This window comes from Impatiens glandulifera, chromosome 4 (genome assembly GCF_907164915.1).
Source record: "Impatiens glandulifera chromosome 4, dImpGla2.1, whole genome shotgun sequence".
Classification (NCBI taxonomy): Eukaryota; Viridiplantae; Streptophyta; class Magnoliopsida; order Ericales; family Balsaminaceae; genus Impatiens; species Impatiens glandulifera.
The window spans coordinates 52,023,941-52,096,029 of record NC_061865.1 but is presented as its reverse complement, the minus strand read 5'-3'; the positions used below and the strand labels follow the sequence as shown (position 1 = coordinate 52,096,029).

The 72,089-nt window shown below is 26.9% G+C and overlaps 5 protein-coding genes and 6 non-coding genes across 13 annotated transcripts in view; all 11 read right to left on the bottom strand.

The window, feature by feature from the left end:
- Positions 1-2,930, bottom strand: part of LOC124936164 (plant UBX domain-containing protein 2) — a 3,037-nt gene extending 107 nt beyond the window's left edge. Inside the window, exons 1-3 of the mRNA XM_047476631.1 lie at positions 1,802-2,930; positions 1,381-1,659; positions 1-330 (exon numbers count right to left, since the gene is read on the bottom strand). The exon at positions 1-330 is cut by the window's left edge and continues 107 nt beyond it. Coding sequence (XP_047332587.1) covers positions 97-330; positions 1,381-1,659; positions 1,802-2,689 — 1,401 coding nt within the window. The 5' untranslated portion in view covers positions 2,690-2,930 and the 3' untranslated portion in view covers positions 1-96. The remainder of the gene's footprint in view (positions 331-1,380; positions 1,660-1,801) is intronic.
- A 9,936-nt stretch (positions 2,931-12,866) lies between these two features.
- On the bottom strand, positions 12,867-14,859 carry LOC124935356 (probable inactive receptor kinase At1g48480). Its single transcript, XM_047475792.1, has 2 exons — positions 14,547-14,859; positions 12,867-13,441 (listed from the first exon to the last, which is right to left on the bottom strand). The coding sequence occupies exons 1-2, from the start codon at positions 14,857-14,859 to the stop codon at positions 12,867-12,869; spliced, it is 888 nt and encodes a 295-aa protein (XP_047331748.1).
- Positions 14,860-24,865: 10,006 nt separating this feature from the next.
- Positions 24,866-26,233, bottom strand: LOC124936524 (plasmodesmata-located protein 6-like). Of its 2 annotated transcripts, none has more exons than XM_047477028.1 (3): positions 25,447-26,233; positions 25,120-25,227; positions 24,866-25,074 (listed from the first exon to the last, which is right to left on the bottom strand). In XM_047477028.1, exons 1-3 carry the CDS (start codon positions 26,174-26,176, stop codon positions 25,049-25,051), a joined length of 864 nt encoding a protein of 287 aa, XP_047332984.1. In that variant the 5' UTR covers positions 26,177-26,233; the 3' UTR covers positions 24,866-25,048. The 2 variants fall into 2 exon arrangements, with proteins under 2 accessions (XP_047332984.1, XP_047332985.1); XM_047477029.1 differs by having other exon boundaries at positions 24,866-25,059.
- Positions 26,234-44,297: 18,064 nt separating this feature from the next.
- On the bottom strand, positions 44,298-44,399 carry LOC124937132. Its single transcript, XR_007099243.1, has one exon. It is a non-coding gene; the product is annotated as a small nucleolar RNA R30/Z108 (small nucleolar RNA).
- Positions 44,400-44,838: 439 nt separating this feature from the next.
- Positions 44,839-44,940, bottom strand: LOC124937131. The gene has a single exon (XR_007099242.1). It is a non-coding gene; the product is annotated as a small nucleolar RNA R30/Z108 (small nucleolar RNA).
- A 477-nt stretch (positions 44,941-45,417) lies between these two features.
- Positions 45,418-45,519, bottom strand: LOC124937130. Its single transcript, XR_007099241.1, has one exon. It is a non-coding gene; the product is annotated as a small nucleolar RNA R30/Z108 (small nucleolar RNA).
- A 900-nt stretch (positions 45,520-46,419) lies between these two features.
- LOC124937165 lies at positions 46,420-46,522 on the bottom strand. The gene has a single exon (XR_007099275.1). It is a non-coding gene; the product is annotated as a small nucleolar RNA Z107/R87 (small nucleolar RNA).
- A 98-nt stretch (positions 46,523-46,620) lies between these two features.
- Positions 46,621-46,725, bottom strand: LOC124937133. Its single transcript, XR_007099244.1, has one exon. It is a non-coding gene; the product is annotated as a small nucleolar RNA R30/Z108 (small nucleolar RNA).
- Positions 46,726-46,779: 54 nt separating this feature from the next.
- Positions 46,780-46,883, bottom strand: LOC124937163. Its single transcript, XR_007099273.1, has one exon. It is a non-coding gene; the product is annotated as a small nucleolar RNA Z107/R87 (small nucleolar RNA).
- A 4,068-nt stretch (positions 46,884-50,951) lies between these two features.
- Positions 50,952-53,844, bottom strand: LOC124936036 (probable peroxygenase 4). The gene is made up of 5 exons (XM_047476485.1): positions 53,581-53,844; positions 53,423-53,508; positions 51,669-51,763; positions 51,393-51,518; positions 50,952-51,301 (listed from the first exon to the last, which is right to left on the bottom strand). The coding sequence occupies exons 1-5, from the start codon at positions 53,717-53,719 to the stop codon at positions 51,145-51,147; spliced, it is 603 nt and encodes a 200-aa protein (XP_047332441.1). The 5' UTR covers positions 53,720-53,844; the 3' UTR covers positions 50,952-51,144.
- An 11,616-nt stretch (positions 53,845-65,460) lies between these two features.
- Positions 65,461-68,269, bottom strand: LOC124934211 (ubiquitin-conjugating enzyme E2 variant 1A-like). Of its 2 annotated transcripts, XM_047474705.1 has the most exons (6): positions 68,221-68,269; positions 68,056-68,127; positions 66,351-66,490; positions 66,151-66,276; positions 65,923-66,049; positions 65,461-65,762 (listed from the first exon to the last, which is right to left on the bottom strand). In XM_047474705.1, the coding sequence occupies exons 2-6, from the start codon at positions 68,093-68,095 to the stop codon at positions 65,701-65,703; spliced, it is 495 nt and encodes a 164-aa protein (XP_047330661.1). In that variant the 5' UTR covers positions 68,096-68,127; positions 68,221-68,269; the 3' UTR covers positions 65,461-65,700. The 2 variants fall into 2 exon arrangements, with proteins under 2 accessions (XP_047330661.1, XP_047330660.1); XM_047474704.1 differs by lacking the exon at positions 68,221-68,269 and having other exon boundaries at positions 68,056-68,210.
- Positions 68,270-72,089: the final 3,820 nt, after the last annotated feature.

The following is a 72,089-nucleotide window of genomic DNA, read 5'->3' as shown; positions in this document are numbered from 1 at the left end:
TAAGAAAAAATATTCGAAACTTATTTGGTATTTGTGTTCATATAGCTAATGAGCAGCAATATCACACTATTGAACAATCACATATGATTTTTGTTTTTAACTGAGGGGTTCACTCTTCATCAGAAGTTCATTACACAGACCTGTGAAGACCGAATCGTCGGTTTCTATGGGCCTGAACTTGACAAGAGCAGTCGGGACAAGTTCTTCATCTTCGAGACTTACTGGTTTCCCTCCAACTGTTGAAAAATGTGGGATCACTCTCCTTTTAATTACCACAGGATGTAATAGCTCAAACTCCAAGCTGGGATCTTTCAGTGCTGAGCTCACAAACTAAACACAACACAAAGTAATTCAATTATAAACATAAGTCTATCATAACAAAGCTAATTACATAATCTAAATGCGTATGCACTCGTTTACATTAAGTTCATTGCTAAAAGATCGTACAAAACAGTTAAGTTTGTAAATTAATCTACAATCCTATAAGGGTAAAGTAGTTTTGACTATTTTTCAGACATTCTTCCACATTTGTAATGTCTATTAAGCACAAAACTATTTTTCAGACATTACTTCCACATTTGTAATGTCTATTAAGCATTCAACACTTTTCAGTTTTATCCAACACACCGTGTTCTTTGCTCAATGAAGTGATCAATATACGACACATCAGTGGAATTAAGTTCATTTGATAATTGTTAAATGGCTTAATTCGGTAAACTATAAATGACTTAACTAGGTAATATAATAAGAGCGTAAAAAAAGTTTTACCGTTTGCAAGGATAAAATAGTCTTTTGAGTACTTTGCATGCATTAATTTCACATTTTATCGTATCAACTTACATATCAAATACGTAAAATACATCTATTTTCATTTGATTCAATCAACATTTATGCTTTTCACAAGCTTAACTCATTCATCACTTAAATACTGTATTCAACACTTTGTAGTCTTTTCCAACACACCAGGAATTAAGTTAATTTGATATTTGTTATGAATGACTTAACTAGGTAATATAAAAAGAGCATACATTAAACAGTTTTGTCGTTTGTAAATTAATCAAATTACATTACATCAAGGGTAAAATAGCCTTTGAGTACTTTCCATGAATTAGTTTCACGTTTTATCGTATCAACTTAGATATAAACAGATAATATCCTAATATTTTCATTTGTTCGTTACTTAAATCATTCGTCACCTAGATTCAGCATTCAATACTTGCTCTTCAATTTTATCCAACACACCCTTCATTTTTTACCCAAAGAATAGAACTAAGCAAATCCATGGAAAGAAAAGAAGAAGGAAGATCCTATCAATAAAATGCTTAATTATGCAGAATGAAAAATGACTACACAAACGGAGTAAGGGAGACGGATACTAACCTCGTAAAGAGCACTAGTTGGTTCCCGTGGAGAAAATACAGCTTGAAGAACCACCCCATCTGGGAATTGAACCCGAATAAGAGATTTTGTGTATCTCTTCTTAGCAGCTTGTGCCTTCTGTTCCTTATAAGACTTGGGGATTAAAAGTTGTGATTCAGCCATCTTCTTCCTCCTCATTTCAGCTTCTCTTCTTGCCTCTTCAGGGGAAATGTTATAGAAAGAATCTGGAAGGTGAATTCTAGCAGCTATGTTTTCCGACACTGAAAAGAACACACGAACCTGATGCAACAACATTAATGAACTCATCATCGAAAAGAATAATCACCGAAAACCCTAGTCACTCTGTGGCATACTAGTTGTCTTCATTTGAAATCAAAACTAGAAAATGTTAAAATGAATAATAATGAATGATAGTATATACCTGTCTGTCGATCTTTTCAGGAACAACTGGTAATTCCTTGGCCGGAGGAGGAGGAGAAGCTTTTGGAGGTGGTGGTTCAAGTAATGAAACAGCCTTTTGAACAAGAACCAATTTATCTTGAGAAAGAACATCCATTACAGCCCACATCTCTCCATCTTCTTCCTTAAGTTCAAAACCAACACATTCCAACAGATCAACACCTCCAGCAGCTTCACAAATAGCTTCTTTAATCTTAGGATTCCCCAGACGAATCCTTCTGAACTTTGAATTCTCGGGTTCTTTTACTATATTACTCAACAATCTAATCAAAACCTGTTTAGAGGAATCTGCAGGTTTTCCAGAAACATAATTGGCAATACAAGATTCAAATTCATTGTGCACCTCTGTGGAAGGAACAACAACTACTGGTAGCTCTTGATTATCATTAAGGGTTTGTGATCCTACATTAGAATTACTTAAACAACTATCAACATGATCAGATACCTCTTCCTCAGATCCAAAACCTAGGCCGCAGACAGGACACTCGATAATATTCAGAGAATATCCATTTGGGTTTCTCTTACCAGAAGTGATGAGTGAATTGAATGGATCAAATCCGTCTGATTGTTCACCATTTGAGCTCGAGACAGAACCAGATTCAGAAACTTTGGATTCCGGATATGACCCACTAGTTTTCTCTGGCTGAGGTCTCGAAATCGTCGACTGACTGGGTCTTGAATCGGAGAGTAGCCGTGGACGAACCGGATTCGGTTTCGGATTTGTGGGTTCAGAAGAAGAAGACGAACCCAAGACTCGACCTTGGCCCTTGAATTTCCCAGAAGAAGAAGAGGATAACGAATTGTTGACCTTCTTAAACAACCCTTTCATCTTATCTTTCACATCATCCATGGCTGCCGCACCAGAGTAACCAAGCAGATCCAGAGATAGAGAGAGAATCAGTGAATGGTTGGATATCCAAAAGTGCAGACGAAAGATGAACAACGATAAGAAAATAGGGTTTCCTTAAAATCTTCGGAAGCATCGAAAGATTGGTGTGTAAGTGTCAACGCGTTTTTTTGATCAAATTCGACGGAAAAAATTACTCTTTCTGCTAACTTTCCAACGAAGAATTAGCGGACAACAAAAATTTGATGTCATTCGTGAATTCAAGATTTTTTTGCTTAATAAAAAAAAATTCAAATATTTAAGAATTTGATACCGCCGAGATGAAGCTCAAGATATTGAGTTTTTTTTTTTTTTTTTTTTTGAAAATTTACAAATTTGTTTATTTTGCATTAAAACTATAATAAATTGTACTTATTAAATTTCAATTCAACCAATTCGAGAAGCTATAGAAGATGTGGTTTTGATACGTTTATTTTTCCTATTCTCTTCGACAAGTTATATATTGTATTACATGATTATCATGTTCTCTTCGACAAATTATAGATTGTATGGTGTGCTTATCATGTATCCTTTAACAAACTATAGATTGTATTGTGGGTTAATCACGTAATTATGGCATCGTCTAAAATTTTATTGCAAAAGGCAGGAATATTTAATGAACTTTTGAAAATGAGAAAAATCGTTAAAGTGGACCCGTCCACTACTTAATTTCACAATTTATTAGAAACTTATTTGTTTGCATTCATATTGAAGAATAAATTTCTAATAAATTGTGAAATTAAGGTAAACTTTATTTGAAAAAATAAATTGTATTACAAGTTTTTTATATACTAATCAAATAAGAAAAAGATTTTAAGATAACTATATTGTTCAAACATGTATTTAAATCTTTCAAATTTTGAAACAAAATTTGCCATTTTTCTTTTATTAGTAGTGAACATGATTTGATTTGCTTAAATTTTTTTTTTTTGTAAGATCTTTTTATAATAAATATATTTAATATCAAGTTACAATTTTGTCTAACTTGGTTTAGTAGATCTCTTTCCTTTCTCATTCCCTCAAATTTATTATTGAAGGAGTTCCAAATAATTTTAAAACTTTGTCTATGTAAGATATGTTAAACCATATTTTTTTTTGCTAATAGCTTGATAAAAATATAACCCTCCAAATATTATACTGTTACTTTGATTCTTTCAACCATCATCATCGTCACATCTACTCTTTTACACATAGTAAATATTATTACCAAGCTTAACTAACTGTCTAAAATTAGAATCAAAGTGTTCAAAATCAAGATAAATTTCCTAACATATGATTTCAATTTTCAACTCCCAAGTTCAAATATCACATTCATTCTTAATGATTCTCACACGATTTAACTTAGGCCAGAGTTGTTATAGATTCTACAAGAAAAATTTAACTATTATTATTTAAAACTAGTCCAAAACTCAAACAATGCTTGTATTTGTTTGTATTTATTTATAATTAAGTTTAAAATTAGTCTATTTAAAAAAGGACCGATTCAATTTTTATTTAAAACATTTTAAATTAGAGTTTAAGATTACGCTGGCTAACTTATTATTGAGTAGATAATAAAAGAAAATGAGAATTATCATTGTAAACCCCAGAAATTGCTCCCCTTCGTAGTTTAGCATGTGTCGAGTGACGCGTGGAAATACGGGAAATATCACGGGGAGACTCGATGTTCGATGCATTTCAACATTGGTTTGCATGCCAAACATATTTTAAAATGAAACATTTATTTTTTAAAAAATTTTGATAAATAACCTAAAGCTTTAAAGAATAATTATATAAATAATTAACTTTTATTCAAATTTTAATAATTTGGGGCTAAATAATAATTTAACCAAAACTCGGTTTAAATTAATTAAACATAACTTATTTAAAAGATTATTTATTTGAAAATCAGAGTCACCAAATGATTTTATGAAATCAATAAATTAATACGTGTATAAACATATTTATACCAGAGTTACTGTAAGGAGTTCGTATTTTGGTTACGCTCGGGAAAGAGCTTTTGCGCTATGTCCTCCGCGCCCGCCTAAGGACGATTTTAATTTTGTTTTAAAATAAACAAGGTATGGCCATTATAAGATTTATTTATAACATTCATCATTCAATTAGTAGTCCGGGGGTCCTAAACAAGGATGAATATAGATTGCGTAAATAATTATACAAAATTATTTAGAAGGGAGTACATGCGATTGCGTTGATAAAATACCGAGTAAAAACCTTAAAAAATATCAGAAAAATGTTAGAATTTAAAAATAAATTCCAAACGGAGCCTTATCTAAATTATTGGTTTATGAAATATCCCGAAAATATAAAAATATTATTTTTGACCTTTCAGGATTATTTAAAAATGGATCCGGGTTCCAAAATTACAAAAATAATTTTGGATTTTAAAAAGTGGAACCAAATAGGCCTTAGGATCGGAGTCCTAAGGTTTGGGTTCAGTTTAGCCGATCTGGGCTCGAACGGGCTTGGTCCAAACTGGGGTGGTCTAGACTAGGGCGCATGGGTCTAAGGACCAGAGAGCTCGGTCCTAGGTTAGGGAGACTCGGTCCCGAACTCGAACTGCTCGGTCCTAGTCCTAGGAGGCTCGGTCTCAGGTTAAGTCTATCGGTCTAGGTCCTCGGTCCTTGGGTTAAGTGGTTCTCGGTCCTAGGTTAGGATGGAACTTGGTCCTATGTTAGAAAAATCGGTCATAGGCTAAAGGGAGTGCTTAGTCCTAGGTTGTAAACATCGGTCCTAGGTTGTAAACATCAGTCCTAGGGCTCGGTCCTTCCTCAAGAACATCGGTCGTGATCCTCGGTCCTAGCTCAAGAACACCGATCATGATCCTCGGTCCTAGTTCAAGAACATCGGTCCTAAGCTTAAGAACCACCAGTTCTCGATCTTGGTCCTAATTCAAGAACACCAGTCCCATGCTCAAGAACATCGGTCGTGATCCTCGGTCCTAGCTCAAGAACACTAGTCGTGATCCTCGATCTTAGCTCAAGAACACAGGTCCTAAGTCTCGATCCTAACTCAAGAACACAAGTCCTAGGTCTTGGTCCGGACCGAAGATCCTCGATCCTATTTCTCGGTCCTAGTCCTATAGGACTCGGTCCTATGACCGAGTGTTCTTAATTTGGTATGAAGAAATTGCATGTATCATAACTTTTGATTCAAGGCATGAAATCAAGATCGGTAAGCTACAGTTAGTTCATATGATTATGAAGAACAAAAGCCCTAACATAAATCACGATCATTGGATTTTTACAAAGATATTTTTTAAAAACCAATTCTATGTCAAATTTTAGGATTTTTTAAAATTAGGCTATTTCAAGGTCTGATTTTGTTCAATTACCTTTGAAATGATGAATATAGTTGAACACAACCAAAACAATAACATTATTACTATGATTTTTGAAGATGGAATCAAAATCCAAAATTTTCAAAAATACAGTTTGATCAAACATGATCAAAATGATGTTATAGTGGATGAGAATTCATCCTAACATGTTTACAAACATGTTTAGAAACTATTTGAATAAAAAAAATGAAGATTAAAACTCAAGAACATGAATTTTTAAAAATCCAAATTTTAAACTGATTTTTCGAAAATTTTGATTCAGGTTGATTTGATATGATTTTTTCAACAGAAAATTCAAACATAATATAGGGAATGATTTTAAACAAATAAATCATATAATTAAGCCCTAGAACAGATCAAACCGATCATACTTAAAAATTTTGAAAAAAAATCAAATCTTCCATCACAAATCGATATACAAAGCTTCTAGATTCATACCACCAGCTGGAGAACACTCCTTGAATGTGTTGGAGACTTTCAAGAAGCCTGGATCAAGGTTGGGATTACCGGAGAGAATTTTACGTAATTATGTTCTTGACAGGAATCTTCAAACTTTGATTTAGGGTGTATTAGGCTATGATTGTTTGATGATCTTGTAGAGAAACCCTTATTGACTATTTATAGTCGAGTTAGGTCGGTTGAGGTAGTTGCATTCTACTTCAATTCGATGATCTCCGTTCTTATCCTTAATTCTATCTCTAGTCGTGGCAGCCTAGTTCTAGGGTGAGATGTCCAACCTAGCTATAGGGTTGTTGTAGGCGATGATGAGGCATGGATAAGGGTGAAGAAATCAGGGGATAATGATAAGAAATGAATGCGCTAGACCTTCTAGAAGAATCGTCGTCGTCTAGTCGTGATTCTGGCGAGCGTCCTACATCGGCGAAGAAGACGATTTGAAACGACGTCGTTTCATGGCGTCGTTAGGCGTTCCGTCCGGTCCGTCAGTGTTTGTTCTAACGGGGTTAGCCCATCCCGTTAGTTAATCTAATGGAGCGGGCGCGCGTTAGCTCCGTTACAATGGGCCGTGTGGCGCGTTTCTGAGCGCTAGATGAAAATCCAGCACTAATCAGATGGCTGAGGATAATGCTACACTAGATTATCAGTTTAATTTTTAATAAAATGATTATTTGAAATCGAATTTTAATTCATTTATTGCGTTTTTCTTCACCAAAAGTTTCACAAAAAATATTTCTAGACATAATAAAAATTATGCTCATATTTTTATTTTTTGGTATTTTTGGAAATTTTGGGGTATTTATTTAATTGTTTTTTAAGCTATATATTATACATAATTTATGTTTAAAATCCTAATTAAATAATTTCAACCCCTTCTTAGGTTTAATTTGGATAAAATAACTACAATATTTTAACTCAAAATATTTTTGAATTTTTATTTATTTTCCCTAATTAGGGTTTAATTAACACAATAATTAACCCTAATTTGATATTTAATCTCTTTGTTTAGGTTATTTTGAATATAAAAATTCAAAATATTATTTCAATATTATTAAAAATAATATTATTATTTGAAAATTAGGGTAGGTCAAATTTCCATGCTTAAAATCATGACACCTAAAGTCATGACCCTCCACTCTTATTCAAAGCGCTTCCGGTAGAAATCAAACTGTAACCTTTTGGTCTCTTATGTCGACTCTTTCCATCGAGTTTAAATCATCTGTTTTGAAAAATATAAAAACAGATTGCAAAGTGTAACCAACGGAAAAACCCTTTGTTTTGTGGAAGCTCGAGGTTCGATAATTTAAATCGGTTTGCGTGTCAAAACACTTTTTAAAATAAAACATTATATTAAAAGATTAAAAATAATTCTTGACAACTTTTGAAATAATTAAAAATAATTAATTTTGATTCAAATTTAAATAATTTGGGGATTTGCGGTAATCAAAATACAATTTGATTTTTAGAAACCCGTTTTTTTAAATTAATTAAAATAATTAATTCAAAAGATTATTTATTTGAAACTATGTCGTCAATTAATTTTTGAAAAAATCAATAAAAATGGCATACGTGTACAAACGTAGCTATCGTTTTTTAGTTTGTAGTTTGGTGATACTCGGGAAAGGACTTTCGCACTTCATCCTTTGTACCCGTTTTAAAAATGGTCTCTACTTATAAATTTGACTTTTGAAAATAAATTGTATAACATTTTATTTTAACCGATAATTCTTCTAGTCCTAGACATGCGTAGGTTTTAGCGTTATTTAAAAAATCGTAACAACACTTATTTAAATGTTGGTACCTGTTGCGGATGACGATTAGGGAGGAGAATACCTGAAAAACATCTGTTTAGAAGGCATTAAGGTTTAAAAATAAATTCTAGACAAGCTTAAGTTAAAATATTTTTTGTGGAAATAATTTTTTGGGATTTTTAGAAAATGGTTTGAGGTTCTAAAATTACAAAAATAATTTTGGAGTTTGAAAATGGGAACCAAACAAGCCTTAGGACCGATGTCCTAGGTCCTGGGTTCATTTTATCGGTCGAGGGCTAAGAACCCTCGGTCCTAGGTTGGAAACCCCTCGATCCGGGTTCGGGATCCTTGATTGGGGTGCGGGAGTCCATCGGCCGGGGTGCTAAGGCCTCTCGGTCCTAGGTCTAATTTTTCGGTTGGACCTCTCTGTCTTAGGTGGAGGTCATCAGTCTTGGGTTCAGGAGTTCTTGGTTGGGTGCGAGACTCCTCAGTCTTAGGTCTGACTTCTCGATCGGACCTCTCGGTTCTAGATGGAGGTCATCGATCCTAGGTTCAAGAGTTCTCGGTCAGGTGCGAGACTCCTTGGTCATAGGTTTGACTTCTCGGTCGGATGTAAAAATCATCAATTATAGATGAAGAATATCGGTCGGACCCCTCGATCCTAATTAAAGCTCCTCGGTCGAATCTCTTGGTCCTCGGTCCTTAAGAACATCAAAATTAAAGTTTTTTCAAATTTGATGGATGCTTGGATTCTTTGATCTAAGGGTCCGTGTAGCTTCACAAAGTCCCAAGAACATTTAGAACATCATCCCAATATCAATCGACTTAGGTGATGATCAATTTGTTCAAAATAGATTATAGCAAAAAATTGGGTGTTTGGTTTTAAAGTTGTTTTGAAATGTAAGGAGCTTGCTAATAACTTCCTTATACTTCATATACATGATTGGTACAAAAAATGAACATTGACTGTTCGTTTAAACCAATTTAAGAACTCAAAATTTTCAATTATTTTTAAAATTTTAATTTTGATCAAACATGATCGGAATGAATCAAACATGATCCAAATAGTTGTTTAATATCATTAGAAACATATTGGGATGCTTTCTAGACAATTGTTCTTAAGAGATTAACCCAAGAACAACAACCCGATTTTTGGATTTTTAAAATTAAAATTTGGGTTTTTCTGTTTAAGGTTGATTGATTGATTCTAACTTAAATAGAAAACTTGAAAATGATTTTAGGATCGATTTCCAATCCTAAAACTCAACAACTAGACAAACAATAACAAACTTGTGAATATCGAAATATAAAATTTCAACTTCAAACTGAAAGTATGAATTAAAGGGTGTTTGAAAATATACCAAGGATTGGAGAACACTCCTTAGACTTTAGAATTTTTTTTTGGATGTCTGGATCCAAGCTTTGGAGTTTTATACAGAAATTTCAAAAAATCGGAAGCTTTAAGCTTCAATGACGGATTTTCGAAATTTTTTGATTCGAAGCTGGAGATGGATTCTCTTGGCTTCGGAATTGTTAGGGAGGCTATTTACATCGGTCCTAAAACATCAATAATGCCTTCGTAGCATAGTGGTAATGCGTTCGCTTTGAAAGCGAAATGTTGCGTGTTCAATCCTCGCCCCGAAAGTTAGTTATGTTGGTTGGTCATTCAGATCATGAGTCGAGATCTATCTTCTTCGGTCTTTGAGAAGTTTTGTTGGTGAAAAATATTACAAACCAACATCATAGTTGTTATAGATTATACAAGAAAATCTTAACTATTATTATTATTATTGAATACTATTTTATAAAATGATTTAGTGTAATTTATTTTCACACTTTCTCTAGACCCATCCACGGCCCTCTTAGTCTAAAACTCAAGCAATGCATGAATTTGTTTGTATTTATTTGTGATTAGAGTTTAAAATTAGTCCATTTTAAAAATGAAAGATTCAATTTTTATTTAAAACATCTTAAATTGGAGTTTAAGATTATGTTGGCTAACTTAGAGCAGATAATAAATGGAAAAAAAGAATTATCATAACATCCCAAAGTCACAAGTCAAAAGAATTATGTTGGCTAACTTATTATAGAGCAAATAATAAATGGAAAAAAAGAATTATCATAACATCCCCAAAGTCATAAGCTTTTATTCAAAACGTTTTCGGTGGAAATCGAATACGTGACTTTTTGGTCTTTTATGTTTACTCTTTTCACCGAGTTTAGAACATCTACAAACCCTTTGTAGCATAGTGGTAGTGCGTTCGCTTCGTAAGAGAAATGTCACGTGTTCATTCTCATCGGGGCCTTTGTTTATTTTTTCCCGGCTGGTGTATTTATTTATAGATTATAACATCTTATTTTTTATGAGATTAATTAATTTGAAAAACTTGTTTAACCTCTATGATATATTTTTTTTTATGTAGATACATTTGATTAGTTATCATCTTTGTCTTCTTAATGACCCATATATAGCTTTGTATTCTTCATTCTCAATAACTATTCTTAGATCCTTATATAGTTGTATATGAAAGTTGTCCAAAATTCAGAAAATTATTACTTAATTCAAGAACATATAACCCTCCAGATATTAAACTGTTACTTTGATTTTTTCAACCATCATCTTCATATCTCCTCTATCTTTTACACATATTTAATTTTATTACCAAGCTTAAATAAGTGTCTAAAATTACAATCAAAGTGTTCAAAATCAAGATAAATTTCTACACATATGATTTCATCTTTCAAATCCTGAGTTTAAATACACATCCATTCTCAATGATCCTCACCTAGATCAACTCAGGTCATAGTTGTTATAGATTATACAAGAAAATCTAAACTATTATTATTTAAAACTAGTCTAAAACTCAAGTAATGCGTGAATTTGTTTGAATTTATATATGAAAACTAGTTCATATTAAAATAATATATTAAAATTTTATTTTAAATATTTTAAATTTAAATTGAAGTTTAAAATTAGTTGACTAACTTATTAGTTGACTAACTTATTAGAGTGCATATAATAAATGAAATCATTAATTAATTAATATAAGGTAATATATAATAGAAGGTGGAGTGGGTGTGGATGTTGTTTCATTAGTTAAAGACTTAAAGTTATAAAAAAAAAGTATTATTTCTTGTTATTGACATGATCATTGACATTATTACACTTTTTTTAACTTTTTACATTTTTTTTAATATAGAAAGTCATGATGACCTCATGAAAAGACATTTAAATATTAATCTTATTTTTACATTTTATTAAAATATGGTATGAATTATGAGTTATTGAGGATTGAATTGAATCCATTTTTGGATAAATTTAAATCCAATATTACTACCTCGAGATTATAGTATATTTTGTGATTTATATATATATATATATATATATATATGAGGTCGATTTGATAATTATTTGAATATTTAACTATATAATTTCAATAATTTATAAATAAGTTTAAAACACTATAGTAACAATTTTCTTTTATTAAATAATAATAAAAAATTAAATTGGTATATATATATATATATAATTAATACATCGTACCATTAATTAATATATTTTATTAATGCAATTCATATTAATTCAGTTATTTAAATAAAGCATATATTCAATTATAATAGATCAATTTTATTATATTAAAACTTTATATCCTACCAATCAAATAATTAAATTATCAAATAATCAAATATGTCATCCTAATACAAATAAAGTAAGATAAATTTTAAATTATTTGCAATTAGCCTCTTTCTCACACAGATATATAATAATATATTTTAAATCACTTTCTATTTATTTTAAGTTATTTCTAGATGTAAACCTCATGTTACCATGTAAATATGCATTCATGACAAAGATTTTTTTTTTTTTAAATAATGGAGTTAAAAAAAATGTATCAATAAAGAGTTAAACACATACATAACCTGCAAACACACTTAACCATTTAACTAAATTCAGAATTTATCGCCTGACGAGCTCCAACTCAGGACATCTAAAAAAGCTGAGGATATTCACCTCTTATTGCCGCTAGGTTGGAAGAGGAGATAAAAAATGTGATTATAAGGGGGTTAAGTACATAGCCCGCAAACACATTTAAACATTTAACCAGACGCAAAACTTGTCACCTGACGAGCTTGAACCCAAGACCTCGCAAGGAGGCTGCGAATTTTCACCTCTTGTTATCGCTATACTAAAAAAAATGGGACAACGAATTAAGTATTTAACCGCAAACACACTTAATCATTTAACCAGACACAGAACTTGTCGCCTGACGGGCTCGAACCCCATTAGGGTTAGTATTCACCCTTTATTGCCGTTAGACTAGAAGGAGGATCATTATCGCTATACTAGAAGAGGGGATAATAGGTTTTTTTTTTTCGTTTTTATTTTAACATTATATGTTTGTATTTTGCTGTAAACTTGCATCATCCATTACGTATAAAGAAAACTTAAAAATGAATATTAAAAATAACAGTATTATTATAATTTTTTAAAATTTACATATGAGCCTATTTTGACCTAATTATAACCAAGTCTTTAGAGTTTTGATCACCATCATCGTCTATGAACAAAACATTCATACTTTCTCCATATATTTCATGAGGTGAATTGACAAATGTCTTTGATCTTTTCCGCCAAGATTTTCATCGATGGCCGCTTGTTTGGAGATTGGAATGTACAATAAATACCGAGTTGTAACATTTGAACCATTTGATCCTCCACTAGTTTACTCTTAGGCAATCTTTGATCAAACACAACAAAACTAGGCTTGTCAGTGACAATGGACCTCACCCACTTTGGCAAGTCCACACCTTTCTTATTCATAAGGGCAAAAAGTGGAGCCAAACCGGACAATAGTTCCAAGAGCAAAACTCCGAAACTATAGACATCGGTCTTTTGAGAGATATCACGAGCATTTTTCATCTCCGGAGCAGAACAACCCCAAATATGATAGGCCTTAGTCACTGGGGAGATAAGATGACCTATACCATACTCCGAGACCTTAGCCTCGTATATTCGAGTGAGGAATATGTTAGACGACTTAAGATTACCATGACAAAAATCAGGGCCTTGAGAATGAAGGTATTCTATTGCCCTAGCAACTTTGTAGGCAATTCTACTTCGAACTTCCCAACTAAGAGGAAGAGGATTTATATCTGCATCTTCATTCCCTTTATAAACATTAACATTAAAAACTAATTGTTAGTCAAGGAAAACATATCTCAAAATGTTATTTATTTTGGTTATTTCCACAAAAGAAAAACTAAAAACCAAATCAAGAGGGCAAGGGTTTCCAAATCCATGGTTCTTTTCATGGCAATTTGATGTTTAAAAAAAATGAGATTTATTTTTTTATTTGTCTACAAAAAGTATGCAAGTCATGAGAAGCCACAAATTAAGTAAAAGTAAAAAATAACAAAAAAAAAAATAGACAAAACATCATGTTAACAACCTTAAATGTGTAGATAAGCTCATTTGATCATTCTAATTTAATTAAATTTGTTGCTACTAATATTTCTTTATGTTAATTCTACTTATTTTATTTTAAATTAACCTTATTTTATAACTATTAAAAAGAATTACTAAAATTCGTATCAAGGCGAGGGCTTCGAGATTCATTTTGAGCTAGGTTCTTTTGACAACTTTAACCTTATCTTTCATGATTTCAACATTGTTTTATATTCTCATTTGATATTTTCTAATCTACCTTGGTATTTTTTTGAATCTGGTGACTATCAAAATTTATAAGAACAAGATCCCGATTATTCATATTATTATTTTTTTTAATGAGAATTGAACCTGAAATCTATGATTTCTTAAGTAAGAAAGTTATATGAGTATATTTCTACAAATTTCCTTTTAAATTAACCTAACTTTTAATTAACTATCTAAATGAAAGACTAAAATTCTAATCAAGGCGAGGGCTTCAAGATTCATGTCAGGCTATGATCTTTTTACAACGTTAATCTTATCCTCGATGAATTCAACATTGTTTTAAATTCTCATTTGATATTTTCTATTCTACCTTGATACTTTTTTTGTGACCCGTGACTATCAAAATCCCTATAGTCACTGTGCCCGTTTAATCATATTATTTTAACAAGAATCGAACCTTAAACATATGATTTCTTATGATTTCTTAGGTAAGACCCTACTACCCTAGTGGATTAACTTGATTAAACTTGTATCTATTCAAACTACATCTTACTTTGTAATCAATCTAAACCAAACAAAAATTAAGGAGAATTAAAGAAAGATGAAGTTATATTAACATACCATGCAAATGATCACAAACGCTTCCATTAGGCATATACTCAAACAAGAGAAGCCATCTGTTCATTCCATGAGAATAAGCTGTAAGAGGAAGAAGATTCTCATGAATCATCTTCCCCATCCTCTCCACTCTTTCTCTAAATTCATTTTCATGAACACAATCATCTCTTAGCATCTTTGCAGCCACAACAAACCCATTCCATGTCCCTAAAACTGCTCTGTAAGTTGTCCCAAAGTTTCCTCTTCCAAGCACTTTTCCAGGAGAATTCATCACCTCCTCGAATCCGATCATCTTCACCGAACAACTTTTCGCCATTTTCGCATCAATTGAAGAAACTCAGATGAGAGATAGAGGGATTAGGTATTCAGATGTGTGTACAAGTTTTGATCTTGGATCGTGTTCTTTCTTTTAAATTGTTGGAATGTAATAAGTCAACTAAACCATATGAAGAACTTTCAAAGTTAAGGTCGTGTTTGGTTCTATATAAGTTATCATAATTTAAAATGCAATAAGTCAACTAACTCATATGAATATTGTGTTTATTTGAAATTATCCTTCATTTTAACATTTATAAATAATATATACATAAAATAAAAAATATTAATCTAGAGCTTGTTTGATATTAGGATTTTTGGAATTTTTATTTAAAATTCAATATTTTCCTTCTTTTCCCTTCATCTATTTTCATCAATCTTCAAAAATACAAAATATCATTCTTTATTAAATTAAAGGAGAACTAACACGACACCCACAGTCACACCCTCGCTTAAACTTAATGCGCTTTCAGATGCAATTAACCCTTGACCTTTCTATCTCATATAGTCAGTGTCGTTCCTGAGATTTTTTAGGCCTTAGACGAAATCACGAAATTGGGGCCCTACGCATAAACTTCACTTGTGTTTCACCGTTGATCTTCAATAACCTTCCAATATCTACAAAGATGCAACATAAATTGTCAACGAAAGTGACTTCTTCTTGCATTTTTAGATACAAAATCATTGATAATTGTATCGTAATCAATATATTCCAAAAAATCTTTTTCAATACATAAAATAGCAAGTCCATTCAATCTATCTTGAGACATCGAAGATCTTAGATAATTTTTCAATAATTTTAACTTAGAAAAACTTCTTTCAGCAGAAGCTACCGTAACATGCAATGTTAGTAAAATTCGATATACAATAGAGACATTATGATAGCAATCTATTGACATTACAAAATCAAGAATTTCAAAACACAACGTAATACACAATTTCAAAACACACAAATACACAATCTCAAAATAAAGCATAAAAATAAATAACAATCAAACTCTGATGTTGAATTTTCACTTTTAATGGTTAAACCTTACCTCAAGGCTCAACCCAGCGAAACAGAGTCACCGTCGAAATTATTTTTTTGTCGGTTTCGTTGTCGGTTTCGTTGTGAGTTTCGTTGTCGATGTAGGATACAGAGACTGAGAGAGACAGACAGTGAGACAGACAGTAGGGTTTTCATTTTTTTGTTCTGATATTGTTAGTTTGTTTCTCTATTTGGGCTATAGAGCCATGGGCCAAAAAATCTAACATAATAAAAAAAAATTAAAGAATAAGAAACTAAAAATTCTTACTAATACCTAGCATATATAAAAAAAAATGGACCCCTTTTTGGTCCTAGGCCGTAGCCTAGGCTGCCTACCCCTCCGAGCCTGGCCTGCATATATTTAGAGACAGAATGAACATTAAACTTTTAAAAAATACCCAAAAAATCCTAAAATTCAAAACTTCAACAAATATTAATTAGTTTCAAAATATTTTATTACATTTTATTTTATAAAAAAATAATCAAATTAAAATATTGAATATATATTATTAAAAATGATTTGTAATGCAATGTTTTATGATATAATGAAACAATATATTTAGAGATGACATCATGGCCAAACAGTTGTATTTGACTCGGACAAGTCGTGTTAGATTTTTAATTGTGTCTAATATCATTCTCATGCGTGTCGTATTATGTTTTGGCCCAATTAAAATATCATGATCCACAGACTCATTCGTACGTGTAGTGTTAATTTGTGTCCACAACCACAAGCTTATTCGTGTCGTGTTAACTCGTACTTAAATTCGCATGTCGTGTCTTTCAGACTAGAGCTCATAATCGTGTCGATCCAATCGTGTTGGGTCGATGCCCGTTTTATGCGTGTGATGTTACGTCTTGACCCACTTAAAATATTATGGTGATTTGTATCTTTTTAACTTGTGTGTGGTACTAAATCGTGTTTGAGTTGTGACATGTAAATAATTTTAACATATATTCAATCTATTCAAAAAAACACTTTAAACTGAAAAAAAAAATTATTTTAAATAAAATTGTATATATAAAAATTAAATATATCAATGTTTCAAATGGAAATAATTTTGAATTTTTGCCATACATATTTAGTTAGATTGATTCAAACATATTTTTTACTAATAATTTGAAAATTAACATTTATATTTTACTTTTTCATATTCACTCACAATCCACAAGTACATTTCTTTACTAATTTAACGTTTTTTTTATATTGCACATTAACGAAATTATAAGTATGCCTTAGATCTAGAATATGAATTAGGTTAGTGCATAAGACACATAGATAAAATTTGGACAGTTGTAAATAAAAATGTAAAATTCATATTTTTTAAAATCAATAGTTTGTAGTAGAGCACCTGCAATTTGGGTGGTTCTTTCTCACATGTATCCATGAACCAAACTATAAAACATAATTTAAAAAAAAAACGCTTAAGTCATTTGATTAGTTGCCTTTATTTTGAATCATTTATAAAATTGTGATTATATCGTGTTGTGTTTGTGTCGTGCTGACTCGTAATCGTGTCAATTAATAATCGTGTCGTGATCGTGTCGTTTTGTGCTTGTGTCGTGTCCAATACACAATCCGAATGAAATAATATTGTATTGTGACGTTTCATATCATTATCGTGTTAAATTATGCTAATGAATTGTCACATTATGAGATGAAAAAAATATATTTATAAGGAAATGGATTATTTAAAATTTATTTAAGATAAATGAATAAATTTTGTATTTAAAATTAATAAGAGTATAATAAATATATTTTAGTATTTTAATTATTAAATTAAAGAGTTTGATGAATAGAACTATAGTTATGTGATATAGAATATTTTTTAAAACTTTTTAAAACAACTTAAAAAATCTTAAATCAAACGAGCTCACATGATCTTGATGTTTAATTAAAGTGGTTATCACTAATCATATTTCTCTCTATCAATATCTGTCATTATTATTTATTTTTAAAATTTATTTCATTGACTTTTTGTTTTATACACTATAACTAATTGTATTTTTTTTTTGTTTAAGACCCATGAAAATTAAGAATTAGTCAATTAACCAATAATTACATTTTCACAAGAAAATCGTATTATTTTATTAAACATGTTTATATATTATATTTTAAAACGTTATTTTGTGTATATAGGAGAGTTTTATTTTATACTTCTATATTTAAGAGGTTGTAATAAATAAAGATTGTTTTTTAAAAAAAATCAATTTTTTCCTTGTGAAAAAGTTTATTTCTTTATTAACGGTGGTTGATTAACTTAATAAAAAAATAAGATATATTTTTTATTATATATATATATATATATATATTATGATAGTGTTTTCGAGAATAGAAGGCCTTCATCTATATGGCAAAACAATCCATCTCAAAACAAAAGTTTTATTTTTTTTTGATTATTTTAAGGGTTTTGTTTTTATTTTATCACTCAAATTTAGTTTAATATTTAGCCTAAATAAAAAATATAATATAAAAGAAATTTAATAAGGAATAAAACAGTAATTTAATCAGAAATTTAATAAAGAGAAATGATAAACTCAATGAAATGTTAACGAAAGTAAGACCACTAATTGGGTAGGAGAGAGAGACAGAAAAAATAAAATAAATTAAAACATTTTATTTCCCCCCAAAACCAAAAATATCTTTCTCTCTCTTTCTCTTTCGTTTCATTTCCCCTAAATCTACCGGCGATTCTCTTCTTTCATTTTTTATCGACTTCTCTTTCGATCGATCGAAATGGTAAGTCTTCTTTCGTTTATCTTCCGTTTCATACTTCTTTTCATCTTTAGGCTGGTGCAGATGTAGGTTCACCATCCGACAAAACAACACCAACTCCAAGGTAAAAACACTATGTATTCATCTTTTTATAATCCAATCTGTTTAGTATTGATGGTTTAGTGCATGGGATTAGGGTTTAGATGATTTGTTTATGATTTATGATTTATGATTTAGCGATTAAGGTTTAACTGCATTTTGGGTTTAGTTGCAGAAACAATTTCAATTAGGGTTGTAAAAAAGAAACCAACATTTATAATCCCAAAACCACATTTTCTAGTCCCAAAACCACATTTTCTAGTCCGAAACCAGCATTTTTAATTCCGAAACCACATTTTCTAGTTCCGAAACCAGCATTTCTGATCCCGAAACTAGCATTTCTGGTCCCGAAAATAAATTTTCTAGTCCCGAAACCAGCATTTCTGGTCTCGAAACCACATTTTCTAGTCCCGAAAACAGTATTTCTGGTCTCGAAACTAGCTTTTCTGGTCCTGAAACTAGATTTTCTGGTCCCGAAACCAGCTTTTCTAGTCTCGAAACCAACATTTTTGGTCCAGAAACCACTTTTCCTAGTCCCGACTAGCTTTTCTGGTATTGAAACCAGTAATTCTGGTCCCGAAACTAGCTTTTCTAGTCTTGAAACCAACATTTTTGGTCCCGAAATCACCGTTTCTAGTCTCAAAATCAACTTTTCTAATCCCGAAACCAGCATTTCTAGTCCCGAAATCAACTTTTCTAGTCCCAAAACCAGCATTTCTAGTCCTGAAATCATAATTTCTGGTCCCGAAACCAGCATTTTTGGTCCCAAAACCAGCATTTCTAGTCCCAAAATCAGTATTTCTGGTCCTGAAACCAGCTTTTTTGATCCCGAAACCAGCATTTTTTTGTCCCGAAATCAGCATTTCTGGTGCCGAAACCAGCATTTCTGGTCCCAAAACCAACATTTCTGGTCCCGAAACCAACATTTCTGATCCCGAAACCAACATTTCTGGTCCCAAAACCAACATTTTTGGTCCCGAAATCAGCATTTCTAGTTTCGAAACCAACTTTTCTGGTCCCGAAACCAGCTTTTCTGGTTTCGAAACAAGTATTTCTGGTCCCGAAACAAACATTTCTGGTCCCGAAACTAGCTTTTCTGATCCCGAAACCAGCATTTCTGGTCCTGAAACCAGCATTTTTGGTCATAATACAAACTTTTTTGGTCCCGAAATCAACATTTATGGCCCCAAAATCAGCTTTTCTAGTTCCGAAACCAGCATTTCTAGTCCCGAAACCAGCATTTTATGGTGATTTCGGGCCCCAAAATGGTTATTTCAGACTCTGAAATGATTTCTATACGATCTTTTATGGCTATTTTATTTCTTTTTTTAAACCAATAATCTTATTGTAATGTTAATTTAATTTGTAGGCCATGTGAAAATTCAGATCTTCTTATTGATCAAGTTAATGAAGAAATGAGATTATTTAAGATCTCTCAAAATGTATAATAGGTTGTATTTTAAATATGCTATAAAGAACAAATTGTAACATTGTAAATAAAGTTTTTAATTATGTAAATTTCTAGTATAACAATATTGTCTTCAATTATTTTTTATTTTCTAGTCTTCATTATAATGTTTCAGATTAAAAAATATTCAAAAAAGTGTTTCTACATAGCATAAATCAAACAAATATATTTTTTTAAAACAATTCTAAATAAAAAACTGATGAGTTTTCAATTAATGTCTATTGAAGCTAAATTAACGTGTTTTTCAGGGGAGTATGCGACGCTTCTTCATATCACTCTTTTTTTTTTCATTAAAATTATTTTTTTCTTTATTCTCCATTAATGGACTTTTTATGATCTCTATAATCAGAGATGACATTTTTGTCCATATGATTCATTATTCATTCATTTGTATTAGAGATTTTATATAGAAAAAGAGCAATGAAAAGACAATCAAGTTTACTGAAATTCTTTGAACAAAAATTATATATATATATGCATGTTCTTTACAATAAACCAACAACACAACTCAAATGTAATTTATTCTTCAGACCTCTCCAATAGATCATTGTTATTCTTCACTGTCTACGCCAAAGAAATGACAGTTAATGAAACAGCCATAAAAGTTCTTATATATAAAAATCATTTCGGGGCCCGAAATCACCCCCACAAAATTTGGGACTAGAAATCACCCCGAAATGCTAATTTCGGGATTAAAAATAGTGATTTCGGGACCAGAAATTTTGATTTCGGGATCAAAAATAGTGGTTTCGGGACTCTTTTTTACAACTCTAATTCAAATTGATTCAGTAGCTAAACCAAAAATGCAGCTAAAATAGAATATTGATATCCAAATCTTTTACAACCCTAATCTAAATCGATTGATCAGCAGCTAAACCATAAACGTTAAACATAAATATTGATATGACAATCATTTCGAACGGAAGATAAACGAAAGAAAGAAAAAAGACTTACCATTTCGATCGATCAGAAGAGAAAAAGTCGATGAAACGTTTCAGTAAGATAGTCAGTGGGTTGAGTTTTGGGAAAATGAAACAAAAGATAAAGAGAGATTGTCGTGGGGGTTTTGGTTTTGGGGAAAAATGAAACGTCTCATAAACGAAAGAAGTCTTACCATTTCGATCGATCAGAAGAGAAGTCGATGAAAATGAAAAATAGAATCGTCCGATGAATTTAGCGAAAATAAAACAAAAGAGAGAGAAAGAATAGGGTCTTGGTTTTGAGGGAAAATGAAAAGTTTCATTTTAATTGTTTTTTTTACTCTCTCTCCTACCTGTAGGATTCGTGGCTTAGCTTTTGTGAGAATTTCGTTAAGAATATCATTTCTTTTTAATAAAATATTTGAAGGTTGTTCGATATGAGATTTGAGGATTGTGGGTTGGTCGAGGTGACTCACATTTGAGACTGTTTCGTAATATTTGAGTAAACAAACCATTGCGTAATATATCGTCAATGCTTGGCTGGATACACGTCTGAATACCAGCACTCTGTAGTCTTTTACCATAAATTTTTCTACAACTTTGGACATCAGTATTGTTGGCTCATCAAAACTTTTGCATTTACTGGAAACATGTGTACCAACATCTTCAGCACCAGCTCAATAATCAGCAACAACACCAGCTCCATCATTAACAACTTCAGCAACATCACCAACTCCATCATCAGCAACTTGAACTTTTGATTCGGCACTTACTATTTTCAGTTTTATCTAGTTGCAAATAATGGGAATGATTGCAAAAACTGGGAGGATGAAGAAGATGAATACTTAGCTCTTGCAGTATATGAGCATATGCAGTTGAATGATGATCAACTGGTAGAAAGAACTTTATGTTTGAATATGGTTTAACTGATATAGAGAAGAGAATATCATGACTTGTTATAGGTGGAAAACATCAATTGGTGCCCTAGCTGTAATCAAGGCAAACTGTGAGAGAACCCCTCTCTGATTTCGTGTACCTTGTGTGTGTGAATTCAAACTCAAAAAATTGAGATTCACTTGATTGTCCTATTTGGCAAATTTCAATTTTTTAGTTAAAACAAATTAGAAACATTTACATAAGCTTAAATTAAGCTGAAACATAGCTGTCTTTCTCTTATTAACCAAGAGATAGGAGTTATGGTGATGGTTTATGGGGATGACAAGGGTTTGGTTTTACCTCCAAAAGTAGCGCAATTCAAGATATTTTAAAAAACTAATAATGTTAATTAAAAATTATTAGTCATATCTTTCTTTAAGTTGTTCCATAGATTTTGTTATTCAAATGTCTTTTTCTGTTTATTTCATTGTGAGACTAAACATAATGTTTGTTTCTCAAATTTAGATCCAAAATCTCAAATTCGTTTTTTATTTAAACCCTTTAAAAAACTAAAAGCTTGTTTGATGTAAGTTATTTGAAAAATAAAAAAATTTGTTTGATGAGTATATATTTATTTATTATTAAATTTTTTACCTTGTTTATGTTATCATATGAAAATTTATTTTGTTTAATATTAAGATTAATTTTTTTAATTATTATAATTAAAAATTAAGAATACATTTTTTTGTAATTAAAATTAAAAATATCATCCATCTAACTATTATTTAGTTCAAATTTTTTATAATTAAAATTAAAATTATTTTCAATTCTTTTGAATATCTAACTTATTTATCTTATTAATGTAAGAAGAAGTTGTGAGATAAAGTTAAATTTTAAATTTTTTTAATATATTTAAATATCAATAGTGAAAATGACATGACATGATAATCATAATTTTCAAAATAAAATTAAAAATAAAGTACTTAATAATATTTAGCTAACAAAAAATATAGTTACATAAAAAAATTATATCAATATCGAGTTTTTTTTTTTTTTTTTTTTTGGAAATTATCAATATCGAGTTTAAACTGTAATAAATTTGAAAATATTCAAAAAATTATTATATAATTAGTTTTTAAAGTTTATAAAAAAAGTTATATTTATTTAGTTAGTTTATTTACACCAATAAATTTTAAAAAACAAAATTAAATTCATTATAAAATGAATAATTTAAAAAATATTTATTTGGAATGTAAATTAATTTATTATTTATTTTTTCAAAACGGTTTATAAACATTTTCGGGGTATGAGAAGTCACAAAAATGAGAAGTCACAAATTAAGTAAAATAGTATAAAAAACAAAATATCATGTTTAGATAAGCTCATTTGATCATTCTAATTTAATTAATTTTTTGCTACAAATTTTTATAGAATAATTTTGATTATGATAATATAGATACTTACATAAACGCCACATCTGAGTAAATTGAAAGATTTGTGGAATAATAAGAAAAACATCATTCACACTTTGTGAATTCAGATTTAATTAAAGCAGCTAATGCAAATTAAACAGGAAGATTGAGAGTTATTGTTTACTCTCAATTCCTGTATAATTTTATTTATTTATTTATTTATTTTGATTTACATAAATTGACAACTCCTTACATAAATCTTGTCAAATATGATTATCATTTTGAGAGCAAACTCTCTTTTTAAGGCCTCATTTGATCTTTGGGTTATCTGGGCAATGTTCGAGTTTCTTCTAAAAAAAACTCATGTTTGACCAAATTAGGTAAAAATCTAGGTTTTTTTTTTTTTTTTTTTTTTCAGTTTTACCCTTCTAATTATTTAATTATTTCTATCTTATCTTATTCTCTCCCCTCTTCTCAAATCTCATTTCTACTGATACATTATCAAAAGTTAGAGAATTCAGATTCTCTCTAACCCAAATCAATTATCAATTCCACTGATTTCATTTGATCTCATTAACAATTATCCATTTGATCTTTCTCCTCTGATCTTTTCATTCACTCAGCCGATAAGTTCCATCAACTCAACCGATCAATTTTTTAGATAAATATATAAATTTTATTTTTTAGTATAATTATTTATTTATTTAAATTATTTAAAATTTAAATGTGTTATAGTTAGATTTATATGGGTTTTAATTTTTATTTAAGGTAATTAATAAAAATAATATTAAATTTAATTAAAGGGTAATTTTGATATTTTAATTAATAAAATGATTGATTTGAGTTGTGATGAGATTGTTGGGGTTTGGGATAAAACCGGGTTTTATCCCAATAACCCAAAGATCAAACGAGGCCTAAGTGAATCTTAAGTGAATGATAAATGATAAAATGATAAATGATAAGACATTTAAGTTTTTCTAAAATAAATATAAATTAAATTGTATTTGATTTAATCCATTTAGTAGTTTAGAGATAAACAACTGAATTTCTAATTATATTATAATTTTGTTATTTTTATTATATTTGGTTTAAGTTTTAAATAATATATATTGTTAAATGATACACTAAAGATTGAAACCTTTATTTGAGATTTTTAGTTCAGTAGTACATAGTCCAATAACTAGTCATGAATTCGAATTTTCACACTTTAATTATTTAGAAATATACTTTGAAGTTGTGAAAAAAGCCAGGAATAATATCGGAAAGGATAAGAAGAGTTTAACCACACTCAAACTATTTAGACAAATTCTCATCGACCAGAAAACGTTTCTAAACTTGTTAAAATATTTGTTTTGCTCAAACCAAAATCGAATTCATCTAAGCAATTCTAAATTAGGTCAATCTTTATTCCAACCTCTCTATAGGGTTCGCACTAGAGAACTTGATCAATCCCATTATTCATTGAGGTTCATGCTCAATTTAGTATATGTATTATGATTTGAAATTAAATGATTAAAATATATGTTCTATAAGCTTAAACTTTTGCATGAAGCAAATATTACAATAAATTAAGATATACACCTCTAGAAAATTCTCCAAGAATGTCTAACCTTATCTATATCAACATTATTATTTACACACACATACTTATATTATTAAAATTATTCTTTTTTCATTTTCCACCTGCAATATGAAAAACTAATTCAATAGATAATCATAAAAGCTTAAATATTATTTCATTACCTTTGTTATCAACTAGTTTGCTCAAAAACGACAAGAAAATAATGAGCAACACAACTCCAGACATCAATCCAATTAAAATTGCGAGTGTTTTTTCATCCTCGTCATTATCTGCACAAAAAAAAAAAATTACTAGAAGTAAATACTAAAATCATTTATGTCAATAATGACTCGTATTAGTGTGTAAATAATTGAAGCAATACTTTTGTCACAATATAAGAAATTACCACAATGTATTCATAAAGATAGTAAAAAACAATTAGTACAAGTTATTCATCAACAACTAACTAACCTTTCATAGATGAAGGTTAAAGTTTCAAAAGTACTTACCGGTTTTCGAGTGTGCCCCTTGCTCGAAGTATCTCGTGTAACATTTTCCCAAGAATATGTCGCCCCACATCGCGGGTCCACACTCGACTTTTAAACGTCCTATTGCCTCTGATAAGCAGTCTTGACACTGGTCTCCACTCAAATCCTCCATGCATTGTGCTACCCCTTGTACATTTCGTGACCCACTCACACGAAAATAATCTTCCTCGACCCTTAGATGACCTAAGACCGCATCACGTGGAATCAACTCTTCCGAATCAAGTGAAATCGAAGGTCCACATTTCTTCATCACCAAAGTCTTGTCGTCAACTCCCACAAAGGAAACACTATCATACTTTACGTAACACCCTTCAAGTTGCAACGCCCCACTCGTCGAGTTACCACAAAGAACACCGAGTTGACTCACTGCTCCCACAACACAGTCTCGACAATTTGACCCTCTTAGGTCACCACGACACTGAAACAGACCGTAGGCGACCTCAGTTAGGGTCGAACCGGGGACTGAGCTGTTGAGGTTGTTGAAGGAAACATATGAGGCTGAGTTGATTAAGGAATTGAGTAGGGAGTTGACGTTTGATTCGTAAGGTGTTCCTTGGGTGTATTTTTGTTGGGAGCAGCCATCGTAGATGAACGATTGAATGGAACTTTGAGAAGGGTTTATGAAAATGAATAAAATGGTTGAGAGGAAGATGATGGAAAGGTGTGATGGAGAAGAAGGTGTAGAAAACATGTCTAAATCTCTAGCTATGGGGTGAAAATTGAAAGATATTGTAATGGGGTGAGCATGACCAGTGTCTTTATAAGCTAGCTTTGGAAGAGAGAATCTATGACTGGCAACTTGTTGTAGGATTTACTTTTTATATTGATTCAATTTTAAGTTTTCTTATGTAATACAACTTGGATAATATATATATTATAGTTTTGTATAAAATTCAACTTCTAATAATACAAGCATCCTTATCAAAAAAAAGTAATAATACAAACAGTAATATATATACCAACTTTAAATCAAAGCCAAGAGAAAAAAAAAATTCAATCTATGTATTGGTTGCATGAAAAAAGGAAAGTGTAACGATTTTCGGCTTGACTTTTTTCCGTTAACAAGAATTGCTTCGCTAATGTGTGATGCACTTTTGCGTTGTTTAACGGGGATCAATTAAAAAAAATTGTTTTTCAAATTTCGCTTTGAAGACTTCAACAAGACATTGTAACGCAAGAAGAGAGACAAATCTCAATTTCTTAATTACATCGTTATGAATGGTTAAGATGGTTCTTCAAGAAGATCCAAATATTTGAATCTAGCAACCATCAAAGAATAGTTAACCATCAGTCTTGTGATATCGATCCTCATGAGATTTTCAACTCATGTTATTTGAATGCAATTAGTTATTTTCAACTCAAGTTACTATTACAATTTACATTTAAATCCTCATGACAATGAAATTAGTGGAGAAATAAACCAATCAAACAATGAGTAATTTAAGAAATGAATGAAAAAAAAGTCAAATCATACAGGAATGAAATGTAAAAATTTAGAGAAGAAAAGAAAGTGATTTATTATAGACCTAATTAAATTACTAGGAAAATCCCAAAAGTATTAATTTGAGTGTAAACATGTCCCACTTAAGAACATTGGCTTTAACACATTGATTTGTAGTCGATGATGTTCATCTTCAAAGCTAGCCAAAACACACTCGATCAACAACAAAAGAAAAAAATGGATTGTGGCGGTGAAAGTTCTTGATGTGCCGGATTGATTTGAATTATATTAATTTGAGACTTCGATGAAGGATTTTTTCAATATTTGGATAATTGTTGTATTTGTTTCCTTAACTTCTTATATTATTTGTGAGTTTTAGTTGTACTTGGTCAATGGTATATTAAAATTTCTCTAATGTGTAATTTAGAGGTTACAAATGTTTAGGAAGAGGAGAAACATAGAGTTGTGTTTGGATAGTAATAATGTCTTTTTAAGATAATTACAAACAACAATACATTATGGGCAAGAGAAATTCATAATATTGTTTAAATTTAAATAGAAGTTGGCAACTTAAGGCAGCTTTTATCACATACTTTTTGAAACTTGTGAAAGTCACCTTTTGATATATATAGTAGTGATTACTTGTTTGAACCTTGAAGATACCAAAGTTTGATCAAGATCTTCCTTCCACAATAGGGCATATGGTATGTTCTTGGTTGAAAATCAAACTTTAAGAATTGTTTGGGTTGTTCTGATTCGGGATTTTTAAATAAATTAGGTTATTTAAAAAGTATGGGTTGATAATTTTGATGATGTGGGAATACTTTTGGTAAAAATTCTAAATTGTAGAATTAAATAATGGTAAAATAAAGTATATTTTAATATTTTGATTAATGAATTAAATGATATTATGGATAAGAGATAGTCGAAATAATATTTGATTAAATTAAATTATTTAAACTAACTACGCATAATTATATATATGAAAAAATATTAAAAGAATATTAATTTTATGAATTATTATATTCAAATTCATATACATCATAAAGGTTTAATATTAAAACTCAAATATAAGATTTTTTTTCATTTTAGTTATCTATATATATATATATATATATCTAATGACGCTTAATTTTGAAATGTTGGAGGTGTACATCATACTCTTTCCAAAATGATCTACATCATCATATATATTTTTATGTGTTAGATATATATATTTCTCTCTTCATTTATCTTTATTAATTAATTTTTTTATTTCCTTTACTATATATATATATTTTCTCACTAATAATATAAAAATTATTTTTTTTATCAATTCTATTAAATAAGTTTCATAATTATTTATGTCCGTTACTCTTTTATATATATATATATATTAATATTTTTTATTAATTAAATTTAGCATTAATATTAATTATAAAAAATTGTAAAAATAATAAGAGTTTCAGTTATTATATTATATTTATTATAAAATTATTTTATTTATATTAATTCAGTTTAACATTAAATATTAAATATGAAAATATGTAAAAATAAAAAATTTCAGTTATTGTATTATAATTAATAAAAATATGTAAAAATAAAAATTTCAGTTATCATACTATAATTAATTAAAATATGTAAAAATAAAAAATTTCAGTTATCATATTATAATTATCTATTAATTGAATTTAGCAATAAATATTGATTATATCGACTAGCAATAAATATTGATTATATCAACGTATATAACTACAATTAAACCAATATATTACTTCATCCAAATATTTTATTCCTATAAAAAATCTTAGATTAACAAGGTTCAATTGAAGAGAGAAGAGTGATATCTTCATATACAGAGCATTTTATTTGGTCGATCTCCTTTTGTCGTGTGCTATCTCTATTCATAATCTTCTCAATTTCTCTATCAATATCATGTTTTCAATAATTGAATTTGCATTATGTTATATTTCAACAATCTGTTTTCACTGATTTGTATTTTTTTCTATGAATTTGATATTTCAGGCAGCTGCAAAAACATCCTCGGTCTCCTTTTGTAGCTTCTAACTCTACAATCATTCAGGTAATTTCTTTTTCCTAATTTATTTATCTTACTTATTTTCTCTCTCATAATATAAGATCATCTCTAACCCACCAGCAAACAACTCTATTATAGGTCACTCAACTGCATTTTAAGTTTTTCTACAAAATCTTTCTCCCCCAAACCCAAATATGCAGGGACACTGTTCACATACTCAAAAGGTTTTCAAAACTTTCATTTCAGTCATTTTAGTTTTTTTTTTTAATTAATTTATATAACTTATTTATATTTTAATTTGTTTACATATTTTATTTATTTATATTTTAATTTATTTATATAATTTATTTATATGTTTAATTTATGATAATTTTAATAAGGTTTGTTTTGTTGTATTTTTTTTGTTTGTGAGATGTAATTTGTGTTTATGTAATAATGTTTAATTTATTTTATGCAGTGGTATAAATAATTGAATGAGAATTTTAAAAGAATTAATAGTTATTGTAAAGTTATGGGTTCAATTTGTAATTTTAGATAAATATATAGATAATATTGAAAAAATTAAAATTTATTATAAAAATGAATATTCTGAGAATATTCTTTTGAGTTTGAATTTTTAGGCTGGAGATAAATTACTGAGATGTTTACTGCATTTTAAGTATGAGAATAGATATTTGGGTTAGAGATGTATAAATTTCTTTCATAATATATATATTTCTCTTTCTTTATTTAATTATTAAGTATTTTTTTCTACTTATTGTATAAATTTTTATATATTTCACACTAATAATATAAAATATTTTTTTATTAATATTTTTACATAAAGATATATAATATTACATAACATATTTATATATATATATATATATATATATATATAATAACAATATATATAATAATGTTTAATAGATGAATATGAAGGTTTATACACAAATTATTAACTCTATAAGTTACTCTACTTTCTAAATTAATTTCTTTATATATTTCACTCTTTTTCTTAATCTAATTATTAAGTATTTTTTTTCTTACTTTCACTATATACATATTTATATTTTTTCACACTAATAATATAAAATATTTTTTATATTAAAATATATAATATTACCTAACATATTTATTTTTATATATAATAACAATATATATAATAATGAATGAATATGAAAGTTTATACACAAATTTATTAGGATTTCTATCTCATTTCATAATTTCTCTCTATTAATTAACTCTATATGTAATTACTTTACTTTCTAAATTAATTTCTTTATTTTATATTCAAGAATTTTTTCATTTTATAATTTATCTTTCTAATTAATTCCTAATATTACTCTTTTTTTTAATTTAATTTTTTTTTCACTTTCATAATATATAAAAATTTAAAATTATATATATATATATATATTAGGTAAGTTATGACTATTTATTTCAAATAGGTGGTTATATATAAATAAATATTTTAAATAACAATATTAAATATTTCTCTCAACTAAAATCTATATATATTAATTTCGTACTTAATTTTTTTTATCTCTAATCTTTATATATATATATATATAATAATAATAATAATAATTTTAACAAGGTTTGTTTTGTTTTGTTGTATTTTTTTTGTTTGTGAGATATAATTTGTGTTTATGTAATAATGTTTAATTTATTTTATGCAGTTATATAAATAATTGAACGAGAATTTAAAAGTAATTAATAAGTTGTTATAAAGTTATGAGTTCAATTTCTAATTTTAGATAAATATATAGATAATATTGAAAAAATTAAAATTTATTATAAAAATGAATATTATGAGAATATTTTTTTGAGTTTGAGTTTTTAGGTTGGGATAAATTACTAAGATGTTTAATGCATTTTAAGTATGAGAATAAATATCTTTCATAATATATATATTTCTCTTTTTTAATCTAATTATTAAGTATTTTTTTCTACTTACTATCTAAATTTTTATATTTTTTCACACTAATAATATAAAATATTTTTTTATTAATATTTTTTATATTAAAATATATAATATTAATAACATATTTATTTATATATATAATAACAATATATAATAATGTTTAATAGATGAATATGAAGGTTTATACACAAATTCATTATGATTTCTATCTCAATTCATTATTTTATATTCAAGAATTTTTTCATTTCATAATTTATCTTTCTAATTAATTCCTAATATTACTCTTTTTTTTAATTAAATTTTTTTCTACTTTCTACTTATCATAATATATAAAAAATTAAAATTATATATATATTAGGTAAGTTAAGACTATTTATTATAAATAGGTGGTTATATATAAATAAATATTTTAAATAACAATATTAAATATTTCTCTCAAATAAATCTATATATATATATTAATTTCGTACCTAATTTTTTTTTATATCTCTAATCTTTATTTATATATATATATATATATTGCTTAAGAGAATTTTTTTAATTTGGTTGTTCAAGAAATCATTTATTTGTGGACAATATTATTTTTTTATATCACAGTTTTTATTATTTGGTAATTTTCTGCATTTTTCTTAAATGTTATTGTGATCACTCTACTAAAGTGTGGTTTCATCTCTAAAATGACTATGATGTAAATTTTTTAACAAAGTTCTATCTCTAAAATATTCTTATTTTTATGTTGACTCTTGTATATCTACACTATCTCACTTTATTAAAAATACAAAGGTCTAAAGAGAATTTGATTGAGCCAACTTATTTTTTCTTTAAATAATATTATTATTATTTTAGTTTGAATTGTTTTAAGAGAATTTTTTTAATTTGGTTGTTCAAGAAACTATTTATTTGGGACAATATTTTTTTTTATATCACAACTTTTATTATTTAGTAATTTTCTGCATTTTTTTTAATGTTATTAATATCTGTAATCACTTTACTATACTACTACAGTGGTTTCATCTCCACAATGACCGAGTGTGATTTAAACTTTCAAACAAAGTTCTATCTCTAAAATATTCTTTTTTTGTCCTGACTCTTATATATCAATACTATCTCACTCTATAAAAAAATACAAAGGTCTCAAGAAAATTTGATTGAGCCAACTTATTTTTTCTTTAAATAATACTATTTTTTTAGTTTGAATTTTTTTAAGAGAATTTTTTTAATTTGGTTGTTAAAGAAACTATTTATTTGTGGACAATATTTTTTTATTATTTGATAATTTTTCTGCATTTTTCTTGTACTACAGCGTAATTTCATCTTCACAGTGACCGAGTGTGATCTATCTCTAAAATATATATATATATATATTTTTGTCTTGACTCTTGTATATCTACACCTTCTAACTTTATGAAAAATACAAAGGTCTCAACCATTCTTTTACTAAATTTATTGAAACTCATTGCAAAAAATTGATGCAGTCAACCTTAAGAACTAAAAATAATTAATATACATATGATCGAAACATATTTTATATTATATAAACATATATCTTACTTTAAGTTAATATTATTATTACAATTAAGTTACTATTAGTAGTGATATATTTTTTATTGAACAAAATATATTAATACTTACTTAATCTTTGATTATAAATATAGAATTTGTATCATTTGGTTAATCTTCTTTTTTACCAGATACTATTTAAGAGAATTTTTTTATAATTTAGTGAAGGAGTTTTATTAATCTAAATTTTCCATGACCTACTTTCAAATTTTTTGGACTAGGTTAGTCTTAGAAAAAAGAGATTTTTTGAAAATTGGTTATAAATACTTATTTAAATGCTGAACTATAATATCAAACTATATCAATTATAGGTAAAATGTGTTATATACTATTATATCATTCACCCCGCATGAGTTTATCCCCTCTCTTATCTTCGAGTAAATTACATCGTTTCTTTTGTGATGAAAAATTTTCTAACAAAAATTAACCTTGTATAAAAAAAAAAAAATTATAATTTTGTAATTACAATTAGAAATATATAAAAATAAAAAATATATTTAATAAAATAGTTTAAAAGTCTAACAACAATCCTCTTTTTTCAAACATCATTCAAAAGATAAATTAAGTTTTAAGCCAATATAATTTATTTATATTTATTCATTTTTTAAGTTAAAATCGGGTATTGACTATTGAATTATGTTAGTTTTTTTTTTATAAAATGAATTCTAATTTCGTTTTTTATAAAGTTCGTAAAATGAAGAGTAATGTTATCTTCATTTGATTATGAATTTGTTTTTTTATTATTGTAAAAAAAATATTTTTAAAAAAACAATCAACAAAATTATATAAAAATTCAAAGGATTCGCATAGCATTTTGACACAAGAAATTAAGACAAAAAAAAAACTAAAAATTAGAGTCAATAATCTAATCTTTAAGAATTAAGAACCATCTAGTAAATCTACAAATGTCTATAAATTAAATTAGAGTTGAGAGATTTAATTTAATATAAGAAAAATAATAATATATACTTTATTTACCTTACATAAAAAAAAAGATTAATTATTTTTTTAGAGTGAGATTTAATTTTTTATGTTTTTGTTAATAGTACATTTTTATATGGATATAATAATTTTTATAATTAAAATTATAAAATTATAAATTTATAAAATATTTTTTATTTAAAAAATTTATATAATGTAAAAAAATGATATGAAATGATATAACCTTTATTTATATAATAATAATAATAATGTAATTTTAAAATTTATTTTTCTTCTTCAATCAAATTTTCTCAATTTTTATTTTAAGTTTAAATAACTTAAAATAAAAATAAATTATTTTTAAAATTATAGTTATAAACTCATAATATTATTTATTTATTTAATTATATATATATTAAATTTAAATGTTATTATCTCATATAAAATAATATTTAATAAAAAAAATCAAAAAATTTATATGATTTAAAAAAAAATGACATAAGATAATATAACTTTTATTTGATTATATCTAAATTAAGTTTAAATATTTTCAAACATTTATTATATAATAATAATAATAATGTAATTTTAAATTTGATGTACTAAACTTGTATTTTTTTATTTTTATCAAAATTTCTTAAATATTATTTTAAGTTTAATTTATTTTTTTATTGACTTTTTGTTTTCTATCTTATAATTTAATTATATTTTTTGATTGATTATGTATATAAATATATGAATTATATTTTTTCTTTTATTATTTTTCTTGAATTTGGAATTGAATAATAAATAGGTAGATAATGAATCTAAAATAAATATCATATCATTAAAAGTTAATTAGAAAATTACATTAATTTTGAAATTTTTATAACTTTATTTTATTTTTCTAAAAATATTTAGTTTAACCTTTTAAAAGAACTTATTTTTTTTCAAATAGTTTGATAATGTAGTTTGTATTTGTAAGCAAAACTTATTAGTTAATTTTTATTGTTTTATTTTTTTTATATAAAATGTGCCTAAAGATCATATTTTTTTTATAACTATGATATTTTTTATATTATAATCTTTGATTTAAGATATTTAAAAATATATTTTTATTTTTTTTATAATAAAAACAATGCAAATATTTTCACATTTATAGTTCGACAAATTATTCTAAGGATAAGAAGTATTGTGAAGCTAAATTGTACCACCTAAAAGTTGACTAATATAATATAGTGGTGTTATTTAAATTTTATATTATTATTTTTTTATTAATTCTAAAATTTGTTTGATAAATATATTTATTTATTATAATATGTCAAATTATAATATTTTTAGGTCAATAATAAAGTTTTTATATCTGAAATTGATCCGGATAATGAGGTGGACCGATTAAATATAAAAAAGCAGATAAGCAAGAGAGAAAAGGCCAGGAAAAGCTCGGATATATTCTTATGAATTACAGTAGGAACTGGACCAATCTATCTTGAAAGGCTCCCATGTCCCGCTAACCTTCTAAAATGTAAGGTCATAAAAACAGTTCATAGATAGTAAAAGTTGGGTCTCACATCACCGGAGCGACTCCATGTGCTCTCCTCTCCTTTAATTCTGTAATTGTTATTTGTTTATTTTATTTATAATATTTTTTTTATTAAATTGTTAAAATTTTTGATTATTTTATTAATGATTAATTTGTTAAATTATATGAGTCTTCTCTTAACCGTTTAAAAGAAGATTTATCTTTTAAAGTACTTAATATTATAAAAATGAGAAAAAAAAATTTTAAAATATAATTTATTAGTATAAAAATATGTCATTTTTTTTAAACTCACTCAATTTTGTTAATAATATTCATGAATGGTGGTGTGATTTATATAATATTATAATTTTAACGTTATAATGTAATTAATTTATACTTATCTTTTATCTTTTATCTTATTCTAAATTGTAATCAACAATATTTATCTTTAAAAAATTGTTTATCATGTGTAAAATGACCCTACAATTAAGGGAAATAACTCTAGTAGCATTAAAATTGAATATGTTCATCTCTAAATTTGCTGAGAAAATTGACCTGATGAAAGATAAAACTCTAGGGAAAATTGTGAGATGTTTTAAATATCTAGATATATGTGATAACTCTCTTTTTATTTGTCATTTTTTTTTACTTTCTCAGCTATAGTACTACTTATCAATAAAATTGACGGTTCATTATCGTTAAAATGTAGTATATTTATTTGATTTATGCTGCAATTACTTTTATTTTATTATATATCTGGTATGAAATTGGTTAACTGCAATGTTGGTAATCGAAAAAAAAAATTAAAGCTAAAAATTTTCTTATTTCATAATGTCCATAATATTCTTAAACACTTCATTTCAACTTAAAATAGGAATGCACAACCATGAAAATGATAGAAAGAAAATTCATATTATTTAGAATAAAGATATTTTGTAACATTAATTTGAGTGTCAGATGAGACTTTAAATAGCTGATTGTTTGATCGAAACTTGAGTTTGGTATGAAATGAAACCGGAATAGAAAATCTCTAACCAAAATACAATACACAACATTTATGAGGATATTTTTCATTTTATTTAGTTTCGGAAAACCAACTCTAACTTGGTGTGTTTGTTTTAGAAGCATTCAAAATGGTACATAAGGATGACAATTTGAAACCGCCCCATGAAAACGAAACTAAATTGTCCTGTTTGGGACGATTTTTCTCCGAAACCGAATGGGGGTGGGGCGGGGATGGTATTTGTATCCTCTGCCCCGACCGTCACGATTTCACCCCAATTCTACCCCGAACACTATAAACATAATTAAATATATTAAATCACCAATATATTTATTTATTCATAATATTTTATAAGAGTCATAAATTTATTTCTTTATAATAATATAAAATTTCAATATATTACAATTATATTATATTAAAAAAATCGTTTATATAAAAATAATTATTATTTTTAAATATTTTATTAACGGTGCCTTGCGGAAATTTCCCAAAATTGTACGAATCTGAACGGGGCGAGGATGGTATTAAAAGAATCCCCGAAATAAAAACGGGGCGGGGATGTTAATGCATTTCCCGCTCCGAACAGACTCATTGTCATCCCTAATGGTACACAAATTTTGGGATGTTAATTGTTAAGTTAATTTGTAATCGAAATCACAATTTTAAGTGAGAGAGTTCATATTCTTTTTATCGTACATTTTGATAAACAAATTACAAAGATATTACAAATTAGTTGGGAGAGACTTCCAAGAAAAAAATAATTCTAAAATCTTGCATTGTAAATAACAAATCTAATAAATCAAAAAGTTGAAAAATATTTTTAGAAGATACTCAACCTTATATATCTTTATAGTATTAAGTGTCACATTCATACAATCAAATTAGTTAATTTATATAAATTGTCATTAAAGCTCATTGTTATATTAATGAGTGTCAAAAATTGGCAAGAAAAGTAACATATAATCATAATCATGTTCTTTAACATATATCATGAAATAGTCTTTCTATTATTCATTTTACTACAAGTGTTCACACTTCGATCAAATCAACATCTCATTCAAATATATTTTTAATCATCAATCTTAATTGAGACATCTAATCTCGTGAGCTTACAATCCTTTGTTATCGGCCTCTTATCCCTCTCAACAAATCAACCATTAATTCCAATTGACATCTTATCTCGTGACCTCATTACTTTCACATGTATATCTTCGTCAAATCAATTACCAACCACCAATCACAATCACACTTTCCCGTGGCTCTCTTATCCCTCGGCAAACTAACCACCAATTTCAATCGCCCTCTAATCTCGTGACCTCACTGTTGGGTTTTGCAACAGCAAAACTATGGATCTTCTCCGAAATCAAACCTGTGACAAATCAGTTTCCAAATCGTCTATGACGACAAACAGATTACGAAGACTAAAATAGCACAAAGCACTAAACGACAACACAATATACGTGGTTCGGTCAAAATCAACTTACGTCCACGGGAGGGATAAGTTTCATTAAATCAAAGAAATGTCAATAGTAGAAACTTACATGCCCTACTCTCAAATGAAAGAAGTGATTACACTAGGAATGATTGGACTACTCCACAAAAGCTCCCCCAATCTTTCTCTCTGGATCAGCCAAAGAACAAGAAGAAGAAGGAAACCAGAAAATCCTAGATCTGTAATTCACTCTCTCTCAATCTTACTGTATGTTATGATAAAAATACCAAAAAAAAGTATTTATACTCTAACCCGTTTTCATAAAAGAAACCCTGACCCGTTTACCCTGAATTTAAAACTCGTCCGTAATGGCAAGGAACACCTCAACACTCGCGATCTTTTGTTATCAACCTCTTATTCATTGGAAAACCATACTCTAATCACACGTCTAGTATTCATTGGCAAACCAATTACCAATCTCAATCGACCTCTAATCTTGTGACCTCACGATATTTGGTTACTGGTCTCTTATTCCTCGGTCAACTAACCACGACCAGTCTTTTATTTATATATATATATATATATATATATATATATAATATATATATAATTCACTTAAATTTGCATTGGCAAGAATTCGAACTATAGTCTCAAACCACAACCAAACTTTTATTTATACATATAATTCACTTAAATTTGTATAAGTAAGAATTCGAACTATAGTCTCGAGTGTGGAAGAGATTAGTTTAACTATTAAACTACTTGTTATTGATTAATTTTATTTATAATTTTGTGTATGTATACTACATATTTTGTAAACTAATACAAATTTTAAAATTTCAATTTATTTTTTATACAATTCAAAAATAATATTTCTCTTTTTATTAATAAATTAATATATTTTTTAGTATTAAATAATATTATTTATCATTTCATATCAAATATAAAATGTAAACAAATAATCATTAATTTATTTTTATCTAAATATATTACAAATTAAGTTTTAAATAAATTGGTATATATATAATATATAATTTTTAAAAATAATTCATATATATATATAATATATTATAAAATAATTAATACAAATAGAATTATTAAAATAAAAATGTATCTAATAAATATAGAGAATTAAAAAAATATTAATATAAAAATATGATAAATAATAAAAATATAATATTTTTATTTAAACAGGTTGTTATATATAATATATAATTATATATATTATAAAATAATTAGTAAAAATATAATTATATTATTTATTAAAAAATATATAAAATATAGCTAAAATGATAAATGAGTTTTTATATATTATTTTTTAACTTTAATAATTAATTACGTGTTTATTAATTTTTAATATATATATTTTTCATTTTTATTAAATAAAAAATAATAATAAAAGAAAAAACATTTGATATAACTTATAGTCATACTCATTAACTTATGTTCGAATCTATATTTCAACTCAAAGTATTTAAATTATTACGGATTTCGATTCAATAATCTGAACACTTTCAAACAAACTGAGTTGAGTAGTTATTTATAATTTGTATTTGGTATATATTTTAAATTATTTGAAGAAATAAAACAAATCAGTGGGTAGATACTTTCTTACTAGGATACTTTATTTATTTATAAAACAGATCAGTGGGTATATATATAATTTGAATTATAGGATACTTTATTTATTTATAATAAAACTTATGCTAGATGATAATTTAAATTATTTAAAGAAAACATTGGAAACGTTTCAGGTTTATAATTAGAATCAAGTTATACGTTTCTTTCTTTATAAGCTAAAGTTTAGAATGTAGTACCATTGATTTTTATTTTATTTTTAATAATGATCTCAATTGTATTTTATTGTATTAGAACGTATTATTTTTTCTGTTTAATTTATTGTTTGGTATTTATTTTCAATTGTATTTGAACATGAGATTTTTAAAATGAGAAATGATAAAGAGCGGGAAAGATACGACAGAAATGTGTAGGAAAATGATGTGGCATGTTTTAAGTGGATTGAAAAATTGATAATTCTCTCTCTTATTAAATTTTCAATCTACTTAAAATATGTCATATCATTTCCCTACATATTTCTGTCATATTTTTCTAGCTCTCTATCCTTTCCTTTTCAAATAATGGTCTTTACATACATATCTCATATTTTTTTTATTTTTTTAAAAAAATTATTGTAATCATTAATTTTTGTAAAAGTGATTGTTGTAATATTTTTATTAAATCTTTAAGAATATAATATTAACAAGATAAGAATATAAGATCTAGATACCAAAGTTATATATTGTTTAGATAGACTGAATATGGATACAAATTACAATAATAAAAGTTTTATTTAGTAAAAATATGTTATAAGAAATCAAATTAGTGTATTTTGGTATTTAATTTAATTATTTGACAGATTTTAGATATTGTTAAAATTATTTTGACAGATTTGATTGGAAAATAGTTTGATTAATGAGATGTTGCATTATTTGAATAATTGTCTATCCAAAAGATTTTGATTTTGGGAATAAATTGGAGTGTTTTTTTTTATGTTTTTTTTTGTAGAATAATAAAACATTTCTAAGGTATTTCACAGTCATTCTTGTCGAGCTATGTTAAGCAAAAAAAATTAATATTTTTAAAATCCTATTTGAGATATATAATATTGAAATTATATAAATTAGTATAATTTAATTGATAAAATAAATTATTAAAAAGTTAAAATATATGTTCTAACATTATAAATAAGTTTTCTTTTATTTAAAAATTAAACTGAGTATATAAAAAATATCGCATTATAAAACATCGAAAATATCAATTTTGTTGGTATACAAAAAATGATAAGGTATGAATATATAATACTAATATCGAAAATATACTTACCGTAAAGATATGATATTTTCAAAATTATATCGAAATAATATTTATAAATTAAAAAATATATATTATTTATAAATAATTAAATTTTTATTTTTATTTCAAGAATTAAATTCATGCATGATTATGAACTTTTTATAAAATCAAATCAAAATTTAATAAATTTAATTCTTTTTCTAAATAGATTTAAGATTCTAACTCTAAAATTTGCTATTTTTTCTCTCTTTCACTTTAATAAATTTATTGTTTACTCTAAATAGATTTATCTGAATTTAATTATAAAATCTTAATTTTTAAAAATCAAATCAAAATATAATTAAATTGAATATTATTCTGTATGAACGATATAATTGATATTGTATCGAAATCGCGGTATACAGTCAATATTCGGTATGATTGGTATGTTACTTGTATCATATTGAGATTTCGGTATATCAGAATAATGTTATGGTACGTCGGTAACGGTATGACTTTTTATATACCGAAACTTTCGATACAGATACCGTATAAATAAAAAAATTACGGGTTATTATTTTATTTTATGAGGAGGAAAGTCTTTATCAAAGAGGTACACACCCCTAGTTAGTGGTCTATCGATCTCATAGTTCTCTTTACCTTAGGGCGATACTCACTTCGCCAAAAAAGGAAAGATGAAAGAAGAAAAAACGAAATTATTTTTAAGGATATATATAAAATAAAATAAAATATGTCAGAATTGTAAAATGGTCGTCTTACTAGGGACAATTGAGATTTCAGACTTCTTTTTCAACTTCACAATTTGAAATTCCGAGTTATTATTAAAGTTATAAAAAAAGAAAAAAAAAATAGTGTCCATAAAAGGTTATGAACAAAAGTATTGCAAGCCATATCATGGATGGACATGAAGAGTTAATATACCTTTATTCTTTATCTCTACTTTTTTTATTATATCCTTTTTAAAAAAGCCAAAATGGAATTATGCATACACATGTTCAATCACATGACCCAATTATCAAATCTCACCTATAAAAAAACATTATCTCGTGCCATACACATTCTTAAATCTCAAAATAATTGATTTTAAGATTATATATTGTTAACAAGATCATGCCCGCCATGAGTTCACCGAAAAACTGATTTATTTGTATTACTTTATTGTAGTTATCAATAGGCTATTGTGTCGTCACACTTATGGAATACCTCAAACTCCATGGTTCGGTCACAAAACATGTTCTAATGTCCTTAACGTCATAAAGAAACTCGTATGGCAGCCTCTCTTGTTGGTCTTCAATTTCATGATTGTTTTTTGTTCAATTTGTTAAGGATTTCAAAGTTACAACTATACCCACACGATGAAGTGATTTTTAAAGTCTTAAGTTCTCCACTTTAGAAATAAAAAATTAAAGCGTGTTTATTTTATTTTATTGAGGTTTTGATTCATATTTTATTAGAGTTTATAAATTGTAATGAGTTGTAAGTTTTTATTGGATTTAGGAGTAATAGTTTAGTCTTTTTGGCTTTTAATGTACTCATATAAATAGAGACATTGTAATATAGGTTTATTCGGACCATTATTCCATAGAAAATCAATAGAATTGACGATTCTCCGAGGATGTAGATATTGTTGCTGAACCTCGTTATATCTTGTGTTCTTTATTATTCATTACCATTTTATCTTTATATTTTGTTTTATTGTATGTTTAGATTAGATTTTTCTCGAGCCTGACGTTGCCATTATTCAATACTAGCTTCAACACAAGAATTTTAATTTATATGACCTCAAAGAAAGAGACATAATGGCATTATCGACTAAATAAGCTAATTAAGACATTTAAACTATATCTTTATTTGAAACTAAAAATTAACATCCAAAAATGAATTTTTATAATAGGATCTTATAGGATAGGACAAGCATAATGTTTAACATTTTGTGACATAATATACAATAATATTCAAATCCACGATGGCTTTCCGAAAGCTCCAACCCATGTGTGCCCTCATAGATTGGATAATAGTTCGACTAATCTAGTGCCTCTTGATGAAGCTAAACTTAATTATTAATTATTTCAACTAAGAGTGGGTCGGTACGGTATACTTTAATGTTTTATCCATAACTTATATCTTACCGAAAATTTTGGTATACAAAAAATGCATACATTTACCTTACCTTGATTTCAGTATACCTTAATTTCGTTATATCTTAATTTCGATATACAAAATATTCATATATTTACCTTACCTTGATTTTTGTATACCTTAATTTCGATACGGTATCGGTATTATACCTTTGAAATATTATACCCAAAAATAATATTTTTATAATTAAATTAATATCAAATTTATTTAATTATTTTCTTATAAGTATTATATATATATTATATATATTATATATATTTTAACTTATAAAAACTATTTCGGTATATCTCGATATACCAAAATTTTAAAAATCTCATACATTTACCTTATCAATAATTTCGGTATCGGTATCATACCTTACCTTTTTTTCGGTATACTTTAAAAATCGATATTTTTAATATATTACGGTATGATATTTTTGATATACCTTTAATATCGGTATTTTTTTACACCCCTAATTTTGATACCATCTTCTTCAAAATTTTGATTATTAAGTAAGGTTTTCTCCAATTAGAGCTTCTCAGTGAAAAGACATATAAATATGTGGTTGAAAATAGTAAGAGGCTTTTAAAGTTCAAAGCAGATTTTGCAATTGCCATGATTAAAATGAGAGATAATTATGCCTATGAACATCAGTGATTAGAAGAAGAAGTAGCACTCTAAGCTAATAAATTTAATTATTTTGTTGAGATATCATTCATGCAATTTTTTTCCTTTTATTGTAGTATATAGGAGAAATGATTGGGAAAGACAATTTAAGAGAGTAGATATCTTAACACAAGATTTTTTCTTTTTTTCAATCAATAAGGTGATATCACGTCATTTTTTTCTCATTTTGTTCTACTATTGTTTATTTTAATGTGAGTTGGATATTTTAAGCATTGATATTAAAGTTGTGTGTGAAAAAATAAAATGTCATTTTCTTGAGTTTCTTAAAATTCTTTAATTAAAGAAATATCCATTGTATTACATATTATAAATATATATATTTGAAATGGCTATTTGTATTTTAATTTAGTTTTGCTTGTTTCTAAATATATATATATATATATATATATATATATATATATATATAATCTTTTTATACATTAAAACATATGGGTAGAAAGTACACAAGGCCACTATTGTGTTCAATGGAAAAAGAAACCAATAATTCATCACATTACTTGGAGTTGTACAATGATGTCCTAAGATATTTCAATATCAGCTCACATATATGATCTCCTACACACCAATACACTTGAATTTATAAAAAAAAAAATTGAACTACACAAAATAGTTAAATTTAAGTTAATAAAATTATAATAAAAACATGTTTATGTATGAAATTCAAAAGCTTTATATACATCAAAAATTCAGTCCAGTTTTTGGAAAATTTTATTATTGCTTCATCATCATTGACACACAAGTGCATTGATTTATCAGAATAATATCAAACAATAAAAAAAACGAAAATTCAAATAAAATAAGAAAATTGAGATTAAGATCACACAGCATTGCCAAGTATTAAATTAAGTTTGACTTCAAAAGATGGAGCTTATTATGGTCATTGTAATCTAAATTTAACCTTTCATACAATTCAATAAACTAAAAATATAAAAAGTAGCAATTCGAGTCAGTTTTAGATTGGTTGGTTTGAATTTACAAGTTAACGAAATACTAACATGAGTATTCAAACCTATCCAGCAATAAATTTTGCGCCTAGTTAAATGATTAATGTATTTACGGGGTTATATGCTTAACTCATCTTCCAATTTTTTTTATCTCACACACCAATACACTTGAATTTATAAAAAAAACAACATTTTGAACTGCATTAAATAGTTAAACTTAAGTTAATAAAATTATATTAAAAACATGTTTTATGTATGAAATTCAGAAGCTTTAAATACATCAAAAATTCAGTCCAAGTGTTGGAAAAAATTATTATTGTTTCATCATCATTGACACACAAACAAAATCAATTGCATTGATTTCTCATAATCATATAAAATCAAATTGAAAAAAAAATCAAATAAATAAGAAAATTGAGATTAAGATCACTCAGTCATGGCAAGTATTAAATTAGGTTCAATTCTGCCGACAATTGTCCACAACTTGAACTTCAGAAGAGGGAGCTTATTATCATTATTGTAATCTCAATCTAACCTTTCATACAATTCAATCAAACTAATATATAAAAAGTAGCAATTCAAGTCAGTTTTAGATTTGTTGGTTCGAACAGGTTAACGAAATACTAACCTGAATTCAAACCTATCAGGTAACAAATTTGGTGCATTTTGTGCCTAGTTAAATATGATTAAGGTTTTGCAGTTACGTGCTTAACACGTTTTTCAATTTTTTTTATTTCACACATCAATGCACTGCACTGAATTTATAAAAAACAATATTTTGAACCGAATAAAATAGTTAAACTTAAGTTAATAAAATTATATTAAAAACATATTTATGTATGAAATTTAGAAGCTTTACATACATCAAAAATTCAGTCCAAGTGTTGGAAAAAATTATTGATTTCTCAGAATCATATAAAATCAAATTGAAAAAAAAATCAAATAAATAAGAAAATCGAGATTAAGATCACTCAGTAGTGGCAAGTATTACATTAGGTTCGATTCTGCGGTCGGTTGTCCACAATTTCAACTTCAGAAGAGGGAGCTTATTATCATCTTTGTAATCTCAATCTAATCTTTCATACAATTCAATCCAACTAATATATAAAAAGTAACAATTCGAGTCAGTTTTAGATTGGTTGGTTCGAATTTACATGTTAACGAAATAATAACCTGAGTTCAAACTTATCGAGCAACAAATTTTGTGCCTAGTTAAATGTTTAAAGTATTTGCGGGTTACGTGCTTAACCCGTTTCCCAATTTTTTTTTATCTCACACACAAATACACTTGAATTTATAAAAAATAATATTTTGAACTGCATAAAATAGTTAAACTTAAGTTAATAAAATTATATTAAAAACATGTTTATGTATGAAATTCAGAAGCTTTAAATACATCAAAAAATTCAGTCCAAGTGTTGGAAAAAATTATTATTGCTTCATCATCCGTGACAACACAAACAAAATCAATTGCATTGATTTCTCGGAAACATTTAAAATCAAATTAAAAAAAATAGCAAATAAAATAAGAAAATCGAGATTAAGATCACTCAGTAGTAGCAAGTATTAAATTAGGTTCGATTCTGCCAGCGGTTGTCCACAACTTCAACATCAGAAGAGTGAGCTTATTATCGTCATTATAATCTCAATCTAACCTTTCATAAAATTCAATCAAACTAATATATAAAAATTAACAATTCGAGTAAATTTTAGATTAGTTGGTTTGGATTTACAGGTTAACGTAATATAGTTCAAACCCATTAGGCAACAAATTTTACACTTAGTTAAATGATTAAAGCATTTGTAGGTTATGTGCTTAATTAGCTTTTCAATTTTTTTATCTCACACAAAAATACCTTGAATTTATAAAAAAAACAACATTTTGAACTACATAAAATAGTTAAAATGAAGTTAATAAAATTATATTAAAAACATGTTTATGTATCAAATTCAGAAGCTTTAAATACATCAAAATTCAGTCCAAGTGTTGGAAAAAATTATATTGCTTCATCATCATTGACACACAAACGTGCATTCATTTCTCAGAATCATATAAAAACAATTTGAAAAAAACAAAAATTCAAATAAAACAAGAAAATCGAGATTAAGATCACTAAGTATTGGCAAATATTAAATTAGGTTCGATTCTGCCTGCGATTGTTCACAACTTCAACTTCAGAATAGGGAGCTTACTATAGTCATTGTAATCTCAATCTTTCATACAATTCAATCAAAATAGCAATTCAGGTTGTTTCAAGTTGGTAGATTCGAGTTGAGCAACAATACTAACTTGAACGTGTCAAAATTTCTAACATAAACTTAACATATTTATTTGTTATTGACCCAAACTCGACCCAATTTACCTAATTCAACTCATGGTAAATAATTCACATACAAAATTGAAGCTAAATCATAAAGTAACTTAAAAATTCATTAAAAAAAAGTAAAAAAAAAATACAAACTCAACCAAAAAAGAAACATCAAGTCATTTTAGGTCAGCACATTTGACCCGTTTTTGTCGGGTCCAAAATAGAGACTGAAGAGAGATAATTGCTCAGTTGATGATATAATCGACACGCAAAATTCTCAAAATAGAGAAACCTGCATTCCGGTCTGTTGAGCTTGAATTTGATGAAGTCTTCATCGCAAATTTATCTCCATATATACACTTAACAAATATAAACATTAACAAAAATGAAGAATCAATGTCAAGGAACACAAAGAAACACTAAAAATTGGGAAATTCAGATCACTCTCAGTAGTGGCAAGTATTAAAATTAGGTTCGATTCTGCCTACAATTGTCTACAACTTCTTATTCAGAAGAGGGAGCTTTTTATCGTCATTGTGATCTGAATCTCCGACAAAACAAATTCATAAGATTTGATCAAATAAATGCATTTAAGAGAAGATCGCTCAGTTCATGAGGTAATCGACACGCATGAATCTCTTATAAAGAGAAACCTGCATTCCGGTCTGTTGAGCTTGAATTTTATGAAGTCCTCATAGCGATCTTATAGAAATTAATAAATAATTAAACAGATGAGAGATATAATAGATGGCTGCTGCTGAATCTTGTGTTCTGTTTTTCAAGAGGTAGGATGATACAAATATATAGCGCGAACGAGTCGACGAGGCTGGTTAGGGTTTCCATAAACACCATAGCCATAGGCCCAGGTTTAATTTGGGCTTTGTCACTGCTTCTTCATTTTTTTATTTTTATTTTTCAAAATATTAGTTTTTGAAAAAAAAAAATCAAAAAATAAGATTATTTAATCTAAATCATCATCTCAATAAGAAATTAAAAAAATATATAATTATTAAGTAAATTAAAAAAAAAAAAACTAATATAAGGCTCTTGGTTATAAGGATAAAAAAAATCACATTAACAAAATTGAAATTAAAATACTCACATTTTTGTGGTCGTCATCACACATCATCGTTTTATCGTCTTCATTATCTTCTTCATCGTCAGTATTTATGGTCTAAACATGAGAGAGCTTTCAATAGTTAGAATAACTTAGTGATCGTTTTTCTCCTCTCATTCATCGTTGTTTCGTTATTCATATAACAAATTTGATTAAAAAAAAAAGCATTCCTTTAACTTTTTTATCATCAACACCGACCTCTTCCTCTTCAACCTTTTATTCACATTTCTCGATTAACTAACAATATATTTTCTTACATAATAGACCTCTCATATTACTAATCTCGTTGCTTCACTTCTGCACTCAACCATCTCAACAATACAAACATTTTTTATCATCAATTTTAGCAAATCAACAATCTAATCATATCACCAACCTTTTTACCCACACTTCTTCGGTAAACCAACAAATTTCATTCATATATTTAACCACCAATATTTTTTGTTCTCTAACGAATATCTTATTACTAATCTCGTGACCTCATCTCGAGTATTTGGTACATCAACCATCTCATATCAATAACGCGACCTCTTTACCCTCACTTCAGCAAACCAACCGTCAATACAATCGATCTCTCATCTTGTGACATCATTTTCACACTTCGGACAATCAACTATCTCAGTCACACATTTAACCATGAATATTAATTTTCCCAATAGACAATTCTCATTACTAATATTATAACCTCACACACTTTCACACGTATCTTATTTCTCGTCAAATTAACTACCAAAATCCCGATTGACCTTCCATCTCGTAACCTCGCACTTTAGACGCCTCTTATCCTTCGGAAAATCAACCACCAATCTCAATCAATCTCTAATATTGTAACCTCACACTTCAGTCAATCAAAATTTCATTCACATATATTTTTAACCACCAATCAGAATGACATTTAATCACGTGATTTTACGATTTTTTGTTACTGATCTTTTATCCCTCAGAAAACCAACTATCAATCTCAATCTCATCGGCTTCTTATTCATCAAACCAGCCACTAATCTCATCGACCTCTCATCTCATGACTTCATACTTTCACAAGCTCATAATCCATCGACAAATCAACTACTAATCACATTTGACCTTTAATCTCGTGACCTTACGATTCTTTGTTAATGACCTCTTATCCCTCGATAAACCAACCACTAATTCCAATTAATGTCTCATCACGTGACCTCATTATTTTCACACGTCTCTTATCTCTCGCCAAACGAACCACCAATCCTAACGAACCTCTCTCGTGACATCATACTTTTACATGCCTCTTATCCCTCATCAAACCAATCACTAACTACCAATCACAATCACATTTCACACGTCTCTCTTATCTCTCGGCAAACTAACTATTGACTTCATACTTTCACATGTTTATAAATCCTCAATAAACAAAGTACAAATCACAATTGACCTCTAATCTCGTGATCTTACACTCATTTGTTATCGTCCTCTTATCCCCCGACAAATCAACCACCAATGTCAATTGACATCTCATCTCGTGACCTAATTACTTTCACACGCCTCTTATCTCTCGCCAAATCAACCATCAATCTCAATGAACCTCTCCATCTCGTGACATCACACTTTCACACGCCACTTATCACTTGACAAATCAACCATTAACCACCAATCATACTTTAACATGCCTCTATTATCTCTCGATAAACTAACCACCGACCTAAATCGACCTCTTATCCCTCGGTAAACTAATCATTTATTCTAATGTTACCGACCTCTTATTCATTAGTAAACCAATTATCAATCTCAATCGACCTCTTATCTCGTAACCTCATACTTTCACACTTACATGCCTTTGATCCATCAACAAACAAACAATCACAATCATTTAAACTTGTGACTTTACAGTCCCTTGTTACTATTATCTTTATCTCTTGACAAACCAACTATCAATCCTAATGTTACCGACATATTATCTAACAGTAAACCAACTACCAATCAAAATCACACTTTCACACGTCTCTCATCAATCGGCAAACCAACCATCAATCTCAATCGACCTTTAATTTCGTCACCTCATGATACTTTGTTATCAACCTCGTATCACTTGGAAATTACATTTCAATCACACTTCACTAGTCTTTTATCCATCGGTAAACTAACCATCAATCTCAATCATATTTTTACACATCTCTTATCCATCGACAAATCAACCATCAATCTTAATCACATTTTCACGTATATATTATCTCTTGACACACCAACCACTAATCTCAATCACACGTCTTTTATCTCTCAGCAAACCAACCACCAATCTCAATTGACCTACAATCTCGTGACTTCACAATCCTTTTTTATTAATCTCTTATCTCTCGATAAATCAAATCTCAATAACACTTTCACACGTCTTTTATCCATAGACAAATCAACCATCAATATCAATCGACATTTAACTTCGTGACCTGACACTTTACTTAATCAAATCTTTAATTCATATTTTTTAAACACTATTATTTGTTACCGCCCTCTTATCCCTATATTAACCACATCACAATCACACATTTGATTCATATTTTTTAACCACTCTCATTTGCTACCGGCCTCTTATCCCTCGGCTAACCACATCACAATCACACTTGGTTAAAGGGTTGTACTTATTTTGTTAGGTTGCAAATTCGAAACGTATATATTACATTTTTATTTTTATTTTTAACCGTTTGAAGTTATGGGTGGGTCAACCCATGATCCGACTCAAATATCTATTTACTCTTTTATATATATATATATATATATATATATATATATATATATATATATATATATATATATATATATATATATATATATATATATATATATATTAAAAAAAAAATAAAATTAAACATTATTATTATTATTATTTATAAAACAAATCAATTTGTTTTTAAAAAATTGAACATTGTGGACTATAGTCCTAAAACTCATATTTGTGATGGTTGATAAATAATATTGAGAAATTTTATGCCTAGTAAAAATTGTTCATCTCAATGTATTGTCAAAGTAGTAAAAAATTCATTCAAATCTTATATGTAAGAGGTTTCTAAGTACTAAATCAATCTAAATGCTAAATGAAAAATGATTTTAATTGTATTTTTTATTTTTATTTTTGTTAAACATCAATCATAAATAAAAGGAATATATATTATATTTTCAATTAAGAATCCAATGTATTTCTAATGTTGATAACAATTTTTTTCATTTTTGTTTAAAATAAACAAGTTTTAATTAAAATGACTAGGTTATTCAACTAATCAAAATTTTAAATTGAAGTGAATGATAATGAATAATTTAGAAAAGTGCTAATTTTAAACTAAAAAATAATAATTATTAATAAGTCACTTTCATTCTGTACATTATGCATAAAAGAAAACATTTGTTTTAGTCATTATTAGACCTTTCATTCTCAAGAATCACTGGATTTTTAAAACGTTTTGAACGATTTTTTTTAAATACTGGGGTGTTAATTTAAATAAAATAATATTTTAAAATATATTTTAATTATATATATATTAACAAATTTAATAATATTTATTCATTCAAACTAAATAAAAAACAAAAAAACTCGAGATTGCTTAAGACATTCTTCTTCCATTTTCTCCTGTCATGGTGAACACTAATATTATATTTTAAATCAAAGCATTTTGAGATCCCTATATATAAATAAAAGAAAATACTTCACAATATATTTGATTCTTCACATTTTCATACAAACAAATCAACAATTATTAGCAATAATAATTCACAATGTATACAAATAACACATCAATTCTATAAGTTACTTAAACAATCCTCTAAATGTGGATTATATATATATTTAAACAATAAAGGCAGAGCAATTTGGCAATTTGGCAATTTAAGAATTCATCTTTTCCTTCTTCTTTCTGATCCCTTCTTCCATATTCTGAAAGAGACTTCCATCATATACACCTCTTACAGAATCTTTCTTCAATAATCCATTCTCATCCTTCCCCAGAATGTACAAAACCTTCCACTCCGCATAAGCCGCAACCCTAGAGATCACAAAGTAAACATTTATCGACGGTTATTTAACAATGTCGTTACTAATTCCTCGTAAACAAGTGAAAAAAGACGAGTAATTACCATCCAAGATAGTCTTTGGGAACCCTATTCGCATGCAATAATGCTTTCAATTCATCGCCAGTTAACGCGTCGGGATATGTTAGGGCGTGCTGGTTGAACATCTCCTCAAACCTTGTTGCCACAAACCTTTCAAGAAATTCACAAACATGTTTTGTCAAAATGTGTGTTTTTTTCTAGCCCCCAAATTTAAATTAAATGTTTTTGGTAATGGAGCTAAATTAGAAAATTATAAGACTTTTCTATTCTCTATATTAGAATGTTAAATAATCAATATACCTTCCTTCAGTGTCGTATACACCAGAATCACTTGTATGTTTGGCTTTCTCTATGTTCTTTATCTCTATAGGAAATAGGAGAGACGGAAATTTTCCCTACACCATGAATAAATCGAAAAAACTCGTCAAAATTGAACCGGCCAAACCGAATGTAACTGATAATTCGATTACTCAATTTAGTGGTCGAATTATCATTTATCATAAATTTTGTAAAATAACCATTGAAATGCCATATAAGTGAAAAATATAAAAAGTAATAATTAAAAAAATTCAACAAAAGAAAACCTTTCATACAAAACATTTTATGATTATTATTATTTATTAATTAAATTTTATATATAATTATTTAGTGTGTGAACAAATAAATAAAATCAACAAATGTAGCTACCAAACTGAACCAAATCATTAATTGAAAAGCATATAATGTACCAATTTACACCAGCCACACATTTAATTATTTATTATTTTATTTTAAAATATCAATTGTATCAAAAGTTGACATTATTGGTTTAATTATTTCAAATAAATTTTATTAATAAATTTTCAATCAATTGTCTAACCAAACCGCTCCACGTATACCCCACCTTACAATACACCTCTGGATCTCGTTTGATGAAAGTGTGTTTTTAAACTAGTTTTTATTCTAAAACTTAAATATCTTATTAATCATCAAATCAAATAATTTCTCGTATCAATAATAAAATTACCCACTAATTTTCCTATCAATGATAAAATTACCCACTAATTTTCCTCTCTCTAAACCATTATTCTTAGATACACTTTATCCTCTAAAGTCTTAATTTTAAAAATTATTTTTTTCCTAATTTTATAATAAAACTGAGATAAAACCATAAAAAAAATATTTTCCAGCCGACAGATCTGTCACTGTTCTTAATTAATACTATTATTTATTATATTTAGTTAGGCGAAAATTGGTATGGATATTTGCAAAACTAAATTTTATTACATAAAATAGTTTATATTTATTTTAATTTAATTTAAATAAAATAAAATTTTATTTCACTAAAATTATTTAAATTATCAATTAACTCTACTTTTTATATTTTGAAGTATAAATATTATGGTTATTCTGTTATTTGACCCAAATAAATCAATTTTTTTATTAAATAAAATTTTGTTACCTACAAAATAAAATTATTACAAAATATTCCCATATCTTAGAGAAATCTTTGTTATTGTGATTAAAATTAATAATAAAAATTTAAGTGATTATTGATATTAAATTAATAACTTTTTTTTATATCTTCATTTATAAACATATTTCTTGTGATTTGACTTAAACAAGTCACCTTTTTAATAATAAATAAAAAAAATCCAGATCCTCATTATTTTGAGCCTATTTTAAACTTAAATTTTCATCTATTGCCAAAAAAAAAACATTATCAATTTATTTTATAACATAATTTAAAATTTATCAAAAAATTAATTTTTTATTTATTTTTAATTATGAGATAATAAAAAATACTTTCAAAAAAACTAATATAAAGAATACTAATATAAATAAGTGTTTTTTTAGATTTTAGTCATAAATTTAAAGTGATAATTAATGAGAAATGGACAAATGCTAGGTTAGATTTTATTTTTATTTTAGAAATTATTGATAAGTTTTTTAATATATTTTATTTATAGAGAAATGTGTCTTACCTATAATTGCCTAATAAATCAATAAATAATTAATTTATTTTTGAGATTAGAAATGAAGGTTCTAGAGATAGAGAGAGAAAGAGTACATACAGGTCGAGTTTTCCGACTGAGGCCGGCGTTGATGAAAACGGCGGCGAAGGAGGAAAGTAAAATACCGGCGCCAATAGCTCGTAATCCTGAAGAAGAAGATTCGAATCGATAAATGAAAAAAAAAAATATGAAAGTGAATTGAAATGGATCGATCGAACCTTGGAAGGTTTCCCATGGATAAATAACACCGTCATGGTTGCGATCGAAGAACGCAACATGCTTTTGAAGAACATTTTCATCGTCGTGATGATGATGATTCTGAAGATCGTCTGTACTTGAAACCTTCAACAACGCCATGGATGGATTCTTTCTTTCTTGATCTGTATTTCTTATGAGAGAAGGAAGAGATTTAAGATTGCTTTAAGAACAGAGGAGAAGGATACTTGTTTAAATAGGAGAATAAAAACAGGGGAAGAGAGAGAGAGAAAGAAAGAGAAATGTGAAAAGAAAGTAAAACGGCTAACAATTATTTAACACACTATTTGTGCCATGCTTTTCAGATTTATATTGTATTTTTCTCATTTCTTTTTTAATTTGAAAGTATGAATATATATATCAGAAAAAAAAAATTAAAATTAAAAAAAAATGGATATAAACTTAGGACTTGTTCGTTTATGGGTTTTTTAAAAAATCAAGAGAGAGAAAAGTTGAATGATGGGTGATGATTTTGAGGAGGTAATGATTATTTTTTTTTAAATACTTAAAGGGGTATTGATATATATAAATAAAATATAAAATAATAATTTAAAATAAAGGGTATTTTAATATTTTGGTTAATGAAATGAATGATATATGAAAAGTGATTGATTTTAAATTTGATTTTGAAAAATTAAAATAAAACCTATAACGAACAAGGCTTAAAGTTATTAGTTGTATTGAGGTGGAACGGAATTTAAAATTCTATATAAAAAAAAGATTAATAGTTTAGTAATTTTTAAAATAATTGTGTATATCCTATCTTGGATTTTATTCTTAATTACAAATATATTTTTATTGAATTTTTGTTAGATTAGGTTCAAGCTTTCTATTTTTCTTTCTTATTTTATATTCAAAACATATCTAACTCTAATTTCTAACTCATTCTTTTAATGATAATCGAAATTCGAGGGTTAATGACATTCTCCGTAAACACCCTGAATTTACTAAGTTGAGATCGAGATAATGCAACTTTCTACGTTAATAAAAATCGACTTTGAGTTCATTCTATATATTAACATTAAATTTAACTAAATTAAATTATTTATTAATTATAATACAAAACTCATAAATATAATAAGTAATAACAATTTTTGTTTTCTTTAGGACACCTTGAATTTCGGGTAATGATTATGTACAAACATTACTTCATGTGGAATATATATTTGTTTTCTTCTGAATTTTAAGAATTTCTCACACGTTATTACCTTAAACAAATTTCTTTCTTTATTTGGAGTAAAGAAATGATAATTACTCTTGTAATATATATATAATTATTGAATAAAATGTATTATTTCTCTAAATAAAATATTAGGATATGTATTATTTATTGTAACTTGTATTTCAATTAGTCATGAAAGAAGGAGCTCTCGCCACATGGAATGCAGATATCTCTTTGCTACAGACAAATTAATTACCTTATTTAATTTTAATTTTTTATTGTACTAGTTAACGTCATATTAAAATTTAAAAAATGTTACTAGTATCAATATAAACATTTTAATTATTAAAAAAATCAATGTGTTATATACTACCTTAGGCTTAGGTGTATAATAAATGAATTTAGGTGAAATATGGGAAAATATTACCAAATTATAATTGCCCTATAAAAACTCATTTTATTTAGTAAACTTACGTAAAAGAAACAGAAACGTGTACTAATTTAGTTGTTAGCTTAGATTATTCACTCAATTATACAAAATAATAAATGACTTAAATTCAACGTTGACTTAAGCTAAAGTAGGATTAAAACGAGATAAAGAAAAACTATAATCCCTCCAAATTATTTCATTTCAATCCGACAATCAAAACACCATTTATCCAAAAACATATGAGAGGTAAATATAAATTTTAGTATCAATATGGTTTGAAATAGTGTTATTTTGGAGATTAAATGTTTTAAATTCGATTCTCACTAATAATGTCTCAAAGTGAAAATAATGTCTCAAAGTGAAGTGAGTCTCGTGATATTAATATAGAACCGCCCCAATAAAAGGGTCACGTAAACAAAAATTGTAAAAAAATAATTAACCAACTAATTAGTTAAGTTTTTTTTTCCACCACTAATGAGTAAAAAATTAATTTATAATGCGCATATTTTGTGTAAATTCAATGAGAAAAAATCAATAATATATTTAAAGACTGAAATAAAATAAATAATTATATATAAGCATTTGAATTAATATTGCTTAAGAGTAATCACAATTTAATTATGAGAACAAAATAAAGTTGATTTTTCTTATAACATGGAATGAATTTGAAGAATTGTACACTCAATCATGAATTCTCTTGCTTTACAACCGACTCTTATTGTCTTTAACTTTAATATTTTTAGTATAATTTATTATTTAGGATTTCTTAATTCCTTTTTTTTTTCTTGTTATTTTTTCATTTAAGGTCTTAGGTTGTATTCTTTTTTTTTTTCATTTCCACTAGCAAATTCTATAAAATGATACCTTGTTAAGATGATTTTTTTTTTGATGATTTTTTTTTTCAAATTACACATGCAATTTATCAACTAAGAACTTGTTCGGTTTGAGTTTATTAAAATAAACGGTTGTTTAAAAAATGATGATTTTGTGTAAGTGATTATTTTTTGGTAAAAAATCTTAAAACTTATTAATATATAATGATGAAATAAATTTATTTTAAATAAAGAATATTTTAGTTATTAAATTGTGTGATATAATTGATGAAAGAAAAGATAAAAAAAAACAATGTATGTTAAAAAAACGAGCAAAACTCTAAGTACTTGAAAATCGAGATAAGAGATTATGTGCTAAACTAATTGCTACAACTAAATATTTACAAATTCATAAATTCAATTTTCCATTACAAATATCATGATTTTAAGTGAGAAATAATCCTACCATAAATAAATAACATTGTTTTATTCGATTTTGGAATATATTAAAAAAAAAATAGACTTATAAATATATAATAAAGAATCAATTTTTATTTTATTTTTTAAAAAAGTGTTTCCATTTATGTTGCAAATCTAGATACATAATATTTTCTTGAAAAATTGAGTTGAAAATGAATTTATTTTATACCCATCTTAACTAATTATAAATTAAGTTAAACATTAAATCACGTTTTTTTTTTTATTTTATATATATTTTTTTGAAAAACGACTTAGTGTCGTTTTATTAAAATTTTAAAACAGGAAAGAAAACGGACATAACTTCCTCTAACTTTCTAACACACCTAAAAAGTTAAATTAAAATTCAAGAAACAAATAATTCTAACAAAATTATTTTATATTTATTATATATTAAAATAGATATAGTTCGAATATCAAATAGTCTGTGTTTTATGAGATAACAAAAGTTATTCGATTTGAAAAAAGAAAAAACTTTTAAGACTATGGGTGGAGATTAAAAGGAAACTTACATGTACCATTTATCTTTTATGTAACGCGGTTTATATGACAACTTTAATAATAATAATAATAAAGATGTACAACGTGGGATCCACACGTTTCCAACCTTTTTCAAAATAATAATACTAATAAAATGATATGTCAATCAAAACCAACCAACAATGAACCTACATTACCGGTAAGGCACGATTTTTTTGCAATTGTTATTATTATTATTATTAGTAACCTGGAAATAAGGATGTGTTTATATTACAAAGTACTCTACATGTTTATTTTAATCCAAATATTATTTCAATCACACTCCACTCCATGATAAAAAAATAAAAAAAATTCCTTTGATTGTGCCCAATTGAAATGAAGACATTGAGTAACTCAAACACAACATATCTTAATTAATAATATATTATTAAAATAATGCATTGATGGTTATGACATTGATTTATTAGACAAATTGTTCAAGAAGGTACACTATAATTAATTATATGGGTATGGGTAATAAGTATAACATTTAATTGAGATTGAAATATCTCTCTATAAATAATATTATTTGTAATTGTTTCTTATATATATTTATTTTTTTGTTTGAATTTACTTTTTAAATATTATAACTATTTAAAATGTTATAGCATCGTTAATTTGAGTTAAATATAGGGACAAATCTATCGTACATGTGATATGACAATTAGACATTTTTGTCTCCTTCAATCTCAATATTGTTTGCTTGCTTTGAGATGATTTTAGTGACATGAATGGGCAAGATCTCATCATCGTATATTTTGAAAACTGAATATTGTCTATTTTTTACCCAAATTGTTTGTGCTATATTATTTTAAATGATTTTAGATGTTTTAAATAAAAATAAATGTATAACGAGTAATTTTAAATAAAAATAAATGTATAAGTATCAATTTGAAACAAAAATAAATTTACAATGAGAAGTTTCAAACAAAATTAAATGTACAAAGAACCGATTTGAAACAAAAATAAATTTACAATGAGTAATTTAAAACAAAAATAAATATACCATAAATAATTTCAATTTATAATGAAATATTTTTAACTTAAACCTAGTTAAATATATAAGTAACATATATAGTATTATATTTGTCAAACAAATTTTCTTTGCAAATCAATTCTAGAAAGCATGGGTTAAGTATAGAACTGGAATTTAAGGACTTTGAGGATATTTTCTTTAAGAGCTTTCACATCTATTTGAGGTTCTATATCATCCTTCTTGAGTAACTTAAACTGAATTAGTTTATACCTTATAATTTGTTTTTTTTTAAATATTGTTGTTGGCTAAATTATTGCAAGTATTTTTCATTTTTATGTAGCTTGTTTGGTTCCTTATCCAAAGATATTTATGACCAATTATTATAAAAAAAAAGTAATAATAAATGTGAGTAAAATAAAACATTTCAAAAACAATTCTTTAAGATGAATTTGGTTTATGTGATAACACAACATTTTGTTATTTAAGTAGTTTTGACGGACAAAAATAAAATTTAACAAAGAATTTGAAGAGATTTGCAAAATGTTTTCAATTTGTTTGATTGTGCAAGACCTTATTAGAGTCGCAACAATCAAATGTTACATTAGATTATGATCAATAAACGGTAAAAGTATTGGCACATGGATTAGGAGGACGATCTATGTTTTTTAAGTGACTATTAGAAAGTATATAGAAGTTGTAATTAATATAAATTAAATATTAGAAGATCTATTTTGATGTATACCCAAAATAGTTGGAATCTCGCGATGCAGATGGTTAGAAATCATAGAATTTAAATATATAAGATTGTGCAATGTGGTAAGATTCGCACGGTTTGTAAATGGTTTGACGGGATCAATTCTATTGAATGTTGGATGAAGCCAAACATCAAATGATTGTAGATATGTCATGGTGAACGCATGTCTTTCGGGATGGTTGATTGCATGCGCCACCTTTGTCTCATGCATATCTAGCCTTAAGTTGAGGTTATTCCATCTACATTTTTTTTCTTTCTATCTTTTCAAATTTATACCTAACATGATATATTTCTGCTAATGGATGAATTTTGAATAATTGAAACAACCTCAACTTTGGGGTGATCACTTTTATTTCATGTTAATTTGGAATTATAGGCTTATAGCATTCCAATCACTTATTACTCTATTTTTCATAAATTATTTTGTATTTTAAAAATACAATAATTTATAATTTAAAAAATCTTCTCGAACCCATATTCTCTATTTTCACTAAATTATATTTTTTAATCCAATAATTATATATATATAGACAAGCACAAAAAACAACACAAACAATACACATAAATTAATATTCAAAATTATTATATTATTTTTTGAAGATAATTTCTAAAGATCAATTGGAGATGCCTTTATTTAATTGGATATTTTGAAAGAATTACATCAATAAATTATGAATATATTATAATTCAATTATATTATATTTTAAAATATTATCCAAATACTTCTAATAAAATTTATAGACATAATTTCATTAAAATTTGATTAATAATGTTCACATGGTTTTGTTAAATTGAATTATTTAAATGAGGTCTCTATTTAAATAGTTTAACATATATAATCAAACATATTTTAATATTTTTTATCAATTAATTTAATTTATTAACCAAAACATTAAAATATTTTTAATTTAATTTTTTATTTTATAATTCTATATTCAAAACCTTTTTAATTTTATTAAAAAATTGTTCTTACTCAAAATTATTACCGATTATTATTTTTTAAATATTATAATTAATTTAAAAAACATGGAAAAACTCTATTTGATATCATTGTTTCACTGAAATAAAAAAGTATTAAGGACATTTCAAAATAAATATTATTTCAATGACAACCCTTGTTCAAAAGATTGCTTTTGTTGATTCAAAGTCCAAAGTTAGAAAAGTGAAAAAAAAAACTAAATAAAAAATGATCTCAATTCACAACGGTAAAATAACGGTAACTTGAAGATTTGTTTTTTCAAGACACTTTGTACCTTTTTTTGGTTAATTTTTATTTTAATTCAACTATATTCAAATATCACTCCACTAATTATTTTAATTAATTAAATTACTTAATTTATTAATTAAAATATTATTTATTTATTTTTAAAAATATTATTTTATTATTAAATATTAATATATTTTATTTTTTTTTTCAAAAAAAAAATACTTTATCAAAATCACCAAAAATCAATATTTTTTAAATAATTTAAATAAAACCTTAAAAACTAAACAAATCAAACGATAAAGAATCCCAAAAGTAGTTCTAATCGAACCCTTCTTTTAATTTCTCACACCAACTTATCTTTCAAAACAATAATAATAATTAGTTAATTTAAAATATTTTTTTTGTTTTGGGTTTATCTGAGTGTTATTTTATTTAAAAGAAAATTTATAATAATCAACTAAAGCTGTTTGACAAGAGTTAGTGTCTAGAATAAATTAAAGATAGTACATTTTGTTAAGACACTTTAAATTAAAATAAATTGTTATTATTATAAATGGAGCTAATTTTCAAAATTAAAAAAAAAATAATAATACTTAAAAATCATCTCAAGTACCATGATGAAAAGAAAGGAGTTCATAAAATATTATATATATAAAGTTGTCTATTTTCTATCTCACTTTTGTTTCAAATTTTGTATTCACTAAAGACTTGAAGCTTGTTTGATGTTGGGTTATTTAGAGCATCTCCAATGGAGCTGCAAAATGAAACCCAAAATGGGATCAGCAGCTCCAATAGTACGCCAAACGGAAACCTAAAATGGGATAACCCATCCTCCCTCTCCAAATACTGCATATATGCGTTGCTCCTGTAGCAATCGCATATATTTTTTTTTTTTACTTTTTAGCCCTTAAACTTTTGTTTCATTCATTTTATATATTAAACTTATTTATATAATTAATTTATATTTTAATTTATTTATATTTTAATTTATTTATATTTTAATTTGTTTATATATTTTATTTATTTATATGTTTTATTTATTTATATTTTATATTTATCTTATATTTTATATTAAGTTTATTTATATAATTATTAATTTAATTTATATAATATTTTTTATATAACATAAATTTATAATATAATTTATTTTTTATATAATATATGTATTTTTTTTGTTCGTGTATTGTAATTTTTGAATTTTTAATAAATTTTTATAATTAATTTATATTTAAGTTTAAAATATTTGGATAATATTATAATATTGTGGTGTAATTTATAAGTTTGTAAAAGATATGGGTGATATTAAAAAGTTATAAAAGTTGATGTAAGAAAGAATATTATAAGAATATTCTTTTGGGTTTGAGAATGAGTTTTTCGGTTGGAGTAGAATTACTGTTTGATGTGACATTTACACCAAAATGAGTTTAAAAATGAGTTTTTCGGTTGGAGATGGTCTTAGGGTTTCTAAGAAAACAATGAAAAATAACATTTATTTTGTTAAATTATTAGAATTTTTTATTTAAATTTTAAATTTTATAGGAGTGAAATTCGGATATTTTAGTAGATAAATAAGTTTAAAAAAAAATCAAAAAATCAAACGAGCTCTTAACTTTTTGCTAAATTACTTTTCTTAACCCACACACTTTGAAGATGTTCCTTCACTTCACCTCTAAGCATCTCCTTTAATTTGTAGTCACGCGTCAATTATTTCTTTATGATATATTTGAAATTATTAGCATTCATACTACTTTATAAACGTATATTATACCGTTAATATCTATGTTAAATTTGAATTAGAAATAAAAAGGTGATTTAATAACATAATCTAAAACAATAGATATAACGTAAATTAAAGAACACAAAAGATATAACAAGATTCGACTAATACGATTTACATTCTTGGGAAGTCGCTCATGACTTTTTCATTGAATAATGGTTAAATTAACCATATGTTACATACTTACATATTTCTATTAATACTTAGAAACTTAAATCCATTAAAACATAAATTCTAAGTTCAAACTAATATTATTTTTTAACAATGGATTAGATTTGGGGGATTTGTTTCATGTTGGAGTTAAGTTTTTTCAAAAATATTAACTTTCTTGATTAATGTGATTGATTTATTTATTCACTTTCTTTAGAAACATCTAAAAGGGGAGTTAGAATAAAAATAATAATTCTTTTTTAAAACTTTTTTTTATAGTATTTTATTTCAATATTAATTTACATTAATCAATATTTTAAATATATTTTTTTTTATTAATTTTATTTTTTAAAAGGTTCATGTATATTAAAAATAATGAAAACCGTTTGAAACACAATAACAAAAACATGACATGAAAAGAAAATAAATAAAAAACTAAAAAATAAAAAACGTTACTCAATAAATTATCGAGTTCGTAAATACTTGAGAAGAACAATTAACTTCCCGACAGAGTCTACCGCCTTTCCAAAATGAATCTTAGAAAATATCGTAATAATTACATTATGAATGATAAGCATCGAACAACTACGATTAGTGAAAGTTCGACGATTTCTCTTTAACTAGATAGTCCAAAAAATAATTTAGATGATAATTCAATTATGTAGGTCTGTCATCTGTGTTAAATTAAGTTAAAGGGGAAATCAATAAATTAAGTTGAATTATAGAAAACGTTTTAATTGATTAAAATGAACTTAAGATAATTAAAATGAACACACATAGTTTTGATGAAGAAATAAAACTAAGTTCAATAATGTGTTAATGCGCAAGTAAAAATTGAAAACTCGTTGGCAGCAGAGCTGCTACATTAGTAGAGCTCGCTAACAACATACTTGTCATCAGCTGAGCTGCTCCATCAACAGAGCTTGCTAACAGCAGAGTTTCCATCAACTGGAGACTCGCTAGTAGCAGAGTTCGCCAATAGTAGAGTTGTCATCAGCTGAAAACTCATTGCAGCAGAGTTTACCAACAACAGAGTTGCCATCAACTGAAGACTCGCTGGCAGTAGAGTTCGCTAACAGTAGAGTTGTCATCAACAGATTCGCTATCAGTTGAGCTCAGACAACAGAGTTTGCTAGCAGTAGAGTTACTCCGACAACAACAACAGAGTTCACTATCAACATAGTAGTTCATTTGTAAAGTTGATCAACAACTGAGTCTACTATCAGCAGAGTAACTCATCAGTAGATCAACAACTGAGTTCGATATCAGTAGAGTAGTTCATCAGCAAAGTTGATTAACATCTAAGTTCACTATTAGCAGAGTAGCTCATCAGTAGAGCTCTCCATTAGTTGAGTTCCATATCAGCTAAGTCAAGTAGCTGGGCAACTAATGTACAACCAACTCTCTAATCTGACATGTAAAACAATAAACGAATATTCCATTCCATCACGCACTAAAATCCCGTACGCCAAGCATACGACAAACGTACCATTGCCACCTATTGACGAGATGGATTCGACTATTGTCATGATTCAACTATAAAAAGGCATTAGAGAACAACGGTGAAGCTCTCTGGTCCTCTCTCATCCGAAAAGCTATCTCTCTGGTTCGACAATCATTTTCGGTACACAAGAAAGTTTACTTGATAATCCTTTGTAGCATTCAATAATTATTTACTTGTGTAAGTTGAACAGATGGTCGTCTATTCAACAAGATAGTGTGAGAGCTAGAAGTTCAGACAGACAAGTGTTAAAACCTGTGATCTGAGTGAGTTTGTGTAGCGTCTATATAAATCAAAGTCTTTTAGTGAAATTTTTCTGGAAATAGAAGAAGAGGTGACGTTAGAGTTTTATCTCCGTATATCCATAAAATCTCGTGTTGCCTGTTCATTGTTTTATTCAGTCTTATATCTGCTGCTTCAAATTTCCACACTTAAAACCGTTCAAGAGATTGCTACAATTTGTCCAAGAATGGAATCAGATTTTCAATCATTAATAAGATTAAAATTGCATTTAAGTGAAATAAAACAACAATATTCAACCCCTTCTACTGTTGTCTTTGATCCTAACAGTTTGTCATATTAACCATAATAATCTAAATTTCTCAACAAGTACCTAAAGACTTGGACATCACCCAATTAATTCCAGTGATACTGCACAAAAGACTCCAGATACTAATCACGTTTCGACAATGCAAAAAGAAGTGAGTTAACTTTTTATAATATGATTTGTATTTATTTATTTTTTTACAACCATTTTATTTTGAGAAGAAACAAAATTAGTGGTCATGACCTTTTTTTTAAATAAATAAGGGTATAATTTAATTAAGAAATGGGTATAAAATTTAGATAAAACTATTAAAATCTTATCTCAACATTAATCTATTAATTTTAATTATACAATTCAATTAAGTTCTTAAAAGTATATAGATGATATTTCTTTGAAAAATAACTTTGACAGATTTAACTAAATTGTTAGCCTTATATCTAAATCATCATAACTATATCATATTAAATTTTAGTATTTTCTTAGCAAAATAAATAAATAAATTGAGTATTCCTTTGAAGTAATCCTTAATTTTGGATTACAATGGTATACCATATAAAATAATATCCCTTTTTTTGTTGCTAAGGCATTATATATAAGAATATTGATATCTAACATTAAAATAATATCACAAGATTACATGAAAAAGAAGAAAAGAGACATAGCTGGTCTAGGTATATAAAATTAAAAGATATCTCAAATTATTAAATCTTGGTCGGTGATAATTCATTTACTTATTTTTTGGGGAATTTATAAAAACATGTCCATAATTGTCAATTTTAAGATTCCAGTCTTAGAATCAAAACATGTGATTGTGATCGATTGACCCATCCTAATTGATGTGTATTTTTTTTTAATAAGAATCGAAAAAGAATTTCATTTTCTTAATATGAACTACTATAAATGTTACACAATTTTAATTTCATCTCAATAATAAGAATAAGAAATGGGGTTTGCAATTTGAGGACATCGGGTTGATAAAGATGTCAAATGGTGTGATTTGATTTATTTTAGATTGATCTAATAATAATAATAATATACATAGTCAATCTTCACTAGTAAAATGGGACCATAACGATAGAGTCGTGCTAAACTTTATTTAAAAAATAAATATTCAATTGTGTTAATTTACTGAGGTGGAAATCCCAAATCTTTGGAAGACTTCACAATAATTTGTAATTAATTAAGTTTTAAATTAAGGATAGTTCAATTAGGTTTGTGATTCAAATTTGACCACGTTTGGTTAGTGTATAGACATGTAGCCTTCCACCATTAAGATATTTGGTGTAAGATACCTTATTTAATTGAATGATAATGATGTATAATAAATTTAAATTAATTGAGACATGTTACTTTATGCAATTAAAATAACTTATAAATCTATATAGTTTGAAGATGAAATCATTCGGCAAAATCTCATAAAAAAATAAAATTTATTTTAATTAATGAATTGAATGAGATGATTCTTTCGAAATGTAGATAAAATGTAACAGATTATTTTTGACGATCTTGAAATACAACAACTCCACATCAATCAATACAAACACTCACATCTTTTACAATTATTAAAGAAACAAAATGCATATATATTATCAGAGCATACATAAATACATTTATAATTAACTGGTAATATTGTTGAACATTGCCTAATGCTGGGTTCTGATGGATGATGATATGCTTAATTAGTTCAAGTTTAAGCATTAAACAAGGATCATCAAATGGTTTATAATAGTAGTAGAATGAGGGAGATGCTATATACACTCTCTCTACTGTTCTAAAGAATGCAACACTTCTGCGACACTCCCTTGTGATGATCCGTCCTCGACTCCTCGTTTCCTGAAAACAAAATGAAAAGGAAAACCCTAATCGTAACCAACTTGGAACCTTAATTCACACCCGTTTGGAAACACCGTCTGTTTCTGGATTTGAATCAGAATCCAGATCCAGATGGGCAGAAACTTGAAATTATTGATCAATGATAGATTCATTAACAGACCTTCCGAAGGCTGAGCTAGTTTGCGGTTATGTGGAGTTGTCATTTCTTTCTTCAGTCTCATCAAGATGTCCTCCATTGTGTATTCCCTTTGCCAGTTTGTGAGCATTGGGAAACGACTAGCCTCGACCTGTTTTATTATTGCCACATTCAGATGTTATCGTTTCCTTTTCTTTCAATTCCGTGATGTTGCTTTTATCAATATTTAACAAGAGATTGGCAATGACTTACCACTCCAGTTTCTCGATCTACGCATGTCATGTTTATACGTGTTTGGAACTTCACAGATGGTGGCTTGTCTGGGTACTCTTCATCACAAAATAATTTCAACTGATATATGCGCTCTTCATAAACAGTCTATCAAACAAAAATATATATGTTTAGCGAAAAATAAACAGATACTTAAAAGGGGAAAATAAAAGAAAACTTACACCGGAAGGACCAATTATAGTTCCTGTCCAAGACTGCATCAAAAGGTCATCGGAATCATCCATTCCATAGCTGACAGTTCCATCCCCAATTCCCTTTTCTCCTTTTTCAAGCTCTTCTAACAATCTAAAGTTACGAGGAACTGAAATGAAGAGAAAAGACTCAGACCACGATATTTATCACCATACAATCATTCATCAAAGTACAATATAGCAAATATGTTTATCGACTGGTAGGCATAAGACTGAAAACCAAGGTTGAGTCTCCAACATAAGCAACAATCAGCTCGTAGGCCAAATCAGATAACATATATTCCAGAAGTTTAAGATGGATCACATGTAGTTAACAATAACATCTTCATGTACAAAACAAGGAATTTAAGTTAGAAATCAAACATTCCTCCCATTTCTTTCTCTCTTTACAAAGTATACATGATGATGGGACAAGCCCAAGGTAGGATTTGTAAAAGAATTGTAGATGAGACAAGAATGGCCTAAGCTTTAGAGGAGATTAACCAGATTCAATACTATTTCATTCATTACTCCAAAATAATATACACTCCACTATCTACTAATCATCAAATACTATCCTTAAACTACTTCTCATTATCAATACTCACTAATGTAGCTCAACTGTCAAGAGTGGTGCTTAAGAGATCAAAGGTCACGGGTTCAATTCCCACTTAAAACGCCTAAAAGTTGAATCAGGGGCATGCTAACTTCCTAAATAAAAGTACTTCTCAGTACCATACTAACCTTATACTACAACAAATATATTCTATTACCTTGATACTACTACTAACTAATATATCCTACTATACCCCTATCCTACTTAGAGATTTAGAATTTGTAGAAGAAATGTAGTAGAGATGAGAATGGCATAAAGCCTTTAGAGCATGTAAATCATATTTAATAAACTGAGCCCATTTGAAAATACTTTCTGAAACTGGATCTGGTCTGAATATATGTTTAATTAAGTTATGTTGAACATATATTCATAAAATTCTTGGCAAACCCACAAACCAAAAATACCAAAAAGATCAATCTTCCTTCTTTTGCTTCCTCACTTGTATTTCCACCTCAATTCTCCAAAACAATGTACACTTGTATTTCCACCTTGGATTCATGAAACAATCAAGAGTAGCTATAACTTCCAATGCTTGTTTTAAAATCCAATCTCCCATAGAAACTCTTATATTACAATCACAAACCAAAGTGTCCATACATATTAGCAAGAACATGTAATCTGATTTCCAGGACTATTTGTTTCCATGGTTTCTATACCACAATAATAACTCAAAATCAAATCTTAACAAACCCTCCCTCCTCAAAAACAGCCTTGTTGAGAACCAAAATCCAAAAGGTACCCTAAATCTCTGTGGTCCAAAATGTATACTCTTTAACACCCATGTCTAAGATTGTGTAATAAGTAGAGAGCTCATACACATTTGAATTTTCTAATGGAGCTAACAATAAGTTAATAACAAACAAAACCTAACAAATTGAGAATCTGCAAAAGAAGTATTTACTCAAATCAAAGAAAGAACACAGGAATGAGAAATCAGTAGTAGTAGTTCATTGAGTTTCAAAACCCTTAAAAAACATAATCCTGTCAAGAAAACCCTAATTTTGAAAACCTTTAACATGACTTAGAAAGCGGTGACAGTAAAATTATGTCGGAATTGATTTGAGTAACTAAATAACTAACCAATAATCTTTGATCCTTCTAGGTTCGCCTCTTCCTGCATTTCTAGATATAGTCAGCTACTTTCTCTGAACCCTAGACAGAGAAACCAGATGAAGAAAGAACAACGTTAATGAAGGATTTCTAGAGAGAGAGAGAGGAGAGAGAGCAGGATGAGAAGGGAAAAACCCGTGATGGAGAAGAAAGTCGCGCAGCTTACACTTGTTGGATCTCAAAATATTTTGTTTCTTTTTATAAAATTAAAGTTTATTCTTATACCAATCTTATAATACTTATTCAAATATATACCTATCTAATTTTTATACAAATTCATTATAATCAGAAAGATTAGTGATGGAAGGAATCATCTCATTGGTTGAAAATTCAGACAATTAAATTATGTTAGTTCGTTTTTCTTTCAAATTTTCTCCCATCCGAATTAATTTCGAATTTTTTAAATACCATTTTCTTTGTTGGATTTTAATTTATATAAAAAATAATTTTTTAATAACCCGTTTTACTTCAGAATTTTTTTTACTATTATTGTTACCGTCTCGTTTTACTTAAAGGAATTTGCTTGTACTATTATCCCGTCTTGTTCAGAAAAAACTTCGCGAGACACCGTTTATATCATATTTTTTTATATATTGAAAATTCATATGGTTATAAAAAAAATTAAAATTATGATAAAATACGAAGAATAAAACGATAATGTTATATATTTAATTGTGTTTATTAGTAGTGTTCATGGTAGAATTGTGATGAGATTGGAACAAAGTCGAAACGGGTACACAAATATCATTCCGGCCCATACTTGTTATTAAATCGAAAAAAATGCTCACAACAAATTAATTTGGATTGAATACCTTGAGCCAGATTATAATTGACATTCTTATATTTACATGTGATGTTTAATTATCATGTCCAATTTAAAACTTTTATTAACTTGTATTCTTTTTAAATAATCATTAATTTTTGAAAGATATCATCTAATATTTTAAGACATAATTCCATTTTAATCAAAACTGTTTTCAATACGAATAAATCTCAATCTTTCAAATTTAAAATATTTTACATTAGCTGTTTAGATAATATGTTTTCAATACGAATAGAACTTTACAATAAATATTAATAATATGTTTAGATAATTGTTTTTGTAAAGTGATATTTTATCATAATTATAATTTGAAGTAGAAAGTGAGTTACTATGTTTAAATTTTGTATATGAAACATAATTAACATAAATGATTTTTTATAATAAAATATAGACGGAAAAAATGTTTTTTTTTTCAAATTTGTAGATCATGTTAAAGAAAAAACAAATATGATTTTTTTCACCAAATTATTATTTTATGATTTTTTGTGATAGAAACTTGATACCAAAAGTTTATATTTTTAATCCACAAAATATAAAGAAAACAACAATAAAATAACTTTTTTTTTTGTTGGAGATATATAGCAATGAATTACCTATAAACATTTATATTCTTATTATTAATTATAGCATTTCTACAAATAAGAATATATATTTAAAATATTATATATGTATAAAATTTAAAATAAAATTAATATTATTCAAATATAATTAATTTAAAATTAGTTTATAAAAATTAAGTTTAATTTTAAACTTTAATGTTACTTAACCCTTCAATTTTAAACCATAAACCTTAAATCAAGCACTAATTCCGACCTCACACTCGACAAACCATCCACCACCCGACCTCCATCTCGTGACTTCACACTTTCGAATGTTTGTCAAACCAACAACTAATTCCGACCTCACACTCGACAAACCACCCACCACCCGACCTCCATCTCGTGACTTCACACTTTCGAATGTTTGTCAAACCAACAACTAATTCCGACCTCACACTCGACAAACCACCCACCACCCGACTTCTATCTCGTGACCTCACATTTTCAAATTCTCGCCAAATCAACCAATAATTTCAACCTCACACTTGATAAACCACCCACCACCCGTCCTCCATCTCGTGACCTCACACTTTCAAATTTTTGCCAAACCAACCAATAATTTCGACCTCACACTCGACAAACCACCCACCACCCGACCTCTATCTCGTGACCTCACACTTTCAAATGCTCGTCAAACTAACCACTAATTCTGACCTCACACTTTTACATGTCTCGTATCCTTTGTTTAAAAGTTGCGTCACTGTATATTATAGTCAATAATACATTATTGAAAATCTAAATTTGTATATTTGGGGATTCACTTGTCTTAAGCATGAAATATAAACACTTTAACCGCTAAATTATTTGAGATTGTTGAAATAATTTTATTATTTTGTGTATATATATATATTTAATATTTATTACCAATTAGTTAATTTTTATATTAATTAAAAAATTATTTATGCTAATAAAGAAAATATTATATATATATATATATATATATATATATATATGAGAAAAAAAGTATAATATAATATAGAATGTATTTATATAAAATTAATAATGAAAAATAATATAATATATATATATAAAAGGTAACTACATTTAAATTATATTATATATGTATATAATTAATTAATGATGAGGGAGAAAATAATTTAAAAATAAAAAAATATAAATAAAATATATTTATAAACTTTAAAATCTAAAATTTAATTAAAAAAAAGAAAATATAAGAAAAGAAAGAGAAAATATAAGAGACGAAAGAGAAAATATTTGATGATTGAATTATACCTAATAATGACGTGAATTAGTGCGGTGTTGGTTCTCTAAAATGTTGGTTGTCTCTAATATATTTGATGATTGAATTATACCTAATAATGACGTGAATAAGTGTCATTATATATATATATTATTTTATTTTATTTATGTACACGTGGCTGAATATTTTATATTTAAATATCCATAAATGCACATTGTTGATTTCAAATTAAGCTAAATATATCTGGGGGCATAAAGATTAATTAGCATTAATAACATTATATAGTTTTGCACTTCAACATTAAAAAACCAATATACAACTATTGATATTGCATTCATCTATTAATTGGATCAATTGATTCATAATTAACATCCCTATTTAAACCAACTTGAGTTTTAGCTTGAGTTGAGCTCGAACAAGATTATAAATTTAAACTTGCTCTACTATTTACTAAAAGTTTGGTTCAAAAAATTTGAACTAAAATTAAATTTTCAAATTCAAACTCGAAACTCAAACCAAACTTTTATTTTTAAAATAAAAATATTAAACTTTTATACATATTCAACATTTAAAACATGATATTTCAAAATGAAAATATGAAACAATCATAACTATTCAAAATTTTAAAATATGATAGTTCAAAACATCATACTCCACTAATCAAAACTTTAAAACCTAAAATTCTAAAATTAAAATACAAAACTATATAAATTGTTTGAGTATTCAATATATTAATCATTTTTAACGCATTAATCATACAATACGTACAACTACCTTTATTAAATAATACGTAAGGTTTAAGTTTAAAAATAATTAATATAAAAATAAATATTAAAATAAATAATTAAAATTTAACTTATTTTAAAAGGTAAATACCAAATAAAAAATAAATACCGATAATTTTGTTTTTATGTTTTTTTTTTCTGAAAAAGTAAAAAGAAAAATCAATAGACATATAAATTATAATCAATAGATATACCATTATTAAACATTAATTAAAAAAAATATAATAATTGATCTAGATATAAACTACTTAATAAATAATAAATAATAAATAGTGTTTTCAATCTATTCACTTCTTATGAAGGATATATTAAATTTTTTTATATATTATAATATATTATTAATTTTATAAATTTTTATTTTCTTTTAACAAATTATATATACTAACCTTTTTTCTCTCCATATTATAGATAATATATGTACTAACATTTTCTTTTATCTCCTATGATATATAATATGAGGAATGTTAGAGAGAGCGACGTTGGGCAGTGATTATCCACCTGATAGTAGGGGTGTAACTAAAACCGAAAAAATCGATTCAAACCTCTAGAAAACCGACTAAAATAAGACTAAACCGTCCAAGCCAAAGTTTGGCCGG

Bases quoted from the DNA above. Each gene is read 5' to 3' on its own strand.
- LOC124935356 (XM_047475792.1), bottom strand. From the start codon at position 14,859: ATGGCGAAAAGTTGTTCGGTGAAGATGATCGGATTCGAGGAGGTGATG. The intron at 13,442-14,546 runs GTATGTTAATAT...ATGTTTATAAAG, and splicing joins CGTTTGTGATCATTTGCATG to GGAATGAAGATGCAGATATA.
- LOC124936524 (XM_047477028.1), bottom strand. From the start codon at position 26,176: ATGTTTTCTACACCTTCTTCTCCATCACACCTTTCCATCATCTTCCTC. The intron at 25,228-25,446 runs GTAAGTACTTTT...TTTTTTGTGCAG, and splicing joins AGGGGCACACTCGAAAACCG to ATAATGACGAGGATGAAAAA. The intron at 25,075-25,119 runs GTAATGAAATAA...CTATTGAATTAG, and splicing joins CAAACTAGTTGATAACAAAG to TTTTTCATATTGCAGGTGGA.
- LOC124936036 (XM_047476485.1), bottom strand. From the start codon at position 53,719: ATGGCGTTGTTGAAGGTTTCAAGTACAGACGATCTTCAGAATCATCAT. The intron at 53,509-53,580 runs GTTCGATCGATC...CTTCTTCTTCAG, and splicing joins TCCATGGGAAACCTTCCAAG to GATTACGAGCTATTGGCGCC. The intron at 51,519-51,668 runs GTATATTGATTA...ATTTCTTGAAAG, and splicing joins GTATACGACACTGAAGGAAG to GTTTGTGGCAACAAGGTTTG.
- LOC124934211 (XM_047474705.1), bottom strand. From the start codon at position 68,095: ATGCAGGAAGAGGCGAACCTAGAAGGATCAAAGATTATTG. The intron at 66,277-66,350 runs GTAAGTTTTCTT...TTTGTTTGATAG, and splicing joins CTATAATTGGTCCTTCCGGT to ACTGTTTATGAAGAGCGCAT. The intron at 65,763-65,922 runs GTCTGTTAATGA...TTTTGTTTTCAG, and splicing joins ACTAGCTCAGCCTTCGGAAG to GAAACGAGGAGTCGAGGACG.